The sequence below is a fragment of the Etheostoma spectabile genome, chromosome 14 (genome assembly GCF_008692095.1).
Source record: "Etheostoma spectabile isolate EspeVRDwgs_2016 chromosome 14, UIUC_Espe_1.0, whole genome shotgun sequence".
Lineage (NCBI taxonomy): Eukaryota > Metazoa > Chordata > Actinopteri > Perciformes > Percidae > Etheostoma > Etheostoma spectabile.
The window spans coordinates 6196238-6256372 of NC_045746.1; the positions used below are offsets into that span (position 1 = coordinate 6196238).

Sequence of the window (60135 nt, forward strand, 5' to 3'; positions counted from 1 at the left end):
GGCATCATGACTTCGCGTAAATGTACACGCCAACTTTCTTAAGTCAAGTGGCGTGTAAGTCTGTACGCATTTTTGAGCTATCCGCGTGTAAGGCTACAATGTATTCAGCAGGCGTACACATGCACCCCACTTTATGGTTGAGTTTAGGAAAAGAAGAACGAGGTTGGGTTTAGGAAAACCCGCAAATAATGACATCCGAATTGGTGTGTCATACATACGCCATTTGATGACATCAGTCTGTATGAGCTGGATTCTTGTGATGTTTTAATGTCATTTAATTATTTAATTGAAAAGGCTGATCTGTTCCAGTGCACACAAGCCTACTTAGCTTATGCTTTGTCTTGACTTATTGTTGACGCAGTGTTATACAGTTTATCAATGAGTTTCATATTCTGTTTTTGATGAGGAGGGCAATTCATTTACAGTGTGTCTCTGTCCATTGAAGGTGGGCTCTGAGTTCATCTTGCCGTGGGATATTGTGAAGGGAGAAAAGGGCTTCCAAAATGTCTGTAGACCCTAAAGTAATATAATAAAAAGGCGCCTCTGGTTGCAGTACGTGTTTCTTCATGACACCACTCTTTGATGCACATCGCAGGGCATTTTCTCCAGAGGAAATCTCATTTCTCAGTCACAAGACAGATAGCGAATTAACAAGATTTATACATCTGTTTACCCCTTAGTGAGTTTAGCATATTTTTTGTCTGCTTCTTGTGGAATCCTTGCGGATTGAAAACTCAGCAAAGCTTTGCTAATTAGTCTAGATTGGCCCGGCATGCGGTGGCATTCCTCTAATTACACAACAGTCAGCATCGCACTTGTTGGAACAGAGCCCAACTCCTTGCTGGAAGCTCCCGTGGCGTTTTGAAAGTGTGTGTGTGTGTGTGTGTGTGTGTGTGTGTGTGTGTGTGTGTGTGTGTGTGTGTGTGTGTGTGTGTGTGTGTGTGTGTGTGTGTTACCACACACAGGGGCTCATTGGTGTAGAGATCTAAAAAAAAGAAGAAAAGAAAACAAAGGTAAAATATGAACTTTCAATTGGAGGCTGGGTTATGATAATGAAACAGATGGAACAAACTGTGTTTTTGTGTTTGTGTTCTGTGGTGCAACAAAGTGTTCCCTGCCCAATAATTGGTTGTCATTGGAGATCCATTTTGGAGCAGCACGGCCTTATGGAGCCAAGGTCTATAAAATCTTAAGCTTTCAAGGCTTTTTGCCTACTTCATTTCTGCCTTTCCCATACTATCTTTCCTCTTTCTTACCCCCTTTTCTTTTTCTATTTCTCTGGCACCTCCCAATCTATTTTTTACAAGGGCTCTCAGTGCAAATTGTCTAATGAGAAATTTGAAAGCAGAGGCAAATTGAAGCCTCACAATGGAGACCCCATTCATGGTAGAATATATGGTTTTAGAGCGGCTGCGTTATAAAAAATAAAAACGTTTCCACCATTGACATGTCTGATTTTAAGCCTCAGATGATTTTTCTTTTCAAATTAAAAGCAAAGGTTATTTTTAGTGAACAGCTTAATTCCCCCAATCACTTGAGTTTAATGTTTAACGTGCGTGCACCCGTGAGTAGAATGACAAAGTCACAGGCTGAAATACGTGTCTGTTATCCAACGGGAGAACCTCGATCTCTCATGACACACGTGGCTCACTTCTAAGCTGGGCAACTCTGTCACCACAATTCAGTTAACTCATCCAAGGTTTCAACTCAATTTGAAGGAAATAATCAGCTACATATTGTGAGGATCTTAGAAGTTGTTAGGTTTGTCCATGCTAGCATCAGGGTTTAACCAAAGTCACTTATCCAATATTTGACCAATAAAACTGCAAATCGAAGCGTTGCGTTATTGTCTATGATTCGTTAATCTGTGGTTTTAACATGGGGCAGTACTGCAGTGGTAATGTATCAGATACGCATGCGATTACATCACATATGCAGCAGGACATGGAGAGGACATTTTTGTTTGAACGCTTACCTGGAGTGCAAATAAGGATATTAAATGAGGACTGTAGCAATGACGAGTGACTGTCAGTTTATCAGCGACACACAGATGTTGCACTTTCATTATGGAAATTCATTGGGGTGAGTAGGTAGTTTTGTATTTCTGTTTGTGCTGTGTAGGCTGTGGCCTTCTTCTGTTAACGCTTGCCATCTGAGGAAAATTTGTTCTTATGACAGCTCATTAGGCTGTGTGTCAGCCACTTTTGATGTTTCTAAAGCAACGAACAACATTCATCCATTCATGGAATCTGTGGCTATATGCCCAGTGAACATTGGGGAATAGCACTAGCCTGGAACTGTAGCCGGAGGTTCCACTGGATGTCCCTCATTTCAGGTGGCTGTCTGTCCCCTTCCTCTTTCTTTGTGTTGGAATTCTAACCTCTGGTGGCTTTCTGAGGACTACTCAGATCTCTGCAGGGTAAATCCAGACAGCTTGCTAGACTATCTGCAAAGGTGGAAAGTAACAAAATATATTTACTCACTCAGAGATGTTTGAGAATGTGAGAATTTTGCAGCGGCACCGTTGCTCTGTCCGTCCGTTCTCAAATCGCCGCAGTGTATAAGCACCAGTTGTGGAATGTAACAACTTGAGCGTCCAGCGTCAGTTTTGGCAGGCCAAGTAGTCCAGACGCCGCCAACCGCTATTGGCCAACATCAGCGCATCACCTGGTCAACACCCATCGCTTCTGAATGGCTGCACTCAAACAGGGCGCCCTACTTAAATCTGCTTTAGTTTGTTCCTATCTGCTTGCTGCTCACATCTATGCCCACCCACCTCCTCCCCAGCTCCAACTTGTCGTGTATAACGTGGCTTTTATGACTTTGTTGCCGCTCTGTTCATGTGGGGGAATAGTTTAGCTCTCCCTGTCTTGAACTGGGAGCGTCCCCTAATGCTGCTGCCGTCCTGATTCCCTGCTTTTTCATGGTGCTCATGAAAGGTCAGGGGACTCCTCTGAATAGAAGCATTACGCCAAATTTAATTAGTAACTTAGTCAAAGAAATTTCCTAAAGTAATTTCATCGTCTGTTTTCTTCTGGACTTTAATGGACAGAAATAAGGTTTTGTCATGACTTACTTAAGTACAATTATGAGCCACTTGTACTTTACTTCACTATTTCTATCTCATGTTATACTTCTACTCAATGGAGAAAACCAATGAGTTTATAAATTATGATACATAGTTCAATAAACTACACAGCAGTATATAAAGTAATTTGCTCCTCCTCAACTGGCTAAACTAACTACAGTGTTAAAATGTTGCTTACATAATGAATTAATTATGACATTCAACAATTTTTCTAATCCTGACAATTTTACTTCAAGCGCATTTTGCTGATAATATTGTGGTTTTTTTGGAAACAGGCGGCGAACACGTTGATATTATTAACTTGTTAGCAAATAACAGATCATACAGATATGCTAATTAGCAATTAGTGGGAGTCATGTTTCCGGCCACTTGATGAACGTAAGTCCAATATTCACTCTCATTTAGCTCTGTCTCTCTACAAAGTCCTGAGGGAAATATCTGGCTCGTTAGCTGCTAAATGCTCCACTATGTTCACCAGCTACCTGTGTGTGTCTGCAGTTTGGCGCTGAGCAGGTAGTGTACAGTGGGTTTTTGCAGCTTTCTCTCTGAAAACATTGCTATGAGAGCTGTGAGAGTGAACCAGAACAGTGAAGTTGTTCCAGGACAACTAGACAATGAGCTTAATCCCACTAAAAAAGCTCCAGACAGCCAAATAAATCATTTATTTCACATAATTTTAGTCTCTTACACATTAGATATGTATATACTAGAGATACTTTCTGGTGCGTTTGAGAACCCAATCTGAGTAGCAGTCAGAATGGTCCCAGGAGGAGGTATTCATCTTACATGAAGGTGTCATTAACAAAGAAAAGATGATAAGCCAGAAGACACCTTAGCTCTTTGTAAGCGTGAGTTATCTACAATGACCTTTTGTCAGTCAGCCATGTTTTTAATTTATGTTTGCCGTTGCGAGTTGGACATTTCAACTAGGAAAATACAACTCTGACTTGAATTTAATTGAATCGTGTGATGTTGCGCAAACACCTAAATCCATTCTGTGTAGACAAATGACATTTGATTTGAATTGCGGAGATATGTGAAATATGCCAACGTGTTTATTTCCACCGCCAGTCGGACTGACTGCCAGTTTGGTTGTTGTCATTTACTTTAGTCTGTGGCCCAACAGGGAAATTGGGTCCCCAATCTAACATTAGTGAAAGCATATGAACATACAAAAGCATCACACACGCATTTTTGATGAATGAGATATCCAGTTGTTCCTTACCCGTTTGCTGTTAAATTCTATGTAGGGGAAGCAGGGGTTTTCTACCTGGAAGTTACTGAATACATTGGGATTGGGTCTACAGTATGTCCACACCAACAGCTGGGGTGAGTGGGCGCTGTATTGAACAGACAACTGTTGTTTTGTGATGTGCCGTATATGTTCATTAAGTCCACAGAGAGCCCCACCCGTCCCTCGGAGGAGGACTAATAGGTCCGAAGAGTATGCACTTTGGTATTGTGTTTCCAGATTTCTGGGTAATGAAGTAATTTGACCTTTCAAAAACAGACCACAACAATAACATCAGCTATCACATCGCCCTCCAGTGTCTCCTTGGTTTGCTTTTAAAGTCAAATCTCATCATGTCAGCAGCTAATGTCACTGGTGAACATCGTTAAACCTTGTCCTTGTCCCGATTTTGGCTTTTCATCAATCATTGCGTTCTTCTTTTACTAAAGCCAAACCCGTTTTTTTTTATTTACTAAACTCAACCGCTGCTTTCTCCTTTTCCTAAACTCAACCATAGCTTTCTTCTTGCAGTAACACAGTAAGTGGCATGTACTGTAAGTGTACGTCCGGTCTATACAGCGTAGACATACATGCGGATAGCCCAAAAACGTACAGATAACACGCCACTTGGCTTAAGAAAGTCGGCGTGTACATTTACGCAAAGTCATGATGTCATGTTGGGCGGGCGGCGGTAATCTGAAATGGAATGGAGCCCATCCATGGCAGACAGCAAAAAAAACGGAGTCCAACAAGTCCAGCCGCCCACCCCGGAAGAACTACAAGTGCACTAGCTTTATAACAGGTTCTTGGGTGAGTCTCTGGTGGGAGTTGTAGTTTTTAAATATACTGGTATATTTCTCATAAGCAGAACTTGGCAATTTCACAATCGAATCGTTAAATAGGTGAAAATAGCTCATTACCAGCGCTAACAGTTAGTAAACTTTGGAGACTATATCTACATGACAGCTGAGGTCCAGAGCTTTCTACAACAGCTGGTCATATGTGTGTGGCACCTTCTGTTGGTAAATGACAAGCCTTTAAACACTGGGTTAAACTGGGTTCAAGGTTCAGAGGTCAATGTTTCAAAGCAGGAGTAATGTTTCCTCTTCCGACTGACACATGTCACGGTCAACGTTGGGTCCTTTCCAACGATGAGTTGCTATAGTCCTATAGCGTTTTATTTTTTTGCACATATCATTGAGACCAATTTACAGGCAATACTTTAGATAGATAGATAGATAGATAGATAGATAGATAGATAGATAGATACATAGATAGATAGATAGATAGATAGATAGATAGATAGATAGATAGATAGATAGATGGATCCTTTATTCATCCCGAAGGAAATGTTAGATTTTTATTTTTTTTGTCCCCATAGGGATATTTGCCTTGAGCTCAAATGCTTCACACATAACACTTGACATATTGGTTTTATCATACAGCTGATATATACTTACTAATAAAAAATAACATAACAAAAGTGATATGTAGCCAGACTGAAGCACATCCCAGCCACAATATATTGCTCATCTTTCACAAACAATGACAAATGCATCGTATGATGAAGTTATTGCAAAACCCCTGCAGCCTCAAGCAATGTTATTTAAAGTTTTAATTGAGGTAGGTCCAAATTAGGGCTATAGTTTAGAAAGATTTAATTTACTGTGGGGTAGCCTATATCTTCTGCCATTGGATACGAGCTACTTGGCATGGAGAATAAAGATATATCAGACCATATTCTGTGTGCTTGCCTGGAGAGACTGGTTTCCTTCATGACAGTCCCCTGACAAGAAAGCTTTAAATTAGATGTTTTAGATACTTTCTGACATATTAAAATGCTCTGTAATGCAGCCTTGTATACCATAAGCCCTCTGATTCACCATGAGTGTCTGCTCTAAATGCCAACACACACTTTGAACACGGGCCCTCCAGCCAAAGGTGATGGCCATATCAACACCAAGGTATATAGGAGAGCCGATTGATTGATTCCCTCTGACCCACGTCATGACCCTTTCCTCAGTTTGGGAAACGGTTGAATGAGCTTGTTGGCATGGCACCATAGCACACAGGTCTCTATTTCAGCAGAATAGGCAAAAGTACTTGTGTCTGTGTGCAGTTGGCTGAGGTAGAAATGTGCCAAAAATGCCAAAACACAAGTTGTATATGTATACATACCCATACAAAAATTATACACATCTTACTCTGTGAACAAAAACCTTGGCAACAATGTGATTATCTTTTTAATTTCCTGAAAATGCCTCCAAAAAGTATAGTCCCTTCTTAAATTTTGAAAAGGTAGTCCCTCAGTAAAGAATACACAGCTTAGGATAGCTACAAGCTGTAACCACGGTGATTGATAGGAGGATCATCTTCTGAATCTAATAATTAATATGTGAGGCCTACCATAAATTGTTGTGACTAAGTCATTTATGTAAAACAACTAATAATGCAGTGGGATGTTGAATCAAACAAAGTCCTACACGTAAATGTTTGTTTTTTTCCTTTAGTCTTCGCTATTAACATTCATCAACTGCACAATTACGATGCATGGAAAATAAATTAAAAAGCCTTCTCTTTGACGGCCTATATAGTTTATTTTTAGTTTTTTTTAACAACAGTACATGTCAAAACAAATGCACATTTGTCAAACAAGCCATTAAGCTGTTTTTCTAAATAAAGATTTTTTTATATTGTTTTTTTCTGCGACCAGGCAAATCAAAGTGCTTAGCATAAAACACAATTTTTTCATTATTGGTATTTTTATTGTATAAATTCTCACGTACAACGTGCAGCAATCTTTCTCAGAAGAAGACCGGTAATTACTACTTCACTTCCAGAGTCTTCAGCTGATTTTTCTTTTTTTAAACGTTATTTTGGTGCATAACTCACTGGAAGAAAACTGAGCAACGTGTTGTTGCTGGTGACAAAACCGCTGATTAAATATGTACACTGAAGCAATACTGGCGTTAAAGACCCGCTGATAGCTGTCAGATCTCTCTAATGAATGCCCGCATTGCATTGTGGGGTATCGGTTTTGAATGCACCTAGTTCGGCTCATATCGTACTAGTCTGTCTCACAGCATACTGTAATATGTCACCGGCAATAAGACCAAAATAATATTATTAAAATAAAGAAATGAATACCATGACTACATCTAAATAAATGTTGATACATGTAGCATTAGTTTTAAAAATATCAATGAACAAAGCAATCCTGCTTCCGAGGAAAAAAGACAAAAAACTATAACATTAAGAGAAATACATATAAACCATGATAAGATCTGGTGAGAAAATGTTGATTAAAACTTGTTTATTTGGCTAAAAATACCAGTAACAGCAGAGCTGCATACAGCTTCTCTGCTGCAGCCTGACATTAATTTAAAAAAAACATAACCCCATCATGAAAATGTTCAATATATCGTGATGGTGTGTTTTCACGATCTAACAGATTTACTTTCGTGATGCCATCACAAACTGCCGGGAGACCGGGTTGTCCAGACAGCTGCGGAGGACCGAGTCCCTGCTGGGGAGGGAGGCCATGTTTTCATTTGGTGTGGTTGAATGTTCCATTCCCTGTCTTCCTCCATCTACAGGCAACAGGCTTTGTAATATTGACTAAATGTAATTAAAGTCTTGCATCAGTATTCCCCCGGGGGAGCAGCTGTTTGGAGACTCCCAGGCTTCTCTCTTGACCCTGCAGGAGCAGCAGGTGGTCAGGGGGAAGTGTTTGGTAATGCTCCATCACTGTTAAACTGGGACTTCACTATCACAGCAAAGCGAATTGATCTCTTCAATGTTTAAAAATAAATAAAAAAAACAGAATCTTGCACTGCGTCGTGGCTTTTTAATGGAGACGTGGTATTGCGGTTAGATTTTGTTTAATAAAACTCAATGTATCAATAAGTCCCCAGGAAGACAAAAAGACATAACACTTTCATTGCCCTAATGCAGCCCTAAATATCCAATGCTCATATCAGAGATGGGAGTTCAGCTCCCCATTCATTTTTCCTTTGTCTGCAAGAACATAACTCACCAATAAACACAGCCGGTGTCAACATATGGAATTCATAGCTACTTATACATCCATGCAGGGCCGCAAGTACTTTCTGATATTCGTTTTTCTCGCTGTGTAATTTCAGCGGTTTACTGATGAAGATAGAAATGATTCAGCTTTCATTTGGTGTCACCTCGCCTTGATATTTCTTGCAAAAAATTATAAAGATTGACTAAACTTCCTTTTTATCAAAATTAAGAATGTAAATCATTTACTGTCCAAAGTGATGTTACTTATTTATAAATTCATAAAACTTCATAAGAATTTCAGTGTATTTTACAAGATTAAAGATGTTTCTTGCTCTGTGTCATGGCCAGTTTGATTAGACGAACTGCTTCCCTCCGTTGCGCCAGTGCACGGAGCTCCCTGCGGAGCAGAGCAGTGAAGGTCTGCCAAGATCCCCCGCATGACGCCCAAAGAGCCACGGAGGTTTCGCGTCATTAGGCGGATCTCGACAGACCTCCGCTGCTCCACTCCATCGTGCTCTGGCGTCACGGGGGAGGGTCAAACGCCGTTCATCGAAAGGTTCATTGAGGGAGAAAAGTCCAAACATCTGCACTAAAATCTATACTTATTCGTTCAAAATGCAACACTGCTCGATCTGCTGAGACGAAGGAAGGGGATCACTAGAGTCATTAGGACACATCCTCTGGGGACCATGGATGTCTGAGTGACCAACTACTGAAATGCCACTAGTGTGGCTAAAAACATAAAAAAGAAGAACAAAATTATTATTCTCTGCTCGCTGCATATAGGCTAGATTTCAGCTGCTCCAATTAGTCGGACAAATGTTCCACTATGCAAACGGTTTGACAGTGTGATAACACGCCAACCAGTTAGAGAAGAAATCTTCTGACAACGCTCAGTCCACGTAATTACAGGACTCATTTTAGCCTGGCTGTGAAGTACAGGAGCCACCTTATCACACCCACAGGTTGACCTGGTAAAGTAGAGTTTGAGTCAGACAAATACACAGAGACAACACTAATGGTAAAGCCCTGCTGACTCCATCTCTGAGACTATGTCCAGCAGCAGCAGCCTTCACAGCAGAACGTGTCAAGAAGAGAGGCTGTCATTAACGGAAATGACAGCAGCAGACGGGAAGGAATTAAACAGGGCCTCAAGGATTTGCCTTCTATCATCACTGCTGGTTTGACATTATCACTAATGATTACTCACTGTGAGATTCAATATGTGCTCCAGGACAACATGATTTATTAATCCGGCACTGCTCATTCAGTCACTGAAGTATTCCTTTTATTGAGCCGTATAATACTACAGTAAAATACTCCTGGTCTTACAGATGGCATCATAGATCAAAGTGAGACTCATTATAGTTAGTAGATCAAATCTGAAACGAAGAGCATCAAAATTAAATCTTGACATAATCGACATTGCTGATGAAGATCACTTGATATGATCAAAAGCTCCAGAACTGAATAGCTTCTTAATACCATGTTCTATAAAACTGGCAAGAAATGTTTTTATTTGTAGCAAAGTCTGGGCTACGGGTCTTTTTAGACTTCGACATGCATTGCCAGACCTGTCTGCAGAGCGCTGTGGAGTAAGGGCTGGCTTCCTACACACACACACACCCCACACACACACACACACACACACCACCACACACACACCACACACACCACACACACACACACACACACACACACACACACACACAACACACACACACACAACACACACACACACACACACACACACACAATCTGGTATGGGAAATTAACGCTTTGGGTTGTTTGCATCTCTTTACCATTTGCTCGGATGGCGCTAAGCTCTGGACGAAGCAACGGTGGCTCTGCAAATGGTCTCGGCAAGAAACTTGTTTGTGGTGGAACATTTACACCCTGCAAAAGAAAACTAATAGTTTAGTTCACACATTACAGTAACATGAGCTATTTAAAGTGCCCATATTATGCTAATTTTCAGGTTCCTAATTGTATTTTGAGGTAGTACCAGAATAAGTTTACATGGTTTCATTTAAAAAAAATAAAAAAACATATTTTTGGAGTACTGCACATTGCTGAAGATCCTGTTTTCACCCTGTGTGTTTGGGTCTCTGTTTTAGCTCCAGAGTGAGATATATCACTTCTATACAATCTTTGTTGGGAGTCGCACATGCTCAGTAGCGAGGAAAGATCACATCAGCTGGATAACTCTTTCTCCACCTTTGGTGGAGAACTGGGACATGGAAGTAGTTCTTTTGGAGATTTTGATGAACTAGTGGGTGTTGTAGCAATGTTTTGCCATTGAGAACGGGCTAGCGCTAGCATGATGCGGTTAGCCACCTCGTCTTGGCTAGTGACGGAGAAAGCCGTGTAGATTTTAAACAGCTCAGAGGCAGAAGACATTCAGGAAACCGTATCTCACTCAAAACAGCATGGATGTTTTTTTCCCCAAGTTTGTATGTGTGTGGAAGCACCAGAGACATAAAATAACAGCCCCAAATTCCAGAAAAAGTAATTTTTTCATAACCTGGGCACTTTAAATAAGCTGGATACAAACGTATTTGCTCTTACCAGTGTATCGTCGATTGTACTTTGTCCATGTTCAGCAGTACATTACTTAGCTTCTGTGTCTGTACTGTAGCCTGGCTCCGGCCTCCTACGGACCTCCGCTCAATTTTCAATTTCGTTCAGTACGTTGTCTGGGTTTGCGGTATATTCGCAGGTTTTCTCCGGCCAATCTTTACCTGTCCAATCAGTGAACAGAGAGTGGCTGTGAACAATGACGTTGTGCGCTAGTTTGAGTTGTAGTTCCGTAATGGTGGCGGAGAAAGAAGAGAGCGAAGCCCTTCGGTCTGTCGTTGCCCAAGCAAGAACAATCCTTGCAGAGTTTTGTTGGTGGCCATGTTGTTGTGGCCCTCCTCCCCACAGGGTTTGGGAAAAATTAGATTTTCGAGCTCGCTCACTTAGTGGTAAAGGAGTTGGCTAAGGCTAACGCTAGTGATGCTCACCAAACTTTAGTGATTGGTCATGCCAGATCCAGAGTAGCTCGGAGCAGATCCAAGTTTTAAACTTCAACAGTACCCGCCTTCAAGGAAGCTAACACTTGTCAACAGAGAGTGGCCAGACTCTCTGTACGAGTCTGGTAGGACCAGGCTATCTGTACTCCGGCCTGCCTCTCCAAACTGGGTGTTGAGGGCCATCTACTGTAGCTAATATACCGACTATGGATATGTACCGTTACCTCATACAACTCCACATAAAATGCAAAATACCTCTTTACTGTGAAATCATATTTATTGCCTATTGGTCATTATTAATAATGCACTTTTCTTGCCTGAAAACGTGCCACTGTTCAGTCGGATTTACTGGTCTTGTTTTAAATCTGAGGAACTAAACAGATGTATTAGACTAAAGGTGCATCGCTCTAATCATTTGACATTCAGTTAATGTCTGAACACTTAGTGGAGGAGAGCGGCGTTCCTGTTGACTGAGTCCATGTTTATTAACTACCTATTAACATCACTGGGGAAAATTAAAGGGACAAACACTACTGTATGTCAGTTGCACTTATCACACAGGTCCACAGTTCTGTGAGGGAAGAACCAAATCTAACGAAGGGGTTCTTTGTCTCAAAGCACATTACTGAGATGCTGGAGACTGGTCTGTGAATCAATCTGCACATTTTATATAACACTGCCCTCATCTGGTCATTGTAAAAGGCCACACACTTTTTCTTTTTCTTTAGAATATTTCTGTCCTGGCAGACAGAAGGACTGAACGGATGAAAGAACAATCAAACCATATTCAAATGAAAATCACAGGTTATTTTAATTTCTGAGTGGATTGTTCATTTATACAGTGTTCTTTGCAAAAAAAAAAAAAAAAGTTTTAAAGATCTCTGTATCAAAAAAGTACCATTACTACTTGAAAATAACATTTGAGAAATACTTTACAATTAAAACATGTCAGCATTACGGTGGATGTACATTATAAAGTCAATCACATCTATTTAACTGATCTATACAACTGCAGCCAACTATGGACTTGCATATATTAAGTACCATAAAACAGCCAGGAAAATAAAAATATGTACATTTTCCAGCTGGAATAATTCAATTATCAACAAAATTATAGGCTCCAAACGTTTAAATATTCTACACACCCAATTAAGGAACATAGAGTGCCTTATTAGAAAATAATCTAGTGACATGTGCACCATGAGAATCATTTAAATGATCAAAAAAATACAGTAAAATGCACACTTCCAGAATATTAGGTTGGAATCAGCACTCTGAGGGTCTACACATAAACTGTTGATTTAAATAGAGCACAAACTGAGATTTAAATAGGAAACATACTGCTGTCCCAAGTCTTTCACATTTTGTCTGACTTGAACTTGTGAGACCACGTGAGGAGTAAGGCAGGTGCTGCGGGGCACCTCTAGGTAGACATGTGCAGTACCTAACATGTACATACTGTATATAAGAGTTTAAAAAGAGTTGCTATTAGTTTGGGAGTACCATCGACGGTGTTTATATGAAATAGGATGATCTGTTTATGTGCACAGTCTTCCTTTTCTGCAAGGAAGGGAGAAAATTAAATATGAAGGCAGGTAAAGGCATGAGAAGAATGGTTTCCCCACAGTGTTATAACCTTCCAACAGTTATCCTTTCTGTTCAATCTAGCTGTGTGAGCCCCCAGCCCAGAGGAGGGGGATCAGTGTTGGCACCAGGTACCTCCATCATGGACGCACTGACAAACTCCTCCTGTCCTGAATTGCACAGTCAAAGACCTGGAGTATGTCTGTTAACCACCCGTGGGTTGAACCGATTGTGGCTTCTTTTGCTTTGGTTCCAGTGATCAGCTGAAGCAGGCAGTCAGTAAAAACGGAACAAATGGACCACTTGTTAGGTTCGTAGTGAGGAGAGGGACTTGTAACTCCTCACTTCCCCCGGTCTGATTGCTGTACTGGTCAGCACGGACAGCTAAGGCCGATGGAACCTGGTAGAAAGAGGGGAAAGAAACGTCATGAGGTTATTCTGAACCCTTTACAGCTGCAAGCATATTCAGAAAATCCTCAAAAAAAAACAGAACTAATACAGAAAACTATTGAATCACTGGTGAATCATTAATGAACGCTGTATACGAGCCTGACCGGGTATAGATCCTGCTTTCTTCGTGAACTTCCATCTCAGAGCTCTTGAATTCATTGAGCTCCTTGCGGATGGCAGCCTGAGATGTGAAAGAAACAGCAGTTCAGCGGGAAAGCTTTTATCCACTTATAGCGAGGCACAAAAGAAGAAAGGAAGTGTGTGATCAAAGGGACTTCTATTCAGAGTATTTGACTGTTAATGTTCCAGCTAAAAAAAACAAACAAACAAGTTTGTACTTTTAGTACAAATTAAAATTCACTCTACTAAAGTTGTTACTTCATTATGGTACGCCATAAAGCAGCATTTGTTTTGCATCCTAGGATACTGAATCTGCTTGGAATGCAAATCCTCTCAGGAGGTGACCAAAGTAAAGGATAATGCTGTTATAAAATGCACAGGGTTCAAGCTCTTTGTTGCTAAGACGCTCTAAGCTGCAAGAGCCCTGCCGGTACAAATAGAGGCGTCACATATGCGATTGTGTGTAGGTGAGGATGTGTCGAGTCTCACCTTGTCAGCAGGAGTGAGCTTAGTCCACGGTTTATCTGCTCGCCGGTCGTAGTCGTGGGCGTGGGTGCTCTCAACGTACTCGTGGAAACGCAGGATCTTCCTGGCCTGGAGTTCAGCCACTGTGGGTCTCTGGGAAAGCTGAAAGCAGAGGAAACAGGAGTAGGATAAGTGACATCTGTTTTAGGTGTCATAGGTGTTAAGTTTTTAGTTCAGAATAATAACCGGCAAGTGTATGATACAGTTGCTTTGCTGCATCCTTACCTTTCTCGTGAGCCTCCGTTTGATCTCGCTTCTCTCTAATCGCCGATCATCTTCATTCTTGGCTGCAGGAAGAAGAGACATTCCATGAGAGAGGGGAAAGACTGCAGCAAGTCAGGTAGATTTCACCTGAGCTGCCGCCGGCACGCTGCGGGTAACAGGAATCTTTTAATCACCACCATAATCTGCACAAGGCCCGGCATTGTTTTAGCGCGAAGCTTCGTCTTGGCCGAGTCATTTGAGGACAGGCAAGACACAGTGTGGTGGTACGAGTCCTGGATCAAAACGTGTTGACAGATTCTGAGAAGTATTATGTTAATACTTGGTTTCTGGGATCCAACTTGGCATCACAGTGAGGCTGCTCTGATGTTTCACCACCGTAGGCTGATTTCTCACTATACTCAGTCTGCTGGTGCACTCTGCTCTTAATGTTCACGTGTTTACGTTGTTTTAACAGTACATCAGACGAATATATTAATTTGAGCACTTGGAGCCAGATGCTTAAAACATTACCCGGATTCAGACTCAAACTCCAAAGATGCATGCATATGCATATTTCTGTTAAGTGTCTGTACTCCATTTTTAAAGCCATGCATAAATGTTTAATTATAAACTACTGAGATGTTATTCATGTGCACCAGCCTGATTTCCATTTCCAAAGTCTGCCATAGATGAAGGTAGGTACCTTAACCAGCTGTGTGCATATGAATTAGGGATTCACCAATCTGACTTTTTCTCTCCAGGTATTGATTCAGAGACCCAAAGTAATGCAAGACTGTAACTATAAAAACATTCTTAACTTTGAGTTTGTAGGCATGTGCAAATCTAAATTGCAAATTCCAATCAACCTCACAACTGACTCAACTTGCATGTGCACAGGTAACACACAGTTCCACTATGGGATTAACAGTGTCATGTACATATTAGGGCTGCAACTAACAATTATTTTATTTGTCCAATAATCTGGTAATTAATTTTTTGGATGTTAGATATATCAAATGTAAGAAAATTGGGAAAAATGTCAATCAGTGTTTTCTAAAAGGTCCTCAAATGTCTTTGTTTTGTCCACAACTAAACAATATTCAGTTTAATGTCACAGAAGAGTGAAGAAACCAGAAAAACCAGCAGAATTAGAGATTGAAGGGCCAATGACTAAATAAACACACCTGAATGAAGAAGTGAGGGATGGAGGGAGAGTCTTACCTTGAAGGATGTTTCTCTGTGCCAACTCCTCTGCTGATGGTCTCTGACTCAGCCGCCTGACAACACAAAACACTGTTGACTACTCATTTTTGAAGGCTAATATGGATGGAAAGGGACATATTGTGTCCTGAGAAGGGAGTTCCATGACAAACTTGCATTATAAATGTGGAGAGCCTTCAAGTTTATTAATAACACTATAAATCTGTCAAACTGCATAACCCACTATATCAGAAATGGATGACACTGACTTGCCACATCCAATTTTACGATAAGGATGAATATCATCCTTGTGTGCATCAGTTAGCTGATATGATGCAAGCTCTTTACCGTGTCAGTGCGGTGCTGATCTTGTTCTTCACTGCCATCCACTGCTCTCTGTTTTGCCAACTCATGTTTTCCTGATTCTCCTGGTTCTCCCTTTCTTCTTTCTCCTGTCTCTCCAGCTTCAGGGCTAATGTGTCCTTCCTCTTCACACGATTTGCCAGCCCACCTGTTATGTTGCATATATAGATATATTAGTTGTTATAATGGTCAAACACAATCACATAATAAAAGAACATCAATAGGGGTGTGCAAAAAAAACAGTTCACATATAAGCTGGAAAAGTAACTACATGTACATACTGTGAATTGTTTTTTAAATTGAGAATTGTTTTTTTCGAATCAAATCTTGAGCCTAAAAATCAATGTTGAATCGTGACATTTTCTGAATCGTGCACCCCTAAACGTCTTCATAGTAAAAGCATGGGCTTGAAAATGCAGTGTTTTCTCTATGTTGTGGCGCACCGCCATTGCAAAATTTCTTCCGCCACGCTATCAGAAATAGGGCCAACATAATGCACCCCCCCAGGCTACCGCTCACATTGTAATTTAACAGCAAGTGGAACTATCCAGAGGTTAGTAGGCCCGTCCAGTTTAACTCCACATACTGTTGTGTTGATGGACTTTATTGTCACAATGTTCGCTTTCTTCCCAGTCCACTATTAAATGAACAGCTCCACCAAAAAAGCCACTTCGAAATGGCTTTGAAACGCAGACACCAAAATCAAGGTGAGAAATAAATAACTAAGGCTAACATTACACGAAACATAAACAGGATAGCTAGCTAACGGTTAGCGACCTGTGACTTTTTGTCGAAGACAGCGCTGTGGAGAGTGAAAAGACCTTTCTCCACTGCTAAAAAAAAATCCTAAGGAAACACTGAAATGAACACTAAAATAAGAGTCTTGCAAATTATGACCAAACAGCTTGTTTTGTCGGACCAGCAATCCAAAACCAGAAGATACTTCATTTGCTGACAAAATGATAAAGTAAAGCAGTGAAGATTTCACATCTCACAAGTGCACAATGATAAAATCAAAATAGATGCATTTAAACTTTAAGCTCTACATAGACCGATAACTTATTTTCTTATATAACATATATTTTGAGAACAAAAAAGGTCTTCAGACACTCAAGTATAACAAGAGATAAAAAGATATAGTATATTTAAAGGCTAGCTACTTTAAAAAGTACTACTTGAAAAGACCTTTCACAATGAAACAAAGTTAAAGGTCCTGTAGTAGGCTCCTTTTCAGGTTCAACTTGTATTTTGGAGTTTCTACTAGAAAATGTTTACATGCGTTAATGTTGAAAAAATATATTCTTTTCCCTCTCAAAAAAGCCTGGTCTTCCACATCTGCGCTCTCCGGGTCTCTGCACCCCATTGCAGCCGAGGAATGTCTGTAACGTGCTGTAGCAGCACTCTCTACCTATATTTAGTATAGTTGTGACATCACAACTGGATGGAAGTCCTGACGGCTCATTTAAAGGCACAATTTCTGAATACTGGCTGGGTGCGTTTTTTTGTAGATTGAGCATTTTGATACTTCCATAGTATTTATACAGCACCTCAACAAGCTCTATAATCCAAACAGACACAACATGGAAATCTCTCTATTTACAATATGGGACCTGTGAGGGATATTTTTAACCAAGATACGCATCTACCGTTTCTCCTATGTGACCTTTATGCAGCAGTATAAGAAAGACAAAACTTACTTGGCGGGCCCTCCTCATCGTCGTCGTCATCGTCGTCGTCGTCGTCTCTGTACAGAATGGGGCCGTCCGAGTCGGACTCTCCCTCACTGTCCCCAGGACCTCCAACCTCAGGGATGACACTCACCCTGAGTTCTCCAACCACACCCCTCCTGCTGCGGGGCTCCAGCTCCGGCTGGCGAGGAGGCCTCTGAGGATGAAGCTTCCGCATCTCCTCCTCCATGTCGAAGTCGTCGTCTTCTGGCCTGGAAGGAAGGGCAAGCTGTGAGACAGCTGAACAAGCTCAGATGCAGTCATTTTTTCAGTTATGTAATACTTTTAGGCTTCTTGTAACCGCAGTGTTCTGATGTTAATCTAGCATGCAGCAAGCCAAGTTGCAATTTGCAACCCTTTTGCCAGGTGAGGGAATAAATCTCAATTGTTTTCTAAAGAGATTAATAAGGCACAGTTCTGCATGATTCTTCTTTGGCTGACTGTTGGTAACCTTGGGCGAAAAGAAACTACGTCCGTATGTCCATTATAATTAGGATTACTCACTCGGGCTGAGCAAATCAGAGTACGATAATAACAAATCCAAAAACAACATACAATGTTGAATCATAGCTTTGAGTTTCCTGCTTTGTCTTGCAAATTGCTTCATGGGCATCGTATAAATGAATTAAAGAGAGCAATTCAAATGCAGCCGGCAGTCCGGTCAGTTTATTTCCATAAAATAACCGCTGCCAGAATTGATGTACGGAGTGGAATCTTTGCATGACAGATTTGCTACACCATGTCTGTCACAGCCTATTAGCTATCTGAACCTTTTATTAGCTATCTTTATACCTTTGTTTTCGTTTAGTCCAGCTCCTACAGCCCACAGGAGAGGGATCCCTCTTTGACCTGGCCCACCCAATTTGTTTGCTTTTATTCTTTCTTTGTTGGTATTGCTCGTCTTCTACAGTGATGATGGTGCCACATGGGCAGATTAACGCAGGCTCATTATGCTATTAAACATGTTTTGCTGTTATTTGTTATAATAATTGCTCTTTGCTTTGTCTTGTGACTGGTTATTGAATAATTATTTAAGCACTCTGGCTATATATATGACTCAACTTATTTGCATGGACTGTGGATAATGATGCTCTTTGCATTAAGTACACTTTCAAGTGAACTCGATATAGTTCATTAGGTGTGAAAATGTAGTGCAAATAAAAAAAATCATGAAAAGAATTATAAGAAAAAATTGAACCACATTAGATAACTTGATAAGTTGCATGACAAGGGTCATCCCGTCTTCTTTTGGCAAATCACCAGTGCAAAACTGTTTAGTTTACTATTATGGAAGGGAAAGAAAATCAGCCAATTTTCATATTTAACCTACTTACCTTGAGGTCCCTTGGACTACAAGTGGCAAGCCATGTGTTCACTCTCAGTAAGGCTAAATGAATTTAACCAAATCACATTAAAAAAAAATTCCACAAAGTGAACTTCTTAACATTGGGTTGAACTAGAAAAGCTCCTCCACAGCTTTCAAATCAATGACATTTTGTTATACATACATGTAATGTACAGTAATTTTGACACTTACAGCCGGAGAGGTTCGATGGAGATAGGGAGAGAGTGCCGTGGGTTACCCCCCAGCTCGGTGAGGAATTCTGGAGGAGACTCAAACAGAAGTGAGTGGGCCCTCTTGGAGCCGTCGGGGTTGGGCTGAGCTGGGCCGGGGCTGGCCAGGGCTCTCTGGATGAGGATGTGTAAGGGGATGGATGGATGCTGGCTGGGAGGCTCAGTGGTCGGGCTGGGGGGATCCGTCTGCACAGTTGGCACAGGGGCAGAGGAGGTGGTGCTAAGTGGCTGGAGTGACTGGACCCTTGGAGGAGACGGAGGTATATGGGACGGTGGTGAAGGCTCAGCGGAGGTCTGAGGAGCTGCTGCATTGTTCTTGTCCTCAATGTTATCTACTTTAAGGACAGCAGGGGGCATCTGTACAGGGGCAGAAGCTGGAACAGTGGTGGGAGACTCTGGTTCCTGACTGGGAGGAGAGGGGTCCATAGAATGGCGCTTGGCGACAGGGGTCATCCTCTTTGGCGGTGTCGGTGGCGAGCGCTTAGCGGGTGGTGGCACTGTGATGACACCGCTGACAGGCTGTGAAAGCTCAGCTGTTTTAAAAAAGAAGCACAAATCAATACGTTATTTAAAATTATGCTCACAAACATAACCTGCAGTCAGAACATGAAGATTCACATTTGGTCTGTAGTAGGGTGAAATTAGTTTTATCAACAATCGGAAAGCAAAAATAAAAGCAAATATGTCAATAACAGATTTAGTTTGGGAGAAAAGATGTTGTTACTGCCAAGCTGCTTGTTGAGTCAGTGGAGGACCACACACACATTAACACACAACTGTATCAACAGACTGTAATGAACATCCATTGGGAATAACAAACACATTCAATGCACTTCAGCCCACTACATGTCGACTGACAAATGACAACCGTCCATGCAATGTTTTCTTGCAGCATTTAGAGTTAAGTTAGTTGAGTTGAAAACAGCTCCAGTGGCTGCAAATCACATGCAATGCAGTATTGGTGTTAACACTGAGGTGAGGTATCCTATGTGCTCAGACGAGGTGAATCGATGCGACCATTCTGCAGGCTCTGTTAAGATGGATTAAGATGTGGTGTCCCGCTGGATACCTGAGCCGGTCTGGACCGCTCTGTGCCGCAGGTATACAGGTAGAGAAAGGTACAAGCCGAGCTCACTCTGCCGTCTCCAGCTGGTCCAGTAACAGGGCTGCCTGACCTTAGAGCCCCTGTTCAATGAGGAAGCTGGCAAACATGAGTGGAGATATCAGGGATAGGGCTGAGTTTACATTTCAAGCTGGGAGAGAAATAGAAAGGGGGGGGGGGGGAATAATGTTTGCCTTGGTTTGACACTGTCCAGAAGCAAAGTATACATCCCTCCCTAGCTGTTAAACAACCTCTTATCTTGGTTATGTAAAGCACCACTAAAGTGTGATATTGCCCATTGATGAATAGTTTTGTTTTTACAGTTTTGTGACATTCCTGCTCATTATGGTAAAACAATTCTCTTATTCAAGGAATGAATCACAGGGAAACCCCAGTTTCCCTTGTTTCAACTTGTTATTCCCCATTAGAGCTAGACTGATTAATCAGCTAATATCAGCTTATTGCAGATATTTGGTATAGGTCAGTTGAAAAGTAACTAAAAATGGTCTTACACAGAAATACCAAACTGGGTGTGAAGACATTTAAATAGTGTCAGTTACAGAGTTTCTCCACCAGAGAGCACTGACAAGAAAAATGTTTCAACTGTAAAATGTCCTGCTGCTCAGTATGTCAGGTACAAATATAAGGTATCCATACCAAGACTGTTACTATTGGCTGTTATTATTAAAGTTCTCAAACTCACAAATATCAATATTGGCCTTCAGAAATTGAGCTTTGTAATGTATTCAACATAAAGTCATATTTTGTGAAAAAAGGTTAAATAAACTTAAAACTTTAAATAAATAAAGGGACTGCCTGCATGAGGTGTGTGTGTGTGTGCGGATGCACAAAGCTCAAAGTCCAATAAACTAAAAACACAAACAATGACAACACTGCCAATGCAATCTCTGAACGCAAGCTACTCAGTACACACTGTGAATGGAAGAGTGTGAATTGATATGTAACATAAGTATTAGAAACCTTGCCTAACAAACGGTAGTGGAATGTGCCACTGCCACAGACACGCTTCCAAAGAGACAGTACTGGGATGGGCTGTAAACAAGAGCAGCTGTGGTATGCTGGGGCAAGGCATAAGGGACGCTAAAAGCAAATCAGTTTCTATCTAACCTCCAGGGAAGTGCTGGCATTGCATAAATGGTGCAAAGACAAGCCGGTGCCTGTCCTCTCACCACAGACTGCTGGCTGGGCACACAGAAACTGCACACTATAGTAACACTATAGTAAAACATTGAGAATAACACCTACACAGCACAAAGCCGCAGCTTCACCATAAGACTTGCAGTAATAACCGTCAATAATTAAAATGCCTTGAAAATGTACTCCGGATGTTAACAGCAGCATATTCACAACTTGTAGTCCTCTAGAAAATTAACACTGTCACTATTTTGGCTATTTAACTAGCTGAAAACGGTTAGAGTAAGAGTGAGGCACATTTTTATTTTATTTTTAAATACTATACTTTCAAAGAATATTTTGCTCAGCCACCAACAATGTCTTCTCACTTCTTATTTAATTCAAACACAAACAATAGATGATGAAGTCCGTCACAAATCACAACAGATACACCACAACACACAAAAAGTAACATCTGCATCTTTGAAATACCTTGCACGACTGACATACCACGTAAATCCCAATTGTAAATGACACCTTGCAACTGTTTTGTTTGTTTGAATGATCAAAAAAATATTTTCAGCCTGAAAGAAAAACTTCCCTAATCAGAAGTGAGGTCATAAATGCACTGCTGTATTTCAACTGCAGAAGTTTTTTCTTACATTTGTGTGTAAGGTCAACACTAACTGCTACATTGTAACTGGTTAGTTTCACGCTCAACTAACCAATTAGTTCAGCTGCACCACCTCTACTTAATAAGAACATCATTTGAGATAATGTTATTAAAAAGAAGCAAGAGGAGAATGACTAATGCTGACTTAATGTTACTGATGAAGGGAACTCACTTTATTTAATTAATAGGCCTTTGGTTTTGGTTACTGTAGGCCTTTGGATTGAATAGATAACATGACAGATGTGAACTACTACATTGTAGTGTGGGTAATTTAATTGTATTCCAGGTAAATTATAGCTGGAACAAAGTACATAAAGAAACTTTATTGCTCAATTCTCAGCCATAGTGTTTGCATTTTTTGTTTCCATAGTTTGTTAATCTAACTTGAGTGTAATCTTATGTAAGCGTGCATGCAAGTGTCATGATAAATCTAAAGGGATGTAGTCTGCTCTGCCACAGGCAATGTGCTCCCGGCTTAAATACTTTAAAAATTATATACATATATCATTTTCTGGCTTTTATCCATAGCTTCTCCAATCTCTTGAAAATGACAACGGTTAATAAGGAATAACTTTCCAACGGAAGCTTTAACTTGATTCTATGTTGAATCTAGTGGTTTAACCTGGCTTTACTTATCGCTTAACTCCTCCACAACGTTAAAACTACTACAGTTGAATCTTTATATTACTGGTCAAACAGGATGCCAACTCTCAAGTGTCAGCATCTGAGCATCCCACAGGTACATGAACCCCTCCCCCAACACATTTTTTAAACTGGCAAAAACTGCAACAGAATTTTGGGTTGATGCTAGAATGGCCAAGTGATCTATGGCCCTCTGTGGAGGCGAATGAGAAACAGTGGAATCACATTGCATGTAAAATGCTGGATTTAAACAAAAGATTTTATACATAGTTTCCCTTATTAAAGTCATTTAAAGCTCTGGAGGTTGTTTGACTGACCATATAAAGAAAGTAGGGGTGGGACTCTCTTGGCACCTCACGATTCCGATTCAGAGGCCAATGATCCAATTCTAAACTGATTATGGCTGAAACAATTTTTTTATGTACATTTCCATGCGTGATTTAAAAAAAATATACAGTATATAGTTTGTCAGATTTTTGACATATGCATTATTTGTCCCCCACGAGTTTTAATGAAATATTTTGTCTACTGAGGTTTTTATTTTGAAGTCATTCCATGCTTAAGCCTTAAAGATGCTTATGAAAGTCACCTCCTCTTACAGTGATCTTCCATGTCAGAGGCTCAGTCATGTTTAAAGGTGGAGAATTGGCTTCTTAGAACATGAAATATGAGGTGGTCAGATGTCATGTGATATAGTAGATCAACAGCTTATGTGTTTTGCCTAATTATTTTTTTTGTATGTCTTATTAGATCATGTCTATATATAACAACAAAAAAAGTTCCTTTTGACCATTTTTGTGTTTTTTTTTTCTGCGCTTTTCCCTAAACTCTAAGTTGTTGTCCATTATCCCATCCTCTTTCCGTCACTCTGTTTTGTGATTTGTACATGTCTGGAGACAGTAACTGTTTTTTAAATAATCGATAATTAACGTATCAGAATCAAGCATCAAATTCTAGATATTATCGCAATGTATCTAAGAATCGATTATTTTTCCCACCCCTAAAAGAAAGATACACAAAGACCAGCTGTTTAAAGACAGAGGCCAATTTTATGGGTCCAATAAAACTGCAAAGACAGACGCTGACAAACTCACCGAGCAGTGCAGGGTTGCTGTTGCGGTTGGTGGGTTTGGGTGGAGGGACAGGAGGCTGCTTGGCATGGGGAGGGACAGGGGGTGGTGTGTCAGAGTCAGCGGAGGAAGGAGCAGCAGAGGAGAGTCGTGGTGGGTCGTCAGATATTAAGGACACTGTCCTCGGCGGCTTAGCCACAGCTACAGCAGCAGTGGAGGAGGAGGAAGAGGAAGAGGAGGATGAAGAAGAGGAGGGGGTTTGACTCCTGCTGGACTCAGCAGAGGATGCAGTGAGAAATTTTGGGGGAAGCAGAGCATGTTTGGGCAGGGGAGGTTCCTGCTGAGAGTCTTGTGGTGGACGAGGAGCAGGGGCGAAGCGGACACCAGTGGACTCTACAGAGGGATTATACACACAAACACACACATGAAAAGGAAAGATCACAACAGCAAGTTCTCTAGTGCTGGTAAACTAACATCAGGGAAATGCAAAAGGGTCATCGCATACAGTGAAACACTGAAGGAGAAGCTGATGGTGTTAGTGAATAGGATTAGGTACCAAACTCAGTACCTTTTTGGGTACAGACCTAATTTTGTTAGTAGTACAGAGGGGCTAATTAACATTGAATCAAGATGTGCCAAATTTCTTTGCCTGGTACCACCTAAGCGCAAGATTAACTGTCCTCTCTGCATGTAGACATAGAGCGGGGCTCAGCGCCGACATGCACATGCAGAGGGGCAGAGGTGCAGACGAAGCAAGCTCGAGCAAACGTCTCCGCAGTTTTGTTTAAGTGTGGTTGCAGTTTTCAAAACTCCACGCAGATAGAAGTTTGTTGCAATACAATAAAATGGCAAGGCGCAAGCGGTGCTGTAGACGTTGCACTTCGTCTCAGACAGGCAGGCACAAGACTGGTCTCTATGCCCTGGTGACCGACTGACAGGCTGAGGTAAAGGCAAGGCCAATTTACTTATAGCACATTTCAGCAACAAGGCAATACAAAATGCTTAACATAAACATTAAGGAGCAATTAATACACACGCACACACACAATATACTGTTTATTAATGTATACACTAACAGTCAAAAGTTTGGGGTCACTTCCATTGCACTCCATTATAGACAGAATACCAGCTGCATTGTTTTTTTTAACCAGGGCAGCAGTTTTTAGATTACATTCTGTGCTTACATTTGCAAAAGTGTTTTCTAATGTTTTCCCAGTCCGTTTTTTTTTTTTTTTATAATATCAGATTAGTGAACAGAATGTGCCTTTGGAACATTAGATGAATGGTTGCTGATAAGGGGCAATGTAGATATTGCATTAAAGATCAGCCCCCCACTCAGATCAGCTGGTATGCTTTCTATAATTGAGTAGTATGGTCATTTGTAAGTGAGCCCAAACATTTAAAAAAAAAGGTTTCAGTGTAAAATGTTCTGAATAAATAAAATATTCTAAATAAATATTATAATTAGGTTTGTAATTATTTTTACAACTGAAATTATTTGTTTGTATATTACCCAGAGGTCCCTTTGGGTACCGGTACCAATTAAAATGTAAACGATAGCCTATCCTATTATTGAACCTTGTAAAATTAGCAGATGTTTAAAAGCTTACCCAGAGGGCAACTCTGATCAAGGTTATTAGAGGATGAGAGGTAACATGAATAAGACGATTAAAAGCTCATATGCAGCAGACATGGAGAAAGATCAAAGACACACAGAGTGGTCCCAATGGTTTTTTCTTCCCTCTTTTCATGTTCACCTAAATCCATGTATCAAAGCCTGATAGTTACTGTTTCACTTTGTTGAGGCTTTCAGATTGAGCTTGTTGGCTTCATAACCCCTGTTAGAATTATTGTTCAATCATTTACCCAAAATGCCTTTACAGCACCATAAGGAGACTTTGGTTTCCACACGTGTTTGTATTTCATCATAGTAAAACATTTCCTGACTGACTGACTAGCAAAATGGTTAGCAGTATCCAAGAGACAGGACATCTGCATGTTATCTCACATGTCAACCTGCCACAACAAAAACAAGTACAAACATGACAGAAATGTTTTATGTTTTATCTACTGACACTGATAAATAATACAGTGTACAATAAAAGACATTCACTTCCCAACGTCCAGGCTGAGGCTATTTCATACAAACAAGTACATGGAAAACTGGCCAAAGAATATTTTGAACAAAAACAAACAGCCACACTAATCAATGTTTTGGACACAAACCTACGCTGGACTGATTTCTTGTCATTTCTATTAGTCACGTAACAATATCTAATTTTCTCTTCTCATAGTACTAGCGGACCCAAAGTTGCTGCTTATCAACTGCCATAGTAAGACGGGCTTTGCATGTACTTCAGTTCTGTTAGGAATACAGATCTGATTCACTTTGAGATTTTCTTGACCATCACTACAATACATATTTGACTGGTACATTATTATGACAGGTTGTACATGTATTATATAACTGAACTGTAAAATGATAGGTGTACATTTTTTCCAAGGTCTGTCTTAAAACAATCCATACATGTACTGTATATGTGAACATTGAAACTGTTTTTGTTGGTGTATTGATTCCTTCTGTTTTTACAGGCCATTCAAAGATCCATTCCTGTGGCCTGGTTGGCTCAGTTGGTAGAGCAGGCGCACACATACGTAGAGGTTTATGCCTTGATGCAGAGGTCCAGGATTCTAGTCCAACCTGTGACAATTTCCTGCATGTCTTCCCCCCCTTTGTTACCTTGCCTAGCCATTAAAGGCAAAAAAGCCCCAAAAACTATTTACATTTTTTTTTTAAAGATCACTTCCTAAAAGGATTTCAGTGTATGTGATGGGGACAGCATCCTCTGTCCTCATTCTGGCGAAAATTACATTCCAAAGAGGGAATTTTTTTTCTAGAAGGACATTGCCATCAGAAGATAGCCACTTAATGTGATTAACTCCAACAGCTGAAGTCGCTTCAGTTAAAGTTTGAAATATGTTTTTGCACAGAACAAGGAACATACCCTTAAATATTAGGTGTTTCTCATTCCCAAGAACGCAAAGAACGGACCGGTGAGAATGTTCTTGGAAAAGTAAACTTGCTAGGTCATGAGCATTGTTGACAGTTTGAGACGATGCGTTGTTGCTGGTATTTCGCAATAGTGCCAGCATAGAGGACACAGTGCTCCAAAATAACAGCAAGTTAGCAGAAATGAAAACCACAACAATACAACCACTTTATAAACTACTTAAACGAGATAGAAGACAAAACATTGTGACCACTGTTTTGAACAGCGTGGGGTAGCTCCGACACCACTTAAACCACCTACAACAGTTCATTGTGAAATAAGACAAGCAAGATCCTCAACAAGGGGGGGAAACTGTTGTATAAAACATTGTTAGACAACATGTGCCAAAATAGCTTTTTATATTACAGTAACAAAACCATGGAATTCTATCCCTACAAATATTTGTGTATTATTTGACTCAGTTTAAAACAAAAAAAACACATGTCTATCTGAATGGATTTGCACTGGTTTGTCCTACATGTCTTTATTAGTGTTATGTGGAATAATCATTTTTATATTGTTATTACTGTGCACTGTATACATGGACAGGGACAACAGATGCAAATTAGCACTGGCAATTCAAACGTTGGTGTCTCCCCCTCAAGTCTACATTGTCCTTTATTCAACTAAAAAGATTGAGAAAAGCCCATTCTTTTCATTCACTTTATGATAAAAAGGGTATGAAGGGAAGGTTATCAATGGACATGGCTTTGTAACCTAAGCACATGTCTAGTTCCTGAAAAGAAGACCATTGCTATGCTATGCTAGGCTGGCTATAATAACTTCGTTAATTTTGTTAATTAATTCCTTGATTTTTCTTGACTTCCGTTAGTAACACTATGACTGAGCGGTTTGGAGAAATGACAACACAATCATCAGCTTTCATACTAGTAATTTCTCAACTGTTACTGCGCCATTGAAAAGTTAAAAAAAAAAAAAAAAAAAAAACAGGCAATGTTAGCAAGATAAAACTTATCACAGGACAGAGAGCTTACCTGAGCGTTCTCTGAACTCTGCAGCCGGGTTGTATCTGGGCAGGGTAGTTCTCTTGTCAGCCTCTGAGGCTGGGCGAACCCTCTTGTTGTCCTCTAAGGAGCTCTTCGGTAAAGAAGGCCGCAAGTCCATCTCTGAGACGGGCCTGGTGATAGGCCGCGGGTCAGCCACAGACCGCTGAGGCTCTGGCTTTTCTCTCCTGTCCTTTTCCCGATCATCTCTTCGCTCTCTTTCGTTCCTCTTGGCCCATTCGTCCAATTTGTCCCTTTCCTCTCTCCTCTCTCTGTCTTCTCGCCTGTCTCGATCATCTCTCCTATCCCTATCGTCTTTTTCCACTCTGACGTTTTTCCTCTCCCTGTCCTCATATTTTCTGTCCTCTCGGTTTTCACTCTTTTCCCTCTCAAGCCGCCGATCCGTTTCTTTGTCCCTGTCCTTTGTCTCCCTCTTTTCTTTATCATCACGTTCCCTGCGTTCCTTCTCATCCCTGTCTCTAATTTCCCTCTCGTCACGATCTTTTCGTTCTCTCTCGGCACGATCTTTTCGTTCTCTCTCATCACGATCTCTGCGTTCTCGCTCGTCACGATCTCTGCGTTCTCGCTCGTCACGATCTCTGCGTTCTCGCTCGTCACGATCTCTGCGCTCCCTCTCATCCCGATCCTTCCTTTCCCGCTCCTCGCGTTCTCTTCTTTCCCTATTGTCTCTCTCTGTTCTTTCATCTCTCTTCTCTCTGTCATCTCGCCTCTCTCTCCGGTCAACTCCCCCCTCTTTTTCCTTTTCCTCTCGCAAGTCCCTTCTTTCTACGTCTTCCCTGTTCTTCCTTCCTCTGTCCTCATCTTTGCCATCTCTCCTCTCTTCTCTGCGGTATTTATCATCCTGCAGAGGTCCTCGAGGTAACGATCCTGCTTTCTTATCAACATCTGATGGCAGACGGCTTCGTCTGTCCACGTCCACAGAAAGCCTTGCATGATTGTCCACATCCAGAGGTGCCCGGTTACTTCGGGAGGCATCGGACTGCACTCTGCTTCGACGTTCCTCTACTTGGGGTAGCCTGAGGGAATTCACCTTGATTTCGGATTCCCCTTGAGACACTCGCACCCCTGGCTCAGACATCCTGTCCACGTCCATTGGCACAGGGTGCCCATTCTTTACTGGTGGAGCTTTGGAGTGGTTAACATCATTGCTTTCTGTCCCATGAATACACAAACAGTGCAATACAGTCAGTGTCATCAGAAATGGAGCCAATTCATCCATAGATCATTCTTTAACAAAAACAAATAAAGCTTGACCTACCATTCTCTGGTAAATCCTTTAAAACCCCTCTGGCAATCAGCTCTTGGCGACTTTTTCTGACAGAAATCCTTCTTTCTAAGACTGAAAAAAGAAACATAAATCAACATAAAGAAACACACAATAGGGGAAAATAAGACCCTAACCCTTGTAGCAAGCATACCTATCGATGTTTCAGCAAACTTTTCACTTGGCTTCTTCTTTCTCCATTTCCAGGGCTTGAAGATTCTTCCCATTTTGGAGAACTTGCCTTTGCCCTTGGTTGGAGCTGGTTCCCCACCAGAGTTCCCATCTTCACCACCTGTTGTGCTGTGTTGCAGGTCCACCTCATCGTCTGTATAAAAATCACAGTGGCAAATTACAGAGGACTCAGAGTTTGAAATTCAGTTATTTTAGGCTTTATTTTTATCAGGCGGTATTGGTCTACATGTCCCCAGAAGGCCGAAGCAATCAATGAAAACAATATAAAACATAAAGAGATACAGAGAGAACAGTGTCAGTTTCAAGTTTCAAAAATTGTGGCTGAACAAGATTTCAATAATTAAGCACTTCAGCATTTACTGCTGATCACACACATTTACTTTCGCAGAACAGAACAGTTAATTGTGCTCATGTGACTGTACTGATAGGTCCCTGCTAAGGTGAATTGACAAACCCAGATATTATTTAGGCTTATCAAAGAATTTTGGAAAGCCTCTACTCCAAACTGGGCATGATGGAATTTAATCTTCAGTCTCACTAAATGTTCACATCCAGATGACAACTGCCTGTGGCCTGTGACTATAGCAAACAGTTCAGGAATCCTCTGTTTCAGTGCAGGGTGAGTGACAAAGTCTTGAACACTAGTTTTCATGAGGGCAAAACAATGGTAAATTAGGCCTACTTTCAAAATGACAACCATATTCATTTAAGGGCCTTAGACTACTAATTGATCATGCATTAATTAAAAGGACAAAAAACAAAAAAAGCACTTTATTCAACACATCACTCAGATATGACATGGCAAATATAAACCTGATATTTTAGGATTTCAATATAAAAAAAAGGTGCATGCCTAATTTAGAGAATCTGACAATAATCTAAAATAAAAACAAAATAGTCCCACTTTTCTGGCTGCAACAGTCACAAGTTTAGACTCTCGATAGGTATGCATGTCTAGACTTAGGCTCCAGCTCTAAGCTGCTGCTTCAATCTGTCACAATAAAAAGGACCAAATTTCAAAACAAGGCTGGTCCAAATTCCGCTCTTACCGTCTCAACTGTATCGGAGAGCCAGACAGTGAAATATGCACGTGGCTTCTTCTGGTATTATTTACAGGGTAGTGTGAATGACTGATTTTTGACATAGTATTGATAGGAAGAGGATCATATACTATCCTCTGCATTTGTCAAGTTCACCATGAATGTCTAAAGTTTAGATATTTGTTTATAAAACCAGACTATTCACTATGCAAAGTAAAAAATTAAAAAACAAATAAGCACACAGCTGTAACAGAAACCATGACTCAACTTGGTCTTATGCTATTGAAAATCCTAAAACAGACACAACTGGGTGTGAAACCACTATTAGAATTCTTAGGTGATGAGTCGTATGGGAGCAGTTACACAACACTGAGCAGCAGAAGGCCTATGGTTTTAGTACAGGCAGGAAGGAGGAGGACTTTTTTTTTCTTTTGCACAATTTAATGTACATGAAGACCGGTGAGCTCATTTCTTTTATTTAAACAGTTACATTGAGAATAATCTGACAGTGTGAAAGTAGCATGCATGATGGGGAGACTCACCTTCAGTTATAATGAAAAGGAGTGTGTGCAATAGAGTTACATGGCTCTAACTGAACACTTTACTTCTATATTAGCAGTCGGTGACTTCCATAAGCACATACTCATAGGGCATGACACAACTGTCCGTTTAGGAGGACAATAAAGAAAATTAAAAAAAATAAGGGGGGAAAATAAAAATGCAACTTACACACATACCATATAAAAAGGTCAGTATGTGTTTGGCGGGTCAAATACATTTCTCTTTTAATTCCTCTTTTATTTGGCAAAGTCATTTGAAAAAGTCTGAAGGAGCTTTTCAACGTACAGCCCCTTCTTTGGTGGATCTGCCAATAAGAGTGACAGGACACCGACTCTGCTGCACTGTCATCACGGACTGCACTCGTGATTCTCTTGCAGTAGAACGGTAAGCTGTTAATACTAAGGTGTAACTGAATTACTTCTTTTAAAATCCAAACAATATAATGAAATAATGAAACATCAACTAGCTGCACTTTACAAAACATCATTAAAGAATCCACTCAGTCATCAGTCAGTTCATTATTCTTACATTACTATGGTGATCCAATTTAGACAAAGTGTAAGTTGTAGTCATTAGGATGTAAGAAACAGACAAAATAGGTGAAATTATTGGAGACAACCAACATAAACCGTGAGGAAAATTGGATTGTGAGAGGAAAGACATTAGAAACGATGAAAAACAAGGTGAAAAGATCTCTGGATTCTTTCCAGCAGCACCATAACTGACTGACTTCAGCTAAACAGCATCTGACAGAGGAGAGTGTGACCTGTCTTACCAAACACTGATTGATGTTTTATAATACCGGTTTGTCCCACACATGTTACACTGATGGAATAAAAAGAGGGATTGTTACCTTTTACAATCACTATAAAACCCCATACCTTGCAGATGAGTTTTTCAAGGCTAGAGATAAAGGTTTCCAGCATCATGAATCAGAAAGGAAAGCTCTGGGCATCAGGCTCCTTTGGAAATACATCTTTTGTTTTGTAAATTGAATGGTGGTGTTAATGATTTATTTATGGTTTATTGATCACTTACTAGAATTTTATCAATCAGGAATATAAGAGCTGACAGATAATCTCCAGAAATCTTTTTTTTTTTTTGTTTCTTCAGCAGCTGTCCATTTCTATACAGTTAAGATAAATGTGCTGAACGTTCGGTGGGCAACCACAATCAGACCACATGCTGTGGACACAATATGTGTAGTTTCCCATGTGTCAAATAGAATCGAGTGAGCTCAACCGACTGGAGTAAGCCCCTTTCCTGCTGCTCATATTTTTAACCAGCGGATTGTAGCTGCTTCTTTTTCCTATTCCTTGTAGCAATATCTCTGACAAAACTCATCTGCCAAATATGAATCAAAACTGAGTTACAACTCACCCCTAACCACCAAGATATGCATAAGTTCTTCAACAAAATAAATAGGAAGACTTAAGTTTAAGCTTCCCCGTTCTCTTGAAAACATGTCAACATGTCAAGAGAGTAGGCATTTAGTCATTTGTGGGATACAGTCCTTTTCATTGATAAATATTTGGGTTAGGCTCAGTTTTAGGTTCCCCTTTAAGTTTAATCCAGTCTCACTGTACCAGACCAGTCTAGCTAGTCCATACAGCATTTTGGGATAGGAGAAAAACAAGCTCTGGTTTACTGGCATTTCCTTAAACCAATCATAATCGTCTTGGGCGGCGCTAAGCTTAGGACCGAGCCAAGGTACCACTTCAAAATAGCCTCAGGAAGGAACTTGTTTTGGTGAAACGTGTAAGTTCAAAAGTTGTTTTAGTCGTGCAACAGAAAAGAGTGGACAGATAGTCTAGATAGTTGTCTGGATTTACCCTCCAGAAATCTGAGGAGTAGTTAACCACAGTCCTCAAAAATCATCCGGTGTTAAAAATTACAACACAAAGAAAGCGGAAGGTAACGGGCATCAGGCCGTAAAGAGGGACTCCGGCGGAATTTCCGGCGGCAATGGAGCAATCCCAAAAGTGAGACGTTGTGGATATGGACAACGTTTAGTCCCATCTCATTCATGTCCTCGGCTAAAGACCAATGTTGCAGCTGAGCTATTGCAAGCTGGGCAGTAGGGCTGGGCAATATATCAATATTGTGTCGATATTGATATACAGTAGGAGAATAGATATTGTCTTAAATTTTGGATATTGTAATATCCTGATATGACACAAGTGTTGTATTTTCTTGGTTTTAAAGGCGCCATTACAGTAAAGTGATGTAATTTTGTGAACACACCAGACTGTTCTAGCTGTCATTATATCAACATACCTGAAGATTATTTATCAAAAATATCATTGTGTGCATATTTTGTGAAAGCACCAATTGTGAACTCTGCAATATTGACATAATATTGAAATTGAGGTATTTGGTCAAAAATATCAGGATATTTGGTTTTCTCCATGTTGCCCAGCTCTACTGGCCAGGGCACTCCATTTCCTATGCATCAAATTTCAATTGTTGTCATAGATGCATATCATCTGATTACAAAGCATATCCTCATAAATTTATTATCTACAGTAGCAAGCAATACCAGCTATGGGTTACACAGCACATTCACATCCAGACAGCTATTTTCTTTCTAAGCCTGTGACATGACAGCCAGACCAACACTGCATTTTTTTAGCCAACACTGATATTTACCTATTTGGGAGTTTATAAGATGTGATAATATATTGGCCGAAAGTCATTGTATTGAATGTGAACTCACAAAACAAAATCAATCAATCAATCAATCAATCAATCAATCAATCAATGATACAGATCTTAGATTTATTTAATTGGTATAGATAGATACCAAGATACTGAGCATGACATTTTACAGTGTACAACTGTACTCGTCAGTGCTCTCTAATTGCCACATTATTTCTATATTGACTCAACCCTTCTCTGGGCTGCATTCTTTTGTTACTTATTGGCCAAAATAAAAATCAATACCAATCTGAATGAAGATAATTTAGGGCAGTATCTCCTTGACAGCCTTCAAACTAATATTCTGAGAATAAATAACGCACATTCACATAGAATGCCTTCATCTGTCAGATGGGACAACTGCTGATCATGATAACCTAAAACATCCATACTTTCACTGTCAATATAAACGTGTTCAGTTTGAATCTACCACTGCAGCAATAGTGGCATCACTACAGAGCATGTAAATTAACTATGGGTGCAACGGGTCACAAAACTCACTGCAACGATCGGATCAATTTTCAGATCAGCACAAAAAAGGGGGAATATAAATTATTTATTGGTACTGTAATAATAACTTAATTTCTTTCACCAGTAAATTGTTAATAAACAAAAAAAAATGAGAAAAGGGTATTTTACAATAACTTTGAATGCACCACAGTTTTAAAGTGCCCATATTATGAAAAAAAATCACTCTCTCTGGGATTTGGGGTGTTATTTTGTGTCTCTGGTGCTTCCACACGCATACAAACTTGACCAAAAAACCATCCTTGCTGTTTTGAGTGAGATACAGGTTTCTGAATGTCCTCTGCCTTCAGTTTCCCGGGTGAGCTGTACGTCTTTCTACATAACTAGCTGAGACAAGGTGGCTAACCGTAGCATGCTAGTGCTAGCATGCTAGCCCGTTCTCAATGGCAAAACACAGCTACAACACACACTAGTTGACCATAATCTCCAAAAGAACTACTTCCATGTCCCTGTTCTGAAAGGTATTCCACAGGTGCCCCTTGTCTAGAAGAAGCCTCCCAGCTAACCCTGCCTTGTACTGACCAAAGTTGGAGAAACAGTAGTTAGCTGATGTGATCTTACCTAGCTACTGCGCATGTGCGACTCCCAACAAAGATAGTATAGAAGTGAGATGCCTCACTCTTTAGCTAAAACAAGTGAGATGTCTCACTCTGGAGCTAAAACAGAGACCTAAACACACAGGGTGAAAACTGGATCTTCAGCCACGTGCAGTACAACAAAAATATGATTTAAGCACAACCTCAACATACAATTATGAACGCTTTAAGTAAACGTAACCTTCAGTCAAGTCGGTGTAGTTTTTCCAATACAGTTTTTCAGCAGCAGTGACCAAGTCTTTAAGCACCAGTGCCATAGGGTCGGGCAATATATCAATGTTGTATCGATATCGCGAAATGAGACTAGATATTGTCTTAAATTTTGGATATATAATAATATGGTAAGTGTTGTCTTTGTCTGGTTTTGCAGGCTGCATTACAATAAAATGATATCATTTTCTGAACTTACCAAACTGTTATATATATATATATATATATATATATATATAAAAACTTTGACATTCAGTACTTATTGAACATCCCTGTTCATTACTCTTAATGTCAATCTCATGTTTTTCCGTTGCATTTTGTCAATCTGGCACACATGTATATTAATCAGTAGAAACTGTTCAGACAGACTTTATTGCAGTTTTAGTTTTTTTGACTGAAAGACCCACAGTTTGGTCACAGATAAACACATAACATATATATGTGCTGGTTAACTGAAACTCAAAAAACAAATGTTTGTACATGAAAAACTTCTCCATAAAATTATTTTGGATCTACCCACTGTTTGAAGTGAAGCAGGCAATGTGTGAAATGATGAAATGCAGGCATACACAGGTCAGTGATCTGTGTGCAGTGCACTGGCCCTCACAGCTATTCCTGACACATAAGCTAGACACCAGTGGGTGTTAAACTGGTAAGGGGCGGGATTGCAATGGACTGGGAGAACACTGAAATGCTTGGCGGCAACAGTGTGATGTGGTGACCTTGTACAGCAGAGCATGACAATCTGAGACGGCTGCTTTTCACAGATCCAGCAGAGAATTAAAAAGTCACCGATTCCTAACAGAGGCGGTGAAAGAAACTCAGGAGGAAAAAAGCATTGCAGTGCTCAGACCAAACACTAAAAGCCAAGCCCCAGGTACGCATTTATAAAGTGACTTGAAACAGGAAAGCTTGTTATAACAAAACCTAAGACTGGATTAACAACAGTGGCTTCTGTAAATGTTCCGCAGTTTAAACTCTAAGGAATAAAACAGCACAAAACCTGCACTAACCCTGTAGTCCTTATATCAAGCTCCCCATATGACTCATGCCAATCACATGACAATTTGACACAAACTACACAAGCTAGCACACCCGAGGCAAAAATACATTTTGCATGGAGTGCGAATATGTAACAAAGAGGATGTTCTCATCTTACTTGTTACATTTAGGCAAGAGTGTTGAGAAGTGTTTGAACAGAAGCCCTACAATAGTTTAAAATATAAAGCAAATATTGATCCAACAAATTAGTCAGGCCATGCCCAACAGTGTCGGAAGATTAAAAGGCTGTAATATCATCAGGAAGAAAAATGACAGACAGTGACATCATAGATGTGTTTAATAGATGGTGGATTCCAATAGCTGCTAGCTGTACGTTTGAAAGGAATCGTAGAGGTGCAAATAGAACTTGAGAGAAGATCCACCTTTTGAAAGCCAAAACAGGTTCTGAATGTTTGAACAGTTATTAAATGAACCGACTTTAGAGTTTACAATACACCTGTGGTCCACAATGTGACTTGAGAAGCTAAGCCTTTTAAAAAAGAAAAAAAAGAAAGAAAAAAAAAAACCTGATCTAAATAGGGAGAGCTGGTGCCAGTTGGTGCCTTGCACCCTCAAATCTTGTTTTTCAGAAAAGATGGAGCGGTGAATGCAGACAGAGAGAAGTTTGTGTGGCTTCTACATTTCACAATCACCACATTCCATCTGTGTGCATTCTTCTATGCCTGTCTGTGCCTGTCGATTTCCAGTTTCTCTCTGCTTTAACAACAACTGCATACATTATCCTCTTGTTGGCTTTCCATTCTGCAAAAAAGCAAACATGCTGGCCAGGTCATTTCCCCCATCTAAAACCAGTTAACGTGTTCACGGCAACCCTTTAGTGCTACGCCTCTGGTCTCGCACTCACCCGTGTTGTGTTGGGCTGGTTGCTGGGCCACTGTCTCACTGCTAGCACTGTGTCCCATGCTACGGCTCCTGTCCCCGCTGGCCTGCCAAGCCCTGCCTCTCAAGACTGTCTTGACTGCTCACTGGCGTTGTTTGGTTTTTCTTGTCTCACACTCCCTCTCCCTTCAGCCTGTGTGATTTGGTCTCTCCCTCTCTTCCTCCCTCCCTCCCTCCTTTAAAACACAAACACACTCACTCGTTCGCTATGTTCCTATGACCGTCCCTTCTTGGAGCTCTGACTTCATAAATAAGGTACGTAAATAAGGTAATCCAGCAGATGCCTTTCATTCCTCAGTGCACATTTTTTCAGGGGCAAAGTTCACAGTGGGAGAGCTTTGAGGTTTGGCCAGTCCTGCCATCAAGCCTTGAGGGATTTGCGATGCAGTGGGCCCCCCCGCTAGCACCAGTTCACAGAGTGACAAAACACTACTCCCAGAAGGACGAGGGGCGGGCTCTGCAGGGTGAGGTAACTCGAGAAGTGGAAGGTGAGCCGGGCCAAGGTGGAGCTCAAAGCCAGAGGAGAGGAAGTGACGCTGCGGCGGTGTCAAATGACTCTCCAGGGTTTGTTCTTTAAACCATGAAATGCATGTGCCGACTAATAACACTTTTATTAGAAAGTAGTAGACTATATGGCTATGAATGTTTATTACAACTTAATTGCCATTGATTTTAGCCACTTTCTAAAAAATTTATTTTTTCTCTTAAAATGTAGACAAATTCAGCTTTACTGGAAACATCTGCTCTTTATATTCTGTATCTCTCTCAAGCTTTTTGTTATAGTGAAAAAGCATATCTCAAAGTAAAAGTGTCAAGCACACCTGAGCAGACACAAGTTAGAGGAGGTCCTTCTTGTATGTTAGAGATAGCAGTGGGAAATAGGAAAATCCTACTGCTACTCAGATAGAACTTGGTTTATAGAAAGTGATTGAAGTCTTTTCAAGAGGAAAAGACAGGGCAATATAAGAACCTGTTTATGGCATTTATTCTCCACTGATGGGGGGGGTGGAAGATATAATTAATATCTTAAAAAGTATTCATAAAGTTTAAGCTTGACAAAATGTATTCTGCTGTAACTGCATTAGGATGTAATCAAAATAAAATGTTTTTAAAAACAGTCAAAATAGGAGGGTAAGAAATGAGAGTGAGCTATACAGGACTGCCTTCCCAATATGCTCCACTGTTGCTCCCTCTGCAGCCCAATTAAAACTACAGCATGAGAACACAACTCTTGACCACAAGCCAGCTTTTTGGTAAAAGAACGATAATTAGGACAATAATCCAGGAAATCATTGGTAAATAGAGAAGGATCCCAATGTATAACATGTTCACATTTTTGACTCGTCATGGCAGTGAAATCCTTTTCACACGTTCCAAACAGCAGCAGCAGATGGAGACAAACACTTTTTTTCCAGGCTTGTAAACAATCCACTCTAACCATGAGAACATTGAGAACAAAAACTTGACTCACACAAACACTATCATACGTAAGGCAGTCCAACACGCTGGATGGCTCTGCCCTTTCCGATCAAAATACAAAGACATGTGGGCACCCAGATAAGTCAGTTGGTAGAGCGGGTGCCCATGTATAGAGGTTTACTCCTCGACGCAGCCGGCCCGGGTTTGAATCCAGCCTGCGGCCCTTTGCTGCATGTCACTCCCCCTCTCTCTCCCCTTTCATGTCTTCAACTGTCCTATCATTAAAGGCCTAAAATGCCCAAAAATAATCTTAAAAAAATATATACAGTGGTGCTCAAAAGTTTACATACACATGCTTAAGTTGACAAAAGAGGAAAAAAAATCATGTTTTGGAAATTTATTTTATACCTAAATTAAAAAATGAGGTAAAATCCAACCTTTAAGGACACCAATTTTCTTTGTGAATGAATACGTATTGTAATAAATAATGTTCTTATTTAAATACAGGGGTCATAAGTATACATACCCCTAGTGTAAATTCCCATAGAGGCAGGCAGATTTTTATTATTAAGGCCAGTTATTTCCTGGATTCAGGATATTTGCATCCTGATAAAGTTCCCTTGGCCTTTAAATTAAAATAGCCCCCATCTCACATCTCCTTCACCATGCTTAGATAGGCATGGTTTTATTTCAGTTAGACTAATACCTGGTTTGATTTGCATTGAAGATATGATTTTATAGAAAGTATCCCATGCCTATCTCTAAGCATGGTGAAGAGTATGTGAGGATGTGGGCTATTTTAATTCTAAAGGCCAAGGGAACTTTATCAGGATGCATAATATCCTGAATCCAGGAATAACTGGCCTTTATAATAAAAATTTGCCTGCCTCTATGGGAATTTAACATAGGGTATGTATACTTATGACCCCTGTATTTTAAATAAGAACATTTATTTATTTACAATACGTTATTCATTCACAAAGAAAATTGGTGTCCTTAAAGGTTGGATTTTACCTCATTTTTTAATTTAGGTATTAAAATAAATTTCCAAAACATGATTTTTTATTCCTCTTTTTAGTCACTTAACATGTGTATGTAAACTTTTGAGCACACTGTATATATACAAAGACATGTAAAGCCTTCTAGCTGCCCAAAAGCCATGTTTTCTTGTCCAGAACACATTTCTTTAACAAAAAAAAAAATAGGCCAAGAAGGAAGTCTAGTTTATTTTTACTGCTTGGCAAGGCAGAACTGAGTGGATGATGCTTCCCTCAATCTGTTTTGTCACCACTCAGTTGCCTTTAAAATGCTAATAGGGCCATGCCCTGTCTTGGCATTTCAATGAACAAAAACAATAAATGATAATTTGCTTACAGTCTCAACCATGTTATAACTCAACAAAGCCTATATTGTTGGTGAAAAAAAAAAGAAAAAAAGAATACTATTAGTTTGAAGGAACTGAAATACACATATTTAACATTTAACATCCAACAACAGACACAAAGCAGGTTTACTCACAAATGTATTCAGATTGAACAGCCATCCCAGGTATTTTCTCACAGATCTCGCAAATACACTACAACAGTTGAAACTAGGAACAGAGCCCCTCTCCGGGCTACGGTAGCCTCTACGTGGTATGTGGATGTCTGCCAATGATCGAGGACAGTGGGGAAATAGGCCCAAGGCCACGAGTGACGGTGACAGAAACCGGCAGCTCTGCTAACCTACAGGTGTGTCCTCTGGGTGAGGACCAATCAGATAGGTGCAGTGTCAACAGCACAATGCGTCACAGGGCCAGCCCCTTAGTTGACAGCTTCATAACCCAACACTTTGTTTGATGACTCACCACTTTCTGCCATCATGATACTATGGTTTAGATAAGACCAGTCTCACGACAGCCAATATTTTTTATACCTTTTATGCAAAGACAAAACAAGATAAAGTTTGGGAGTTTGGATTTTTTTTATATTTTGATGATTTGTTTAATCTGCTGACATATTTTTCCAGCACAATGTAATAGAAGCATAAAAAACAAAAGTATTACAATTACAAATTATACAGTATATGTTAAAAAAAAAATGTTTTCTTACCAGGATTTTCCATCACAGTGTCCAAACCTCAGCAGCTAGCAGCTGCTGAAACAAATGAACAATTGGGAGCATTATGAAATGTATAAGAATAATTTCAATATTACAATTTACACAACACAACAGATTACATAAATATAACATGGGATGAGAATAATTTATGACTGTCAGTCGACTTAAATATTTAATGCATGATTGCTTACTTCAAACTTAATCGTTAAGAACGCCCACTTAATCGTGCAACACTTTATCTTTTTTGAAATGTACCTTAAAGAGATATTTGTCAAGTATTTGATTAGTCTTACTGACTTGAGAGTGGACAAATATGCTTGTTCATGCAAATGCATGTCTATTTATTACCAAAAATCAATTTACACCAAAACAATGACAAATATTGTCCAGAAACCCTCTTCACCTGTAGTCACCACTCTGTCTTACTCAATGTCCCGCCCACACCCCTTTTACTCCAGTGTTTCCCACAGGTTGCGAATTTACTCATGGTGGTGGGGGGCACGAGATGCGATGACATGTGTGTGATGGGTGGGTTCAATGATAAACTAGTCAAAGTTTTATAAACTACTTAGTGGATCAGTGACTACATAACATTAACTGATAATTTAGAAAGAAATAGCTATTTACATGATTAACACACCAAACTAGAAGATAAAGATGATGTGTAGCCTTCACATACTTTGTCAATCAAATCTGGCTGGTTTGTCAAATACATTTTATGGTTCAGCATGTAAAATAGGCTTTACCTGTTAACTCGGAGCCTAAATGTTCTATATATTAACAATTTAACCTAAAGCTACTATTATCCATGCAGACTGTTACTTGTTTTTATAAGTCTAAACACAGTCTCCTTCTAACTCCTGGTAAATAAAATTAGACTAATGCTGTCTAAAGTTTATTCTGGTTTATTTAGTTTGTTATGGATCATTGTTCATTTGTTGTGTTTTAATCTGTGATTTGGGGATCCAAATAATGTTAAACACACGGTTTTGTACTAGCCTACATGTCTGGGCACTCATTAAATTATCATCTAAACAAGATTCTGTGATTCAAACTACTCTGAATTGTAGTTTAAAACCTGTATAGCTAATTTATTGAGGCTGGAGTCCATAAGTACATTTATTGGACACGAACAGGGCATGAAGACTCAGTTAGCAACGTTTAGCGCCGGTCAGCTTTATTATTAAAGATATGGAGTGGAATAGACAGTTGCAGAGAATGTAAACAACCAGACTGATAAAAGAGCAGCATGCTACATATTAATGTCTGACATCAAGTGAATGTTACACTGTGTCATGCATGCAAAGCGAGGGGGAGGGACTGGAGGCTGCTGGTCTGTGAGCGCTGTAAAAAATACACTATTAATTGGGTAAAAAAATCAATTAGTCACATTTTATCTACATGGGCGGATCTTACATTTTCGGTCCGCCCAAGTAGAACCCATGCATGGGAAACACTCTACTAAATGTAGTAAATCAATGAATGACTCCCAGGGTACTTCAATAGATTGGAAGTTCTCTATAGTAAATGGGGGGCAGACTGAAGCTGAAAAAGGCTTGGTTGTGTAAGCCAAGACAAAGTAGTGCAATCATTTTCTCTTCCATTCTGAACTCTACTAGTCTAAAAAGGCAAGTTAACTAGTCTACTTGGCTGATAATTAATCAGCCAATTACACAACAATTTAAAGTTGTAAAGGGTCCCTTTCACATAGCTTACAACCTTTTTTAAATGTCCTTCCTTCTTACAAAACACTAAGAAGCATTAAGACCTGAGAATTCAGGTTCCAATCATTAGACAATCATTAGTGTCCAATCATTAGACAACAAACTGGACTACATCCAACTTCAACAACTCTCTTAAAGTGAGTTCAGAGACTGTGTTGTTGTTTTTGTGGAAACATGGCTGAACAGTGTACCGGACTCTGCTACCAGGCCTTCCAGCATCCAAGCAGATGCTGCTCTGTTGGGTAAGACTCGTGGAGGTGGGCTGTGTTAACACGGACACGGACTGGTGCAGAAATGGGGTGCTTTATCCAACTACTGCTAACCCAATTTTTCCTCTATGTTGTTGGCGGCCCACCACCGTAAAATTTCTGCCGCCATGGTATCAGAAATAGGGCAGATGCACAACAGAGTTTCCACTATGTACACCGCCGGTCCTTCAGCTGTTTATGATAAGTCATGAAGTTGTAATTACACAACTCTGCAGAGCCGTTTGCTCTACTGAACTCAAGCAAACTGTCATCCGCCCTCTCGCCCCTTTGAGGGTGAGCATCTGGAACAGTGACAAGACTTCATTGCTCGCAAAGTTATGGCAACCAAGTAAACACGGGGAGTACTACTTGTCACTCAATCTTAGGCAAAGTGACAAACAGCAACGAAAGTCAATGTCAATGTCCAGCACTTTGATCAACCTGGTTGATTTAAATGTGCTTTACAAATAAAGTTGAATTGGAAAGCCCAGAAGGCACCAATTTAAAAAAAAGAAAATTAAAAATATTAAAAAGAATTCACATTTCTACTACATAAGTGACCCAATTTAAAGATATATTCATCTATCCAATGGTGAAATATCCCTTTAACACATTTATTCAGTAAGAAATATGGCCAATGAGCAACCATTGGATGCTTAAATTCATTCAAAATAAACTAACGGTGCCACACAAAAGAATTCTGAGAAACTCAAACAGCTATTGCAAAGTACCCTTCAGCTATCTAGTTAGTGGCTCTTATTGTGGCATTGCCTGTTTAAAAAGGAAATGTAATCAAATTGTGACTTTAAAATCAAAAGTAAAATCAAATTGGGGATTTGGAGAATGGTAACATCCCTAATCAACACACCTGAGAAATGACACTTTGTTAACTTGCACCAAATCAATTCAACACAACAATCTAATGAATAGCAGATGCATGTAAAGAGACCTGCACATTAAGTACAACAACCTGTTTAACATTACATCAGCCCAATACAGTACAAACACACAATTTTGAACATCCTGTAGCTTTAAGAGGGTAGAAGGAATTATCATAATGTCAAGATCAGGACCACACACACAGATAAGCAACTGGCATTGACAAACAAAGTAAATTAGTGTTGTCTCTCCCAGTGAGCTTCAGAGGTCCTTTTCAAATTGTCAAATTTCCCTGCCTGTAACTGGTCAAAACCAGTAGGTGTGGCTACATCATGATGCTAACAGGGAAGGAAACAGCAGTATCAGACTGCACTTTGGAATGTCAAACGATGCTAGAGAACAAACTGGTAAAACCAAACCTGTGTGACTGAATAGGCAGCACAATGTGTACACTGCAGCATAAAAAAGGGAGAGTGTAGCCTGGCTCACTATTTGACCTTCTTATCAGATGAACTAGGCCAAGGTTTTATGGATTTATAAAGCACAGTTTCTCTGTGAATTCAGCTTTAAAATGTAGTCGAGATAAAAGTACAGTACAATAAATCTATATTGGTTACATTTAGCTACAAAATGTAGGACTGTAGTCAACCAAAAGTACATTTTGGTCTACTGAAATTCCACCTATTCATCAACCAATCCGTTGGTCGATGGAAACAAAGAAATCTGCATATCTCTGGATTAACTAAATCGGCCAAAGTGCACTGAATACACCTTATCTGGTAGCACAGTGTGTAGTCCTGAGGGTTGCGTATTGTTTTAAAATGCTTTGCAATTGCAGAGCCACATGTTCACACTATGGTACAAACGACAAGAGCGTGACAGGATGCTGGGTGCTGCACATTTTAAGGTTTTTTCTAGTCGCGCCAAGGTGAAAAAAGTTTAGTCATCATTCACAGTCACCCAGCGGTCCAATCACAGAGTTGGAGGCGCGGGACCAATAGACTTTTTACTTCCGCAGATATTCCGTATCCCGGCACTTAACCACGGCGTCTCAGCTGAAGAAAAATATGCCCCTCCAAGGGACACTTTCTGGGCATTTTCAGGCAGAAAAAACTTGCTTTTAAATGTGCTCAAGAAAGTAAAACTAGCGATTGTCCGACCAATGAGAATTTGGACAGACAAGAGCGTATAGCCCAACCTATCAACACGCCGTCCAGAAGACATCAGCCCTAACAAAATGTTGTCTTGTTAGACCAACTTACTTCTACTGAAGATCATTGATCCTCGATAAATTCTTCCCCAGAAATGCTGTCCTCGCTGATTGGCTGCGACTTCTGGTTCCAGCGGGAAAACTAAGCAACAAAATGATGTCTGCACCTGTAAAATGCACAAACAGAGAGGAACATAAAGCAGGAGGACACAAAGTCAACTTGCTTCTTGGAGCTAAGCTAGTTGAAAAAAATAATTTTAAAGCACAACTTTAGCCTGAAAAAATGCTTCAACTTTTTAGATCAGATCCCTTTCAGGAGACTTTCATTGCCATAGACAAAACCATTAACGTATGAGTTAATTACCTCAAATACAAATTAAAGAAGCAACTCTAGCTTGAACTTCAAATCAGCATTCTAACGGCAGTCAACCCTCTGCCTGGTCAGCTTTGGTTCAGTCCAACAGGTTTGACAAGTCTTAGGCTACAGTATAATGTACACAGCACATGCTCAACAGCTGCAGGCGGGACTACATGTCTGTATTGTACACCACTTCAAATGATCCATTTTAGTGTCCACTACTCTAGTATGTAGCCTATGTCACTGCTTCATATCACCCTGAGGTTGTCCTCGATGTTTCCAAAGGACTGCAGTAATCATACTTTTTACTTGTAAATAATGTAATTGCTCACAGCATGTTTTATAAAAATGCGGTAATATCCTTAAAGTGACTTAGATCAGTAAACTGAGCTCCTGGTACACTCAATATCATTCAGGTACTGGTTTCAACAGGGAATTAGAAAATGTGGTGCAATAAAAGACTGATTACTGTCAACAGGGCGTGTGTAAAAGAAAAACTGATGCTAGAACCACAGTTACTGCAAGCTGAACACAAATACTGCTGTTGCAATTGTTCTGTCAGGATATCTGTGACATAACTTACTCTAAATAGACAACATATCTGAGTTTAATAACAAGGATAGCCCTATCTGCTTTAGTTCATTTGCTTACCATTTAAAAAAAAAAAGCCTTAATGGATGCATAATTCATGGTTCCAACCTGCCTATGAAGACAGAGAAGATGATCTGCACTTGAAGTCACAAATAATTCACTAGATAAAGTTCAGCACCGCTGAAACCCAATTCTGTTCTCAGATATCTTCCCAGTGCACTGGGCCCAAGCAAGCTGGTGCAGGATCGCAGCAGGGCCAACACAGCGGTGAGTTAATGTGTACCGCTTTGTGAGCCTAGAAGCCAATAAACTAGAGCAGCTGAGCTAGGAGACTCCTACCCGCATTCTTATGCTGAAGCCCTCAGGACACCACGTGTACAACATGTACAAACGCATAGGTTCACACCCAGCCCTGTCATCAAAAGGTTGAGGAGGAAATAGCCCAGCCAATATGTTTAGTATTAAGACATTGCTTACATGTTGTCTTTGTGAATCAAGCCCACCAGAAATATCTGGGCATTAGGGCTGGGCAATATTAGGGGTGGGGGAAATAAATCAATACAGCATAGTATTACAATATTTTCTGTTGCAATACTGTATCGATACACAGATGTCAAGTATCAATCTATTAATATATAGGCCTATGTGTTGGTCAGTTTGTCTGCTTGGCGATCCCATTTTGCAGCAATAACATTTAAGTGAGATGAACAAACAAATAATTTATCTTTTTTTAGATAAAACAGACATTGACAAATGTTCCTTTTGGGGACATCATTTGAAATTGGGAAATATTTTAAGAAGGAGAAAAGGTTATATATTGCAATATGTTTAAAATTGCAATGATATAGCATTGTGAAGTAAGTATTATGATGATATTGTATCGTGAGGCCTCTGGTTCCCACCCCTAGGCAATATGGAGAAAATCAAATATTACCATATCAATATTGTAGGGTTGCCATTGGTCCTTTCACAAAATATTTTTACAATGAGATTTTAGATAATCATCAATAATGTGGTAAACAGTTTCAAGTGAAATTATAAAGAAAAAATAAACATTTTTTCAAGTTAAATCTACTGAGTATGTTAACATGCATGCACAAAAATAGAGCACACAATATGATTCCACTGAAAAACGATAAATTGAGTTATCGCCCTCCCGGCCCTAATTGGCATTAACACTGAGTACAGTTTACACAACAGTGGACAAAAGGAATGTGAGATTTTCTGGTTTGGTAACAGGATCTGACAACAGTATTTCCACGAGTTCCACAGTACACCTTTTGTTTTTTTAAGGTGAGCCCTCAGACCTTTTCTCTTTTGTAATATTACCAATCCAAACTCTAAGCAAACCTTGTTCATGTGGATTTGACTAAGGTCTAATGGAACCAAAGTGCTGTTTCATAACAGATTGTGTTGCCTTAGCAAAGCAATAATAACTGCTGAGATTGCTAAATGATGAATGATACACTTTAAAAACTGTCAGATGTATTTCATACTCAAGTTGACATGCTAAATAGGTACTGCATGATTCCTTTAAGAAGTAAATGTTTAAAATCAGCTGTGCTCTGTTTGCACTGCACTGGTAGTTCATACATTTTACGCAATCCTGTTTGTTCTCGGTTAGCTCCCAGTTAGCTCATTAAGAACTCCCAGTTCATGTGATAAAAGGATGGCGCTCTGCAAAGCTGAGGGGAATACAATCAGCCATTGGGCCAAGTTCATTCTGCAGACTTGGCAATAACTGAATAAAGAACCAAGCTGGAGTGTGTTTGGCAGAGAGCTGCTTGGATCTCAATGAGCCACTGTAGACAGCAGGCTTATGATGACACACAAATCTGATTATATAAGTCCCACAAGACCCACAGTACTCAAATGCTCCCACAACTCCATCTGAATACAGTACATCTGCTTTCTGTTGATTACTATTATATCAGCCATAGTAGCTTATTTTACCAAATTCTGCCACTTATACAGTTTTTTTTTTCCCAATCTCAGAATTGCCCAAATATCAGGGCATAGCTCTTCCGAGGCTGCAAAATGCGGTTAGTTATAGTGTTAAAAACATATTTAATTTGTATCTCGATTCAGATCACATGCGCAAGATATTTTTTCTTGATGTGCAGTGCTGTAGTAAAAGAGAAAATAGCACACATAACAAACACTTGCCATACTACCATGAAAGAAAGAACTCATTCCTGGATATACACCCAAAACTTGTTCCTATGCAAAAGGCCTACTTTTCTAACACATTTAATTCAAGCATGTGAACACGTTTTTGCGACATACTTCTCACTATCAGAAAATTGGATTGAAAGCATTACCTCCTTGACTAAGATGCAGTTTACCTCCATCGTACAATAGTTGGATAGCTGCCATCCTAGGTGTTATTGTGAACAAGATTCAATTTACGAGCCATGGTACGTTTCCATTTCCCACAAATTTAAAGCCTTTGGAAATCAGTGCAAATCTCCTGCAACATATCACGAACAGTATCTCAATCTCATTCCAAAATGTCACTCACCTTTATGTAACAAGATTAAGATCAATTTACCAACACTTCTTCCGCTGGATAAGCGAAGTGTAATCCATGTCAGGTGCAACAACCCACTATCTTTAAATAAAGCACATATGACCCACCTGATTACAACGGTGCCTAAAACAGATACAATAAACTGCAGCTCTCTTTGTCTTCTCTTTTTAAGAGTCTGTGATGTCCATAGGGCGTATTACCGCATTCAGTCGGTACTAAACACTAGGTGCTTGTTGGAACAAGAACACTGGCCTGTCAATGGAATGCAGAGGAATGCTTCATAGTGAGGCAAGTTTCTGAGAGTTTACACCTGAAGCTTTACTCCAATCTTTTCAATGTAATATAATGCTACAGCAGGTCTATGTGGTTAGTGACGCATCGAATGCAAATGTACTAAGTTAGAAGAATACAATTTTAAATTATAAATAAATAAATAAATAAATAAATAAAAAGGTTTAATCATTCACAAAGTGGTCTTAAGTGTCTTGAAAACATCAAACAGCCACTGCCACGATTAGTTATTATGGTAAGGATAAGTAAGGTATTTTACACAGCATAGGCCTAGAAAACGTTGCATGTTGACCAACAAGCTAACATCAGACAGGTACGTCAGGTAACGTTAGCGGATAACAGATGCTAATTGGGGGAAGTTAAGACAGACTAAAAATAGTCATTGTCACTTACTTTCGGTCTCCCTGTGCATTTTTCCTTTCTAAATTGTCCAACCAAAACGAGGTTTTGGAGCTAAAGAAAGAAACTCATTACAAGAGCACTGACATAATGCTAATCCTTGGCTGCTGCTAGCTAAAGTAAGTTAGAGTCAGCAACAGGTAGCTCCCGTCCCGTTGCTTTAGCATTAGCTAGCTATGTCAGCGAACGTAAATTAGCTCATACTTGTTCCAGCTCAAGCCTTAACTACGTATAATGGTGCACGGAGCTACTCACCTTTTCTTTTAACCTGCTAATTCGTGTTGAAGTGTATCCAAAAGGCAGTAGACGTAGTTTTCCTGTATCCCGTTGTATCTCGTCCCCGATTAGCTACTTTTGACACTTGTCGTTGATGTCCATAACAGGGAGAATGCAAGGGAGAATGCAAGGCGGAACTAGCTTCACTAACATTTTGACCCAAATAAAGTCACAAAAAGTAACTTTCTGGAGCGGGCGGAGCAAGAAAACATACAAGCATCGCCTGAATTTTACACAAAACGCTAAGAGAACCGTGAAATGCTGTACTGAAATGTTTGTTAACACTTGCTGTCAAAAGGTGCTGCAAGTTAAATCGGTAGAAAGATTAAACTACATTGCGCATGCGCACCTCTTGCTGCTGCGCCCCGTCTAGAGAGCAGGAATCACCGTGACCCAAACATAAATACAATATACAATAATATATATATAATATATAATATATATATATATATATATAATATATAATATATTATATATATATTACACATATATATATATAACATATATACACATATATATATATACACATATTATATTATATAAATAATAATATATATATATATATAATATATATAATATATATATATATATATATATAATAAGGTATGGTTTAGGATTGGCCACTAAAACACTTGGGGAAGAGTATAGAAACACTGTTGTCATGTTCACAGTCAGGAGGTCCATAAACTTTGTCCCCTTTGACTGATTGTGTCACTATTTTTAATGACAACTTTTACAAAGACGATTTAAGAGAAAATGTGTGGCCATGAATAGAGGTTTAGAACAATTAATCGTTTCAGAAAGTTAATTTGCTGTATGCAATCAATAAAGATCAAATTATCACAAATGATAGCTTTAATTTATAAGATAAGCCAATATATTAATTTCTTTCGAACTCAAGAATTTTCAAGAATATAATGGTTGTATGTAACAAATAAAACCATTGAATCCTTGACATTCAGACAGAATTTCACTTTTTTAACATTATATATAATTCTCTTTCTAACATTTTTTTAATTGCCATTTACCCTATGGTGTAATACAATATTTATGCCATGTAGTTCAACAAATGACCAGAAGAGATCACAGTAGGCCTATTAATATTTTTGATTGGTGTACCGTCTATTTATATATATATATATATATATATATATATATATATATATATGTAGGTCCAATTTAAGTGCATTTTGAGTAAAAGCAAGTGGTGGCACTACTTGTTCAAGACCAAGTACAGACTGTGGACTGGTAAATGGAGAAGTGACAGTTCACCACCTGGGCCATGGAGCCATGGTGCTCTTGAGCAAAGGCACCAAACCCCCATCTTCTTGGGCTGCCTCTCCATGGACAGCCCCCTGACGCCAACATCTCTCTGTATGTGTATGTGTATGTGTAGGTCCTCTGAATGTATATTTCAGGCCTGTGTGTAATGTGTCTAATAACAGTGTAAAATGTAATTTCCCCTTGGGGGATTAAAAAAGTAAGTCTTCTTCTTCTATGAAGGAAAAATTGTCATATGTATGTATGTATATATATGTAGTATGTATGTATGTAGTGTATATGCATGTATGTATCCATGTATTTATGTATGTATGAAAAATTTAAAAGTGTGAAAGCCTTTTCCCACCACTGTATTAAAAATATTTTTGGGGTGTAATCACGCTGGACTTTGAAACGTTATTGTCTAGCTGTTATATGTTGTATGTCTGTAACTTTGCTTTAATGTGCTAATGCTGCTGTCTTGGCCACGACAACGAGAATTCTAATCTCAATGAGGTTACATACAGTACATTCTAAATCATATACAGTATAAAAATATTTGAAGATACTCTTTTTCAAGGAATGTCTCTCATTGTAATGAAATACAGGTTCGTTTTTTTCCTCAAAAGGTCTAGTTGTCATGCTATTCTTTTCTTTTACCGCCTAAAACGGGCTTTAATATCAATGCATCTGTGAGAAATTTTAAAAATGGGCAAATATTTTGGCTTCTTTGTCAAATGGTGTGTTCAGTGTTCCACATTTTATGTTGCATTCTATGTCTAATTCAACTCTACTCTCTCTCTCTAAAACCTGAGTAGTCATATACATCTTTCTTTCTGCAGACGGTACACCAATCAAAAATATTAATAGGCCTACTGTGATCTCTTCTGGTCATTTGTTGAACTACATGGTATGAGCACAGTGCATGTTCTTGTAGACTGTACACCATAGATCAGAGGCACAGATTTGTCTGCCATCTACTGGGCTGGTAAAGAATCTGCCACTGAGTGTATAGACTAAGTGGTTTGATGAGTTCAACAACTCAATCCAACAATCATCTGAACAAAGCCACTCACCTAATTCCACGACTAATTACAACCAGAGTTATGGATTTCTTTCATTACCATTTGACATTTCTTAAATCAAACTAAAATACAGAAGAACAAATTCAGAGTGTTGAATTCCAGAACAATGCGCCGATGCCAGAGCTGATACTGAAGCAGTTCAATCAGCGATAAAGCTGCATGTGCCCTTTTGTTTGCCTGGTATTAGGAAGTAAACACAGAACACAGCGCTGCCTGCTGTGAGAATAGCTGCCACAGCCATTCCCAGTCTGGAGTTGTTTTCTCTGCTGAATACCCTGCTGAACAGCTCTCCAAGAGAGGAATTGTTGGGTATGAAGAAAAAGTCACACAAAACAAAATCTCCCAGTGAACTTTAGGTGGACCCAGTCTAGTCTTACTTCCCCAGACAGGGTTTCCCACCCTCTTACTGTATTTAATTATAATAGTAACCCTTTTATGATTTGATCCCAAAGTGTTTTTGCCGGGTCACTGGGCCCGGCCAGCAGAGCTTTATATGACATATATCTGTTACTGTTAAAGTGCTGGGATATTACTGTTGGAAAAATGGAGGTGATATGATTCTAACAACAATATAATGAAAATGTATAGGCCTATCTTGTTGGGTTTATGCGTTAAAAAGGACAGATGTATGTGGCCAACCAGGGCAAATGTGTTACTGTTGCCCAAAGCACTTCCATTAGTAGAAATATACAGAAAACAATGCACATTGGAAAAAAAAACACGCACACACACAAAACCCAAAAACACATGGAACAGAAAAACGCATTTTATCAAAATACATCATAGAACATCTGCTTAAAAATATAAGAAATATTGGATATAACAGCATAATGTAATTCTGCTAAATAAAACATGGCAGTCATTTTTAGTTTCACTTGTTTTTCATTTTACACAAATTGTATATCCAAATACAATACACATTTTCCTTAGAAAATATTAATTCCAGTGCTGGTTCCATGGTATCAGAATTTTGGTGTAGTCCTCATGCAAATATTAACTGGTCATGTGACAAGACAAGGGCTGGGAAGATTGGCAGAACAGCCCAATGGATTTTTTTTTTTTTTATGGGGGAGGGGGCACCCCGGGCCCCCCTTTGTACCCCCGCCCCTGGACATCGATGGGATCACTTTCAGAACGATTTGATGTACGATAGAAACACTGACAGCCAATCCAAACCCATCTGAATTCACAACATGTCAATTATGAAGGACTTGGATTTCCTCCTCGCCTCTAGTTGAACCGTAGAATTTAGAAATATTTGTTCCACATCGGAGAGTCAGTAGCATGGTGTGACTTTTCCACTAGGTGGGGTTGCTGCTCTGTGGATTTTTTTGTATTTTTAAACATTATTTCTCATGCATTTCTCATGTCACAAAAAACACTTAGAGTAAATGTCTCGAATGTTATTAAAGGGTTTTTGTTCAGGTGCTGTGCCTCGATCTGACCCCCGCCTTGTCGCTCTCTGGAGATCTGTGTGTGGCGGTGATGGTAGCATGGAGGTCCACCGGTAGACAGTAACCTTTTAATTATTTTAACGTACACTACACTTTCAGGAAATGTGTGTACTGTTTTGTACTTTTATACTATTGTTATAAAAGGTTATATTTGCATAAATTATCAACATTTTCTTTTGCTTTTTTTAGATATTTACAAAGCTAAAGACACATTTAGCATTTTTTGTTAAGGTGTTGGTGAACGTTAGATGACTCTCATCTGTGTTGCCAGATCTCGCAAGAGTTTGTTCCAGAGACAAAGTTTCTTCCTGATTTGTCCGTCTTAAAAATGCCATTTTAGTATCAGAATGTTCGGGAGATATGTGTGTCTGACAAACTCATCCAATATTTACTTGGGTAACTATGGGCGAAAGAATCTGTCATGATCTGTGTTCATGTTCAATTCTCCCATTGGAATCAATAAACTCAGGACCTGCTGGTAGTCTTCGAGTAGTTTCACACCGACGTCATTTGGTCCGGACTTTGGGACTTTTCTGTTTGGTCCGAACCGAAATTGCAGGTAAGAAATGTGCCTCGGACCACGGTCCAGATTAAAAGACCAAAAAAAATTGTTGTTGCTGCTGGTAGTAATACCATAATAACGCAATCGAGATTTGCTCAGTCATTTGTTCATTCATTTTCATTCTTACGGAAAAGACCACCCGCCAAAAACTGCCAAAATGACAACTCGCCAACGTCCGACGCACGCCTGTCCACTCACCGATCAAAGGGAGACGCAACACACGTACTGTACGTAGGTATGTCACCGAAAGTTCTTTAGTGCGCTAGCAAAATCACTATGCGAAACCAAAAAGAACGGGATCAAATGTATATAATGTAATCAAACACAATTCTTGGTTCGGACCTTTGGTCCCGACTTTTAGGTGTGAAAACGCCCTTATATATGTTCTTGAACACGTACATGTCCTCTTCTGTGTTTTTAAATCAGGGCAGATTCATCCCATCATAGGTATGTTTCCTCTTCAAATAATATTTTGTCAAACAGCATTGTGATCCTGCATGAAACAGCCTTATGTTTAACTCAGAAACAGTGGAAAACAAACAGAGGAAACCTGCGTCACTGAACCATGAAAAGGCTTTCTATAAATATTCTAGATGGTCTGAGCATTTTGTGGTGAATAGAATCAGCACAATACATGTGCTGTTTGATAGGCTACACCCACGTCTTCAAATCTATAATTAGTCAGCAGAATTATATTAAAGCTTTTGTTGTGTCTCTATTTAAACACCCCTTTCCTGTGACAAGAAATTTGATCTGACCATAAATTCTAACAATGATGGAAAAGGTGCTGATTTTATCGGCTCAACTCACCCAACTACTTTAGAACATGACAGATGAATAGATATATGATATGAATGTTTTGCTGCTCTCCACAGTCATGAAACAGATTTCTAAGTTTAATGTTTTTTTAAAAGTCTGCTTTTTACAAGTTAAAATACTTACCTTTTTTTAAATTGCATCCAAATAATTTTTTTTTTAGTTTTCTTTAGTAATGCTCAGCTGTATTTAGTATAACAGTGTGAGTGAGGAAAGTTGTGGGAGAGATAAAATCCCCCAAATAAGAAATATTTCATAATAATGAAATACGCAGTATATCATTTATGGGCATTTTACATAGCCCACAAATGATAAAATACAGAGGCCTTTGGTTTATTGAATACAATAAGGTAAAAACTCAAGCAATGGTGGACAGAAACATGCTAATGCTAACAGTGCCAGGGCCACTAGAAAAAAAAGAAGCTAAACCGTTATAACCTCAGCCTGCACAGGAGCCAGACTTGCAGGGGGTTACCTGGGTGCTACCAGAATCCCCAGTCACCTCCACACCCACACACTGGTGTGTAGCACCCTAACCCCAGCAAACCATACAACAAGGCTGAGATAAATTTGTGCACACATACATATCACACATACACCACCATGCAGTGAAGGAGACAGGGGCGGTTATCAGGTGGGTATGACAGCAGGGGCTATAGAACCCTAAAAGGATTCATTTAAACTAGTTAAGTAATTCGCTACAAACCATAGCTGCTTAACACCTTATTGTTCATGTTATTACCTCAAACAATGCAGTAAACAGTCAACCCGGAGCTGGCTCCAGCTCATGCAATGACGGGATGTTTAAACCAACTGCAATAGAAAACATTACAACAGGCCAAATACAAACACATACATACATACTGTACATACATACATACATACATACATACATACATACATACATACGTGTAAAATTACATAGCTGAACTAGGTAGCAGCTTTTACCTCAGGATATTGCTTCAAATACCATCCGCGCAGTGAGATTTAGTGATGAAACAAGTCATGCATTCCACATGGTCTGGGCTACAGATGGCTTGAAATGCAATGAGTACAACTGGTCAATTGAAAGTCTTTAAAAAAGTGTTCAAAAAAGTTACAAAACAATTCTGCCTTGACACATACCTACAAGGAGACTAACCTTCTCCCAAGCCAAACTGGACCAAAATTGACCAAGAGATCCTGACTGCCCCCTATATCAGTTCTTTATGGGGCAATGGTCTCCAGGTGTGTGCCTGCTAATGGAGAGTAAATTAGGGTGGAGTTAATTACAGGCCAAATGACGATGATGTGTAATTAACATTCTTGTGTACAAAAGTAGAGGTTGGACATCCTTTCCATGGTATTGCTAATGGACCAGGGTTTCTCTCTCAAGAATAACAACTAACTACTCCCTTACCCTAACATAACAGTGGAAAAAGTGAAACCGCAAAACCACAAATGTAGGTTATATTTAGTAGCAAGGGTGACAACACTCTCCTGATAATAGAGCTGCCTACACTTTCCTTGTGTCCTTCTGCAGGAAACCCAGTGGAAAACAATAAGCACATCCCTGTAAATACAGAGGCTGATTATTCACTGCCATATCACAGTTTCACTCAAACATTAGATAAGCCAATGCCAAGCAATCTTAAAAAACAGATTACGGTTGACTCATGGTAATAACCCTCATTACCTTAAAAAATCTGCATGACGGGGTGACCTCTAGCTCACCTAGTTTAGAGCGCCCTATAAACTGTAGGCTTATTCCTTTGAATCCCACCTGCGGCCCTTTGCTGCGTATCGTCCGCTCTCTCTCCTTCCTTTCCTATCTGTCTACACTATCTAATAAACAATGCAAGCTTCAGTGACACTGAACACCACTTTCTCACGAACTTAAACAAATTAATAATGCTGTCATCCAATATAACAAGTTACAAATATGTTCATTATTTCAGTGCAAATTAGGTCACAACATACTCCTAATGTTGTTGGCTAATTGGGATGTGAGGTAAAATACCTATGAAGCTATAACATGGGCAAGTGTTATCGCAAGTGAGGTGGAAGATAAGAATAGAGAAGTCTGAAATTGTATCCACAGCATAATTGAGCTGATAGGATGCATTTCTTTAAATGAGCTGTAAGTCTGTCTGTCGGACATGGACTCACAGACACAAGAACATGTGATATGATATGTTGACGGGTAAACAGAAGGTTTGTGCATTACAGCAGAAGTCACACGGAAAACATTAAAGTCGTACACTTTCTAGTCACAACATTCAAGTAATAGTGTTTGGTTGGTCCTGCTGTAGACCATGTGGGTGCTATTGGGATGCCAGATAGGACAAAAAAGACGTTGAGAAACCACAGTTACCAATTTTAGCAATATAGCACCAATTGAAAATGGAACATCAATTGCAAAAAAAAAACTGAATAATAGTGTTTCACCCTTTGAAAAGAACCATTCACATAACTTACAGCAGGTTGATATAACTGACCAACATGTTTATTGATTAACTGATTGATTATCTCTCCTCTACTTGTCCCTTTTTAAGTTCATGAGGCTTCTGAACTTCTTTCTAGTCCAATACAGAACTGAATACAAATCCTTATAAATAGTATTGGTGTCAAAATGATTGATGTCAACCATTGTAAAGAAAAAAAAAAGAAAAAAAGTAAGTTTTCATTCACTGTCCACTCTCTGGTTGTCACTTCCACAGCATCCCTACTCAACCATTCAGAGAGGTCTCAGCTGTCGGTTCTGGGCCACATAAGATCAAAAAAGTCAATCTTGTAAACTGGGGCCGGCCTCTAACTTACCTGGTAAAGCGTGCGCCCCATGCAGGCTCAGTCCTTGCCAGCGGCCCGGGTTTGAGTCCGACCTGGGGTCCTTTGCTCCTTGTCATCCCCACTCTCTCTCCCATTTCCTGTCTCTTTTTGGCTGTTCTAAATAAAGGAAGAAGCCCTAAAATATATCTTTAAAAAAAAAAAGAACCCCTAAACGGACACATATTAGACCACGGTCCCCCATTTAATACGATTTTTCCCTCCATCTGATAGGACTTTTGCTTTTAGATGTTTTATTACAGAAATTGTATGAAATCCATGAACAGAATTGTCTTACATGCTGTCATTGCGTTACTTATGGATGAATTTATAGTGAAAATAAATAATTCCCCTTTGGCTGAGGACCCCCTGGAACCCCCTTCAAAGACCCTAATTTGGAAACCAATGGGCTAACCCATCAACAAGTCCAACCAAAACATTGTTTTGTCAAAATCTGCGTAGGTCATTAATTATTGTCACTGCAGGTGACATCATACTCTGAAACAACCCTGGCAAAGCAGGGCAGATTACTTCAGTGTGATAAAGCTTTTACGACAACCTCTGCAAGTAAGTCAGCTAATAGGCTAATAGGATTTAGATTTTAAGTTCCAAAAATTAATGTGACATTATCAGCATCCAGCTTTTTAGTGTTCAGTTTGGTTGGGTTCTGGTTGGGTTGGAAAAGCCGTTTTCTCAGCCGAGATCTCACCAGCATTTAAAATGGTGCAATTCAATAGCAATCTCAATTCCTCCCCTGGCGATTAGTGGAGTCACTTACAACACAATAATTGATCATGTCGAGTTCAACTTTGGTGAACCTTGACACTCAAATGTGCACGGTTGACCAATGGCAAGTGGTTTTAACAGTGCTGGCCTTTGAGGAAGCTATCATAGCTAATTAGCTGTTTGTTTAAGCATCCTCTGTCAGTCTATGTTCTGCCCCACCAAACAGCAATAGTTTGCCAACATTAATTTGTGTGTGAACTTAGTGTCACGTTAGCATCTGAGCTAAGCTAGCTCAGAAAGATGTTCCCTCTTCAACTTTTTTATTGAATGAAACTGTCCACAAGGGTGTCAAAATGACAGGCGGAATAAACAGAACAGTAGAGAGAAAATAGAGAAAAGCTCCAGGAGAAATTGTGACAGACTAGTGCTAGGACTGCCTGCTAAAATGTTAGCGGTTAGCTCACCAGCTACAGCAGTTCACCAACCAGCCCCGTCACGCAGATTCATGTTGCTGTACCATGAGCTGCGCCTCGCCTGTAAAGAGCAAGGGAGCAAGCGGCGGCAGCTGGAGGCGGTGACGAAAAGTCACGGTCAAGTGAGACAGTTTCCAGCCGTTTCCAGCAGCCTTCAGTCTGAACAGGAAGTCACAGAAACACTCACATTGTGTTAGGGCTGGTTCTGATTTATTAAAATGTTATCAGACCATAACATCAGCTTGTATGCAGTCTCCAGTGGTTTTAATCATGACAGAGTCTGTAAAATGCTCTGCATGTGATCTGTTGCTGATGTTAATGTACACAGACTGTAGATGACCTGTAGCCTATTCTATATGGATTTAGTCTCTCTGACTGAGCATCACCATCAGACGTTAACAGAATAAGCCTTCGAATCCGACAAATATCAAGCAAAATATCTCCAATTAAAAAACAATGAAATATTTTTAGAAAACATCATCATTGAGTCAATTCTGAACCAATCAGCTGTTAGACCAGCTGAGAGCCAGGCATTTCCCATCATGCCCTGGGTCTTGATCTTGTGAGGTTATGGTTGCCCACGTGTGCATGACCACAGAGAAATTCGGTATCAAGTCGGACACAAATCTAACATGACTGAATTGGGCGGCGAACGCCGTCAATCAATACGCCGCAGGCCTGGTTCATCTCAAACGAGCCTACTGCAACATAGCTGGATCCACTGCCCCCCCGCTCTGCTGTCATCGCGAATGAAGGCCATCACCCTGGGCGTCCCCGCTCGATAAAGCTAAGGATGGGAGTAGGCCTACGCCCAGAAGAGCTGGAGCATCATGGAAACTTGATAAAAAAGGTTGTTTGAGGAAAAGGTCTTTGTTTGGAAGGGAGATTCCTCAGACTATAATTAGTTACCCAAAGATCTGCAGAGTGTCAGATATATTTAGGCTAGAAAATAAAACAAAGGTCTCTGAAGTTATGGAATTTGTGAGCACGTAGATTGATAAGATCGAGATTCTAGCCAGTATCTGTACTGTTTATAAGAGGATAAACATTCCCAGCAGGGCATTAGATAGGCATGTGCAATAATGACATGTTAGTGTCGAGGACTAAGATAGAATGTACCCGTTGGAATTTACATTCCTTGGTGAACAAGGTCATTGTAATAGTTTTACCTCCCACAAATTTGGATCAACATGTTAGAAATAAAAAAATAAAAATCCAACCAGGAAGCAAGTTGAAAAAAGGAAGAATCCTGGACACACTGAAACAAGATTAGATAGACTAGAGGACTGATCCAGAGCAAGAACTTGTTGAAAATAACATGATTACATTAAAAATTGTCCTCAATCATTTGTTTCAAGCATGTCATTTGACATGCTACTAAAATATAACTAATATTACTGTGACCACTACAGATCAGAATCAGAAATACTTTATTGATCCCCGAAGGGAAATGCTGTGTTGCAGTTGCACAAATTGTATAAATATCAAGTATATAGTCCAGGTATTTATGTGATTCCAGGTGTGTAGTGTGTGTACTGTCCTCTTTACCCTGTGTCCTCCCCCCCCCCCCCAAATGAGGAGTGTGGAATGGACTGCATTTTTATAGCGTTTTTTTTAGGGCTGTCAAAATTAGCGCGATAATAACGAGTTAACGAAATCATATATTAATTCGATTAAGAAAAAATGTCGCAATTAACGCACGTTGTCTTTGACCCCTTGAAGGACCCGTATTGAGGTGTTTGCACAGGGCGCGCGACACTGATGAACAGTAGCTGTGCCGCCGAGTGGTAGTCTCATTGAAGGGTGTTCAGCCAGATTGAAAAGAATCAGCACAGAAGTTGAATTATGGAGAAAGAAGGGATAATGGATGGGAAGTTTATTTTCAAAACTTTGGCAGATAGTACACTTGACAAAACGAAAGTTATATGTAGCATTTGTCGAGCTGAGTTTAGTTATCACCGAAGTACATCCAGTCTGAGGTATCACTTGCAAGCCAAGCACACGGATCCCAGCGTACGCTCTGCTTCTGGTAACGTACGACAAACTACCCTTGACAGCCGTTTCAGAAGCAGATCGATGGATACGTCGACCTCCAGTA

General features: G+C 39.8%; 1 protein-coding gene across 11 annotated transcripts; it reads right to left on the bottom strand.

The window, feature by feature from the left end:
- Positions 1-12148: 12148 nt before the first annotated feature.
- On the bottom strand, positions 12149-56815 carry phactr4a (phosphatase and actin regulator 4a). Of its 11 annotated transcripts, none has more exons than XM_032536187.1 (16): positions 56812-56815; positions 46668-46674; positions 44464-44578; positions 29222-29392; positions 29062-29142; positions 27774-28955; positions 23753-24121; positions 20177-20308; positions 19070-19640; positions 17503-17744; positions 15791-15953; positions 15464-15519; positions 14264-14325; positions 14003-14140; positions 13498-13574; positions 12149-13343 (listed from the first exon to the last, which is right to left on the bottom strand). In XM_032536187.1, exons 3-16 carry the CDS (start codon positions 44477-44479, stop codon positions 13328-13330), a joined length of 3276 nt encoding a protein of 1091 aa, XP_032392078.1. In that variant the 5' UTR covers positions 44480-44578; positions 46668-46674; positions 56812-56815; the 3' UTR covers positions 12149-13327. The 11 variants fall into 11 exon arrangements, with proteins under 11 accessions (XP_032392078.1, XP_032392077.1, XP_032392080.1 ...); XM_032536186.1 differs by lacking the exons at positions 46668-46674; positions 56812-56815 and adding exons at positions 48836-49002; positions 54028-54038; XM_032536189.1 differs by lacking the exons at positions 46668-46674; positions 56812-56815 and adding exons at positions 40342-40383; positions 48836-49193.
- Positions 56816-60135: the final 3320 nt, after the last annotated feature.

Bases quoted from the DNA above. Each gene is read 5' to 3' on its own strand.
- phactr4a (XM_032536183.1), bottom strand. From the start codon at position 36,855: ATGGGACACAGTGCTAGCAGTGAGACAGTGGCCCAGCAACCAGCCCAA. The intron at 28,956-29,061 runs GTAGGTCAAGCT...TTCATGGGACAG, and splicing joins AAAGGATTTACCAGAGAATG to AAAGCAATGATGTTAACCAC. The intron at 17,745-19,069 runs GTAAGTGTCAAA...CCTTCCTTCCAG, and splicing joins TCCATCGAACCTCTCCGGCT to GCCAGAAGACGACGACTTCG.